Source organism: Oncorhynchus mykiss, chromosome 19, assembly GCF_013265735.2.
Source record: "Oncorhynchus mykiss isolate Arlee chromosome 19, USDA_OmykA_1.1, whole genome shotgun sequence".
NCBI lineage: Eukaryota > Metazoa > Chordata > Actinopteri > Salmoniformes > Salmonidae > Oncorhynchus > Oncorhynchus mykiss.
Window position 1 is genome coordinate 20559598 of NC_048583.1, and position 72089 is coordinate 20631686.

A 72089-nucleotide genomic window follows, 5' to 3' on the forward strand; every position below is an offset into this window, starting at 1 on the left:
TTAATTGTATTATGTATTGCTGCAATATCATAGATTTATGTGATTGTTTTCTGTGACACTAATACTAATTACTGATCGTAATCTCTTTAGTCAAAAGGTCGCTGTCCTTTCCGGCAGATGCAAGTCTGGTCGCTGTCCTTTCCGGAAGATGCAAGTCTAAACAGGGAAGCCGACCAGTGGAGGCCTGGAGAAGAACCAGGAGATGCTTGATGTGACAGATGGACTGGGGGGCACAACGTCACATGTGACAATTTCTTTACCTCTTATGAACTCAGCCAGCAACTCCTGAAGAGGAAGATCACTGTGGTTGACACAGTTAAAAAGAACAAGCCTGAGCTCCCCCATGCACTCCTCTCAACAAGGGGTAGAGAGGCCTTCTCAACAACGTTTGCCTTCACCCCCACCACCACTCTAGTTTCTTACCCCCCAAAGAGGAACAAGAATGTGGTACTCCTGAGCACACTGCACGAAACAGCTGAGATCAGTGATCGTGAGGACAGGAAGCCCGCCATCACCCTGGACTACAACCACAACAAAGAAGGCATGGACAACCTGGACAAGGTGATTGGAACTTACAGCTGCAGGAGGATGACTGCCCACTGGCCCCTGGTCATCTTCCATAACATCATTAATGCAACCCTACCTGGATGCCTGATAAGCGGAACAAGAGGAGGGTGTTGCTGGGTAAGGCACTTGTAACCCCACAACATTCAAAGAAGGGAGTGCCTCCCCCACACAGCAGCCTCTGCAGCGCTTGTGAAAGCTGTTCAGGGGCTGAATCTTGTCCTGACCCACCTGAGGCTGCAGCTGGGACAGGCAACAGGAGATGCCAATTCTGCCCCCCAAAGAAGGACTGTAAAACAAATACTATATGCTGCACATGTGAGAAATACATCTGCAAAGTCCATGCACACACTTGCATACTGTCCTATATGTGCTAATTAGAGTTTTGTTCTTCACGTTTTTGTTTTGTATCTATGATTTTATTCTTATTTATTGTTGTTGTTTAAACACCTCTTGGGTGAGGGAAATTGATCAAAAATGGGAGAAGACTATTATTTTGTAGTTAAATTCCTCATTGTACAGTATGTAAGAATATATCACTATGTTGCCAAAAAAGTTCAAAACTGTTATGGTTTCCCTTCAATAAAATGCATTCAAAACGACTTTCTGCACATTTCTGCTACTTTCTTAGCCTCTACAAGTGCTATTGTATCTCTTGCTAAAAAAATGTATGTAACACCTATGCAGTACCTTTAGCAATAATAATAATAAACCTCTCCTTTAGTAAAGAAAACAATTATGACAGGTGTGTCATGACGTTGCCCTCTCTGGATACAGCGAGCACCATCCCCCTCTTTCTGCACCATCCCCCTCTTTCTGCACCATCCCCCTCTTTCTGCACCATCTCTCTCTCTCTCTCTCTCTCTCTCTCTCTCTCTCTCTCTCTCTCTCTCTCTCTCTCTCTCTCTCACTCTCTCACTCTCTCGCTCTCTCTCTCTCCCTTACACCCAGGCTGCTGTTAGGCAGGTCATAAATTCCTGGAAGAGATTCTTCCTCATGGCCAGGCAGTGTCGAGAGAGAGTGAGTGTTCTGGAGAATATTCTAAAGGTCGGTGAAGTAGCCAGCTAGGAACTGGTCCGTTTGGTACAATTTTGTGAGACTCATGAGAGACAATACAGCCACATTACCATAACCCTGTTTATACAAGAGTCTCAGTTGTGAGGCTTGCATCTAATTGTGGTATAAAATGAACGAGTAAAGATGTAACTATGTGATGCTATGTAATGATGTTAATGTGAGTGAATAGTGTTTCTGTTTAAAGTTTCACTAAGTCATTGGCCCGCCCCCAGGAGCACAGACATGATCTGGCATGATGGGACAGCCCCTTTCTGCTCTTCCGAACATAACCCCCACCTTGGGAATTTATCTTCAGACCATGCTTCTCTCAATTACGAGAGGGCTAAGGTTTGAGTAGAGACCAAGCTTACCTCAATTACGAGAGGGCTAAGGTTTGAGCCCATTGCTGAATTCTTAACCATACCACGTGGTTAACTCTGATACTATCGAACTGACAGAATAAGAACAAATCTTTGATACTAATTACTAGTCTGCAGCTAGGAATTTGGTATCATATTCTATAACACCATTGCTGAATGTTACTCTGAACTATCCATTCTAACCAGAGCAGAGAGAGAGAGACGGCAGAAACTCTCCAACAGAAAGGAACTTTCCAACAGAGATCAGGACGACACACTGAGCGTAAATACAGTGGGGCAAAAAAGTATTTAGTCAGCCACCAATTGTGCAAGTTCTCCCACTTAAAGAGATGAGAGGCCTGTAATTTTCATCATAGATACACTTCAACTATGACAGACAAAATGAGAAAAAAATTCAGAAAATCACATTGTAGGATTTTTAATGAATTTATTTGCAAATTATGGGGGGAAATAAGTATTTGGACACCTACAAACAAGCAAGATTTCTGGCTCTCACAGACCTGTAACTTCTTATTTAAGAGGCTCCTCTGTCCTCCACTCGTTACCTGTATTTATGGCACCTGTTTGAACTTGTTATCAGTATAAAAGACACCTGTCCACAACCTCAAACAGTCACACTCCAAACTCCACTATGGCCAAGACCAAAGAGCTGTCAAAGGACACCAGAAACAAAATTGTAGACCTGCACCAGGCTGGGAAGACTGAATCTGCAATAGGTAAGCAGCTTGGTTTGAAGAAATCAACTGTGGGAGCAATTATTAGGAAATGGAGGACATACAAGACCACTGATAATCTCCCTCGATCTCACCCCGTGGGGTCAAAATGATCACAAGAACGGTGAGCAAAAATCCCAGAACCACACGGGGGGACCTAGTGAATGACCTGCAGAGAGCTGGGACCAAAGTAACGAAGCCTACCACCAGTAACACACTACGCCGCCAGGGACTCAAATCCTGCAAAGCCAGTGCATGCCAGTACAAGTTTGCTAGAGAGCATTTGGATAATCCAGAGGAAGATTGGGAGAATGTCATATGGTCAGATGAAACCAAAATATAACTTTTTTGGTAAAAACTCAACTCGTCGTGTTTGGAGGACAAAGAATGCTGAGCTGCATCCAAAGAACACCATACCTACTGTGAAGCATGGGGGTGGAAACATAATTCTTTGGGGCTGTTTTTCTGCAAAGGGACCAGGACGACTGATCCGTGTAAAGAAAATAATGAATGGGGCCATGTACTGCATCGTGAGATTTTGAGTGAAAACCTCCTTCCATCAGCAAGGGCATTGAATATGAAATGTGGCTGGGTCTTTCAGCATGACAATGATCCCAAACACACCGCCCGGGCAACAAAGGAGTGACTTCGTAAGAAGCATTTCAAGGTCCTGGAGTGGCCTACTAGCCAGTCTCCAGATCTCAACCCCATAGAAAATCTTTGGAGAGAGTTGAAAGTCCGTGTTGCCCAGCAACAGCCCCAAAACATCACTGCTCTAGAGGAGATCTGCATGGAGGAATGGGCCAAAATACCAGCAACAGTGTGTGAAAACCTTGTGAAGACTTACAGAAATGTTTGACCTCTGTCATTGCCAACAAAGGGTATATAACAAAGTATTGAGATAAACTTTTGTTATTCAGCAAATACTTACTTTCCACCATAATTTGCAAATAAATTCATAAAAAAATCCTACAATGTGATTTTCTGGATTTTTTTTCTCTCATTTTGTCTGTCATAGTTGAATTGTACCTATGATGAAAATTACAGGCCTCTCTCATCTTTTTAAGTGGGAGAACTTGCACAATTGGTGGCTGACTAAATACTTTTTTGCCCCACTGTATATTGATTGCAATTATTCCCGAATGAGTGAGCAAAGGATCATGTGCAAAGGATTTGCATTTCAATTGTTACAATTATCAACTTTGTAGTGTCTTTTATCTCAGTCGACCTAGGGAAACTCCACTATCATTTCCTTGTAACTATATCTATTGTTTGTTTGTGTGCATTTCTGTGATTACTTAGTAAATAAATGATTTAAGACAATTGATGTATGGATGACTCATAGTGAAGAATGGATTCGTGCAGATAACCAACAATTTACGACGTTCGGAGTGAGACTAACGTGAGGTAAAGAATAATTAATCATTAATTAGAAGACTAATTGATCCATTATAAAATATCTGAAAGTTATATTAGAGAAATTATAACTTTGTAATCTGAGTATTTTTCTTGGTGCCCCGACTTCCTAGTTAATTACATCTACCTGATTAGTTAATCACGTAATAAGGGGTGATGCCAAAGACACGACAGGTGTGTTGTAATAAAAACGAGTGGTGTCCACTGATTAAATGCATATTTTCTGCATTGTGAAGAGGGAAAACCCAGATATTCACAAAGTTATTGATGAATGTTTCTTCATGTAAAATAGATAGATTTGGAGTTTAAAATTCAATTAAGCTGCTTTATTTCAGGGGTTTGGTGAAGGTGGGTAATTTTGGACCCTCAGGACAAGAGGTGTGTACAGAATAACTACACAAGGGTTAAAAGTTCATTTGTCGATTTTCTTTCCTTCCTATTGCATTTGAGTCAATCAGTTGTGTTGTGACAAGGTGTGTGTGTGGGGGGGTATACAGAAGATAGCCCTATTTGGTAAAAGACCAAGTCCATATTATGGCAAGAACAGCTCAAATAAGCAAAGAGAAATGACAGTCCATCATTACCTCAAGACATGAAGGTCAGTCAATACATCATCCCAAATCAGATGTGATTACATATCGCTGAAGAATGCTGTGGTAGCTTGCTGGTTAAGTGTGCCTTGAATTCTAAATAAATCACAGACAGTGTCACCAGCAAGGCAACCCCACACCATCACACCTCCTCCTCCATGCTTTACGGTGGGAAATACACATGCAGAGATCATCCGTTCACCCACATCGTATCTCACAAAGACACAGCGTTTGGAACAAAATATCTGAAGTTTGGACTCCAGACCAAAGGACAGATTTCCACTGGTCTAATGTCCAATGCTCGTGTTTCTTGGCCCAAGCAAGTCTCTTCTTCTTATGGGTGTCCTTTAGTAGTGGTTTCTTTGCAACAATTCGACCATGAAGGCCTGAATCACGCAGTCTCCTCTGAACAGTTGATGTTGAGATGTGTCTGGTACTTGAAGCAATTATTGGGGCTGCAGTTTCTGAGGCTGGTAACTTCAGCAGAGGAAACTATGGGTCTTCCTTTCCTGTGGCAGTCCTCATGAGAGAAAGTTTCATCATAGCGCTTGATGGTGTTTGTGACTGCACTTGAGGAAACTTTCAAAGTTCTTGAAATGTTCCGGATTAACTGACCTTCAATCCAAACATCATTAAAGTAATGATGGACTGTAATTTCTCTTTGCTTATTTGAGCTGTTCTTGCCATAATATGGACTTGTTTTTTTACCAAATAGGACCATCTTATGTATACCAACCATACCTTGTCACAACACAACTGATTGGCTTAAAAGCATTTTTATTTAACTTTAATTCAACTCGGCTAGTCCAGGTGACTACCTCATGAAGCTAATTGACAAAATGCCAAGAGTGTGCAAAGCTGTCATCAAGGCAAAGGGTGGCTACTTTGAAGAATCTTACGTTTAAAAGTGACTACATATGTGTTATTTCGTAGTCTTGATGTCTTGACTGTGAACAATGTAGAATAAAAAATAAAAAAAACGTGGAATGAGTAGGTGTGTCCAAACTCTTGACAGGTACTGAATATATATATATATATATATATATATATATATATAAAAATTCATCAAAAAATTATTTGAATTATATAATTGTTCACATAAGTAGTGCAGTGGGACATTACTTGTCCTGTATTAGTGGACCGATATAGCCGTCTGTAGCGCAGGTAAAACGACTATAACCCCCCATGGTCTAAAGTAACCTTTAAACAGGTTGTTTGAAAATGACAGTTCTCAGAAATGTCTGAATCTATATTTCCATGAGATACATTCTTTTAGGTTTTCAACATGTGTTCATATGTACGATAACGGTAGGGTTATCACCAACACTATGACAATACTTTAGTTATTAATGAGCGTAACTAGGATTTGAGGCATCAATGTAGTTGCTATGACCAAATCAATAAAACTGAATAAACATCTAAGATGCAATGCTTTAGATAACAATGTCACCAAACCTGTACGCCTGTGCATAACATTAATACTAAATCACTCCTTCCAGCCCCTGTGCTATTATTTCTCAGAACCTACACAGCCATTCTAGAGATGACATGCAAATACTATTTCAGAAAAGTATGATTGCATACCATAATCAACTACTACGCGTTTGAGGATCCACCGTGTGAAGATGAAATTGTGTGCATGCAATTACTGTGTCCCATTTGGACACGATTGTGCTTCCATCTCGCCACCAAGGTAGCTAATTCATCACTGTAGTAATAGAGCAGTAAGCCTCAAAACAACATGTCTACCAATAAAATATTCAAAGCCTTTTTTTATCACCAATTTTAAGTATGTGTGTGTGTGTGTGTGTGTGTGTGTGTGTGTGTGTTGTTCTTAATGACCATATCCCCCGCGCATCCCAAAAATCCCAAAAATTCCTTGATGCCCTTCCAGACTCCCTCCATCTACCCAAGGATGTCAGAGGACAAACATTTGTTAACCACCTAACTGAGGAACTCAATTTAACCTTGCACAATACCCTAGATGCAGTTTGCACCCCTAAAAACTAAAAACATTTGTCAAAAGAAACTATCTCCCTGGTATACAAAAAAATACCCGAGCTCTGAAACAAGCTTCCAGAAGATTGGAACGGAAATGTCACCACACCGAACTGGAAGTTTTCCAACTAGCTTGGAAAGACAGTACCGTGCAGTATCGAAGAGAACTCACTGCTGCTCGATCATCCTATTTTTCCAACTTAATTAAGGAAAATAAGAACAATCCGAAATTTATTTTTGATATGGTCGCAAAGCTAACTAAAAAGCAGCATTCCCCAAGAGAGGATGGCTTTCACTTCAGCAGTAAAAAATTCACTCAACTTCTTTGAGGAAAAGATCATGATCATTAGAAAGCAAATTACGGAATCCTCTTTAAATCTGCGTATTCCTCACAAAGCTCAGTTGTCCTGAGTCTGCACAACTCTGCCAGGACCTAGGATCAAGGGAGACACTCAAGTGTTTTAGTACTATATCTCTTTACACAATGATGAAAATAATCATGGCCTCTAAACCTTCAAGCTGCATACTGGACCCTATTCCAACTAAACTACTGAAAGAGCTGCTTCCTGTGCTTGGCTCTCCTATGTTGAACATAATAAATGGCTCTCTATCCATGTGTACCAAACTCACTAAAAGTGGCAGTAATAAAGCCTCTCTTGAAAAAGCCAAACCTTGACCCAGAAAATATAAAAAAATAACGGCCTATATATCGAATCTCCCATTCCTCTCAAAATAATTTTAAAAAGCTGTTGCACAACACCTCACTGCCTTCCTGGTGACAAACAATGTATACGAAACGCTTCAGTTTGGTTTTAGACTCCATCATAGCACTGAGACTGCACTTGTGAAGGTGGTAAATTACCTTTTAATGGTGTCAGACCGAGGCTCTGCATCTGTCCTCGTGCTCCTAGACCTTAGTGCTGCTTTTGAAACCATCGATCACCACATTCTTTTGGAGAGATTGGACACCCAAATTGGTTTACATGGACGAGTTCTGGCCTGGTTTAGACCTTATCTGTCGGAAAGATATCAGTTTGTCTTTGTGAATGGTTTGTCCTCTGACAAATCAACTGTAAATGTCGGTGTTCCTCCAGGTTCCGTTTTAGGACCGCTATTGTTTTCACTATATATTTTACCCCTTGGGGATGTCATTCGAAAACATAATTTTAACTTTCACTGCTATGCTGACAATACACAGCTGTACATTTCAATGAAACATGGTGAAGTCCCAAAATTGCCCTCACTGGAAGCCTGTGTTTCAGACATAAGGAAGTGGATGGCTGCAAACCTTCTAATTGTACAGTTGTACAGTTGTCTCAAATAAAACTGTGTCGGACCTCGGCGTTACTCTGGACGCTGATCTCTCTTTTGACGAACATATCAAGACTGTTTCAAGGACAGCTTTTTTCCATCTACGTAACATTGCAAAAATCGGAACTTTTCTGTCCAAAAATGATGCAGAAAAATTAATCCATGCTTTTGTTACTTCTAGTTTAGACTACTGCAATGCTCTACTTTCCGGCTACCCAGATAAAGCACTAAATAAACTTCAGTTAGTGCTAAATATGGCTGCTAGAATCCTGACTAGAGCCAAAAAATGTGATCGTATTACTCCAGTGCTAGCCTCCCTACACGGGCTTCCTGTTAGGGCAAGGGTTGATTTCAAGGTTTTACTGCTAACCTACAAAGCATTACATGGGCTTGCTCCTACCTAATCTTTCCGATTTAGTCCTGCCGTACATACCTACACGTACGCTACGGTCACAAGACGCAGGCCTCCTAATTGTCCCTAGAATTTCTAAGCAATCAGCTGGAGGCAGGGCTTTCACCTATAGAGCTCAATTTTTATAGAATGGTCATGTGAGAGACGCAGACTCGGTCTCAACATTTAAGTCTTTATTGAAGACTCATCTCTTCAGTAGGTCCTGTGATTGAGTGTAGTCTGGCCCAGGAGTGTGAAGGTGAACAGAAAGGCATTGGAGCAACGAACTGCCCTTGCTGTCTCTGCCTGGCCGGTTCCCCTCTCTCCACTGGGATTCTCTGCCTCTAACCCTATTACAGGGGCTGAGTCACTGGCTTACTGGTGCTCTTCCATGCCGTCCCTAGGAGGGGTGCGTCACTTGAGTGGGTTGAGTCACTGACGTGGTCTTCCTGTCTGGATTGGCTCCCCTCCCCTTGGGTTGTGCCGTGGCGAAGATCTTTGTGGGCTATACTCGGCCTTGTCTCAGGATGGTAAATTGGTGGTTGAAGATATCCTTCTAGTTGTGTGGGGGCTGTGCTTTGGCAAAGTTGATGGGGTTATATCCTGCCTGTTTGGCCCTGTCCGGGGGTATCATTGGATGGGGCCACAGTGTCTCCTGACCCCTCCTGTCTCAGCCTCTAGTATGTATGCTGCAGCAATTTATGTGTCGGGGGCTAGGGTCAGTCTGTTAAATCTGGAGTATTTCACCTGTGCTATCCGGTGTCCTGTGTGAATTTAAGTATGCTCTCTCTAATTCTCTCTTTATTTCTCTCTCTCGGAGGACCTGAGCCCTAGGACCATGCTTCATTACTAACTGGCATGATGACTCCTTATTATCCCCAGTCCACCTGGCCGTGCTGCTGCTCCAGTTTCAACTGTTCTGCCTGCGGCTATGGAACCCTGACCTGTTCACTGTGATTACTATTATTTGACCACGCTGGTCATTTATGAACATTTGAACATCTTGGCCATGTTCTGTTATAATCTCCACCCAGCACAGCCAGAAGAGGACTGGCCTCCCCTCATAGTCTGGTTCCTCTGTAGGTTTCTTCCTAGGTTTTGGCCTTTCTAGGGAGTTTTTCCTAACCACCTTCTACATCTGCATTGCTTGCTGTTTGGGGTTTTAGGCTGGGTTTCTGTACAGCACTTTGAGATATCAGCTGATGTACGAAGGGCTATATAAATACATTTGATTTAGCTTTTTTTTATTTTTATTGAATCGCTACCCAGATAAAGTAACGGCACTTTTATTCAATTTTAAATTATTCTTTATGATCAATGATTTTTGTTTGTTTAATCCGCAATTACAAACAGATATAAATACAGTATAATACAATTGGTGTACAATTATGTTGATTGAAAGAGTTTTGAATCAAGTTGTTTATATCAACGTATATAATTATTTCTTTCAGTTTTTATTTCTTCCATCACATTCCCAGTGGGTCAGAAGTTTACATACACTCAATTAGTATTTGGTAGCATTGCTTTTAAATTGTTTATCTTTGGTCAAACGTTTCGGGCAGCCTTTCACAAGCTTCCGACAATGAGTGGTGTGAATTTTGGCCCATTCCTCCTGACAGAGCTGGTGTAAATGACTCAAGTTTGTAGGCCTCCTTTCTCGCACATGCTTTTTCAGTTCGGCCCACAGGTCAGGGCTTTGTGGTGGCCACTCCAATACCTTGACTTTGTTGTCCTTAAGACATTTTGCCACAACTTTGGAAGTATGCTTTGGGTCATTGTCCATTTGGAAGACCCATTTGCGACCAAGCTTTAACTTCCGGACTAATGTCTTGAGATGTTGCTTCAATATATACACATAATTGTCATCCTTCATGATGTCATCTATTTTGTGAAGTGCACCAGTCCCTCCTGCAGCACAGCACCCCCACAACATGATACTGCCACCCTCGTGCTTCACAGTTGGGATGGTGTTCTTCGGCTTGCAACCCTCTCCCTTTTTCTCCAAACATAACAATGTGGCCAAACAGTTATATTGTGGTTTCATCAGACCAGAGAACATTTCTCCAAAAAATACAATCTTTGTCCCCATGTGGAGTTGCAAACCATAGTCTGGCTATTTTATGGCTCTTTTGGAGCAGTGGCTTCTTCCTTGCTGAGTCTTTCAGGTTATGTTGATATAGGACTTGTTTTACTGTCGATATAGACACTTTTGTACCTGTTTCCTCCAGCATCTTCACAAGGTCCTTTGCTGTTGTTCTGGGATTGATTGCACTTTTCGCACCAACGTACATTCATCTCTAGGAGGCAGAATGTGTCTCCTTCCTGAGCGGTATGACGGCTGTGTGGTCCCATGGTGTTTATACTTGCGTACTATTGTTTGTACAGATGAACGTGGTACCTTCAGGTGTTTGGAAATTGCTCCCAAGGATGAACCAGACTTGTGGAGGTCTACAAGTTGTTTTCTGAGGTCTTGGCTGATTTATTTTGATGTTCCCATGATGTCAAGCAAAGATGCACTTAGTTTGAAGGTAGGCTTTGAAATACATCCACAGGTACATTTTCCAATTGACTCAAATTATGTCAATTAGCCTATCAGAAGCTTCTAAAGCCGTGCCATCATTTTCTGTAATTTTCCAAGCTGTTTAAAGGCACTGTCAACTTAGTGTATGTAAACTTCTGACCCACTGGAATTGTGACACAGTGAGTTATAAGTGAAATAATCTGTCTGTAAACAATTGTTGTAAAAATGACTTGTGTCATGCACAAAGTAGATGTTCTAACCGACTTGCCCAAACTGTAGTTCGTTATCAAGAAATTTGTAGAGTGGTGGAAAAATAGAAACCATGTGTTTAATGTATTTGATACCACACCACTTATTCTGCTCCAGCCATTACCGTGAGCTTGTCCTCCCCAATTAAGTTAGCACCAACTTCCTGTGGTTTTAAACAAAATCCATTATTTGACATGTCACGAACTGAACAGAACCACAGTGATATGAGTGCATTATTTTTTGGGGGGTATTTTTCTAGGATCCGCATTAGTTGTTACAAAAACAGCAGCTCCACACAAAACTTGAAACATGACATAATACAGAACATTAGACAAGAACAGCTCAAGGACAGAACTACATAAAACTACACAAACTACATTAGGGATGTGTTGTGCATTAGGGATGTGTGGTGCATTAGGGATGTGTAGTGCATTAGGGATGTGTGGTGCATTAGGGACGTGTAGTGCATTAGGGATGTGTGGTGCATTAGGGATGTGTGGTGCATTAAGGATGTGTGGTGCATTAGGGATGTGTAGTGCATTAGGGATGTGTGGTGCATTAGGGATGTGTGGTGCGTTAGGGATGTGTGGTGCATTAGGGATGTGTGGAGCATTAGGGATGTGTGGTGCACTAGGGATGTCTCATTAGGGATGTCTTCTGTTGAGATGTTCCCTTTCTGAGTCTTAACAACAGACAGGAGGTGAAAGGATTGCATAGCTCCCTAGTTCTCTCACTCGAGAAATGAGCAATTTATCTGCATGTAGACCTGTGACTAATACGTGTGTGTGCATGCATGTGCGCAGGCTTATATCAACTGATAAGCGTCAGTCTGTGATGCATGTGTGTGTGGGATTTCGACCTGCGAGTCCACATTGAAGTGCTCGTGGAATAGGTATTGCTGGAAGCTAGCTTTTTCCTGTGTCTTTCTCTCTTTCTGTCTTGCATCCTGTGCTAAACTACCCCCTCAACCACGCTCCGCTCATCTTATCTCAGCCTGGGGCTCTGTGAGCTAGCCACTCAACCCCCGCATCAGGCAACAGCCCTGGCAATAGACACACACACAGAGAATGGGAATGTAGCCCACACACACAGCCACTAGTCCAGGCCTACATACTGCTGAGTAAAAATTATATTATATTTTGTCACTAAGACCTTTAGAAGATAGATGAACACCTTATTCTACAGTAAGTTGAGATGGTGATGAAGAAAAACAAGTCACTAAATTAAGCGAATTTACAGTAATTTACTGAGGGCTAATGAAAATCTCCCAAAAAACTGCCAGAATAGGCTGGTCTTACGTTACATTAACATTGCATCTACATTTTGGTCATTTAGCAGACATATTCAACGAAACTAGATGTGTACTTCACATGTGGCATCAACGGGGAACCACTTACTGTAATTCCACATTCCATTCTGGAGGGACCTAAACTGCACCCATTTCATTTATGTCACCCCTCATTAAAAACAACCGTAAATGTGCCATACAGTAAATGCTCGTCCACACTCTACGGTAATTACATTTACATGCTATAATAAGCTTTCTGCTAAATATATATCCTATGAGTTCAGAGGTCCCTTTCTCTCTCTCTCTCTCTCTCTCTCGCTCTCTCGCTCTCTCGCTCTCTCTCTCGCTCTCTCTCTCTCGTTCTCTAAGTTAAATCCAGAGAGCCAGAAGCTATGCTGGTAATTGACCATGACTCTTGAAGCACACAGAGAAAGAACTCCATCAGACCATCATAAGAGTGGTCGTCTGCCACTGGCCTGGGGTGGGCGTTTAAAGGGACATTCCACTCATGAATTAAAGTTTGACAGCTGTTTTCAGATCTCAAAAGTGGCATGGATGAAGCCACATCCCACAACATTGTTTGTGTTTAGCCAGGTATTTGCCTCAATGCTAAATTAATGGAAAAGACGAGCACCGTCTAATTTCCTGGTTTTCCTGGTTTTATTCAGTGCTTATTTTTCCAGTGGGATTGAGGCATATTTAGGTTTACGCAACCGATGATGTGTGTCGTGGTTTCATCTTGACTGACAGTGTTACTGTCAGAACGGACTTACCAATTCATCCGCAAACACAGCGTCCCTCCAGCTAGATTTCTTGCACATCTCTTGTTTTTCTATTGTGTCTGTTGACATATTAATTACACCGCCTCAGTCTCGCCATGGTAACGGCTTGTATTCGCTAATGAATCGCAGCCCGCCCGGGCTCCCATCATGATTTATGTCTTGAAAACACACGGCTAGTTTGTGTTGTCAATGAGCAAGGGAATGGTGTTCTTGTTGTTCTGTTCACAGTAACAATATGCTCATGATTGTTATATTGTTAACCTGTATGAGTCGACAATTAGCATTTTGGTCTGAGGACGTGAACTGCAGGATTGTTGCACGAACCTGGGTTTATTTGGGGAGGGATACATATGTCGTTAACCTTCTTGTTGGTTCACAATTAGCCTTTTGGGCCGAGAACTCCAAACAAGGCAAACCTGAACATTTTACGGACTCATTGGTTGTTTTTGATATCGCTATGAGATGCATGGATAGCTCCCTGATAAAGTGAAATACTTACTGTACACTCATTTTTCTGAAGTTGTCCTGTCAGACTGTTGTGTGAGATTTGACATTATGATCCTCAGATTCCTACTGCAAGACCAGTGGCGGTCAGTGTCGTTCATGATGAGGGAGGGCAAAACATTTTTTCATGAGAATGGCTTTATTTCTATTACATGATATTGGACAACTGTCACTCATATTTCATTCACCCAGTTCAATGTAACACCGATAGGTTTAGGCTACTACATGATACCAGATGATACTTGCCTGCATCTAGCTTATTTAGGGTGTAATCATTAGTCCAACAGTTGCAAACAAGAGTTTCTATTGGACAAATTCAGGTATTTTTATTCCTGTTTAAGTGAAACTGAAAGTGAAAAAAAAACATCTCTCTCTCCCCTGTTCTCCATCATTTTTGAAGAAATGAATTTGTTGAAAACTGTGCTACTATTGTCTTTCTCTCTCTTTAAGTCAACGACTCACCAAATTGTATGCACTGTAGTGCTAGCAAGCTGTAGCTTATGCTTTCAGTATTTGATTCATTCTCTGATCATTTGATTGGGTGGACAACATGTCAGTTCATGCTGCAAGAGCTCTGATAGGTTGGAGGATGCCCTCCGGAAGTTGTCATAATGACTGTGTAAGTTTGTGGAAGGGGGTGAGAACCATGGGCCTCCTAGGTTTTGTATTGAAGTCAATGTACCAAGAGGAAGATGGAAGCTAGCTGTCCTCCGACAACACCATGGTGCTACGCTACAGAGTGCTGTTGAGGCTACTGTAGACCTTCATTGCAAAACAGTGTGTTTTAATCAATTATTTGGTGACGTGAATATATTTAGAATAGTTGTATCTAAAAAGGATAACTTTTTCAATGTTTTACCATTTTTATTTTTATGAAATTCACTGAGGAGGATGGTCCTCCCCGTCCTCCTCTGAGGAGCCTCCACTGTGCAAGACTCATAAACCTCAGAGTGAGTCAATCCACGAGAAGCTAAACACACCGAGAAGAACAATTGGCTCTGCCAATTTCAATTGTCGCTCTATTTGTGCTATTTGTTTTTCTTCGGTTGTTCTTTCCAACAATCCTAGAGGATAGATGGAGCCTAAGCCTCTCTCTCTCTCCTCTGGTATGTGGATCATGATGATAAGCATGCAGCCATCAGAAAACCCTCTACCTGAAGTGTGGAGAGAAGGCCCAGGTTGGAAGTTGGAGCTAGAGTTGGGACCCATGCCATGTGTTGATGTTGGCCCATGAGCCTAGAGGGCTTGCATCGAGTTCAGTGCGCACATGCCTGAACATGTACACAGGCACACGGGTGTCCATATGTTATGATTCCATGCATATGAGCATGAGCACACACACACACACACACAAACACACACACACACACACACACACACACACACACACACACACACATCTATATTACACATACTAAAACACACAGATTGCGTATACTTTCATTATAATAGCCACTAGTCTCATCATATCCATAAAACAATTCACCTTAGTCTCCTTCATCTGTGTTATGACATTCAGCATAGCTCATAAAAGGGAAAATGCCCTTTGGAGAAACAGCAGAAGGAACAAGCAAAAGTTTTTCGAGGATCAATTTTCGATTTGACGAGAACAAGACAAGCTCCTAAAATAATCAAGCCACGGCATTACAGGATCATGCCGCACTTAACCCTCATGACATTTCTGCCATCACATCATTGAATGATAATCCCATTTTCCCTTCTGTAGATTAGGGACACTTTGCGTTGCACCCTACTTTTGACCAGAGCCCTATGGCCCATAGTACACAACGTAGTACACCCCCCAGTCTTGGCACACAACTGATTACATTGTAACCCCAAACCCCAATTATGTTCATTTAAAAGCTTTAGGAACAGAGGAGTAGTACAACAACAGTGCTGGCTTTTGTTTGTAACTCGTCCAACTGTAGTAATATACCCTGAAGACACTGGTGGGGCTCCAAAACACACTACCCTGTGCGCTTGAGCTTGATTAGTACGGTACATGAGGCTAACCATAAGCCTACAACCCCTGGAAGGGTTGGTTGGGAACCACTGAACTCTGTTTGGAGAGTAACAACAGTGAACAGGAACTTTATTAACTCTAGATGAACTACAGTGCCTTGCGAAAGTATTCGGCCCCCTTGAACTTTGCGACCTTTTGCCACATTTCAGGCCTCAAACATAAAGATATAAAACTGTATTATTTTGTGAAGAATCAACAACAAGTGGGACACAATCATGAAGTGGAACGACATTTATTGGATATTTCAAACTTTTTTAACAAATCAAAAACTGAAAAATTGGGCGTGCAAAATTATTCAGCCCCTTTACTTTCAGTGCAGCAAACTCTCTCCAGAAGTTCAGTGAGGATCTCTGAATGATCCAATGTTGACCTAAATGACTAATGATGATAAATACAATCCACCTGTGTGTAATCAAGTCTCCGTATAAATGCACCTGCACTGTGATAGTCTCAGAGGTCCGTTAAAAGCGCAGAGAGCATCATGAAGAACAAGGAACACACCAGGCAGGTCCGAGATACTGTTGTGAAGAAGTTTAAAGCCGGATTTGGAAACAAAAAGATTTCCCAAGCTTTAAACATCCCAAGGAGCACTGTGCAAGCGATAATATTGAAATGGAAGGAGTATCAGACCACTGCAAATCTACCAAGACCTGGCCGTCCCTCTAAACTTTCAGCTCATACGAGGAGAAGACTGATCAGAGATGCAGCCAAGAGGCCCATGATCACTCTGGATGAACTGCAGAGATCTACAGCTGAGGTGGGAGACTCTGTCCATAGGACAACATCAAAAGTCGTATATTGCACAAATCTGGCCTTTATGGAAGAGTGGCAAGAAGAAAGCCATTTCTTAAAGATATCCATAAAAAGTGTCGTTTAAAGTTTGCCACAAGCCACCTGGGAGACACACCAAACATGTGGAAGAAGGTGCTCTGGTCAGATGAAACCAAAATTGAACTTTTTGGCAACAATGCAAAACGTTATGTTTGGTGTAAAAGCAACACAGCTGAACACACCATCCCCACTGTCAAACATGGTGGTGGCAGCATCATGGTTTGGGCCTGCTTTTCTTCAGCAGGGACAGGGAAGATGGTTAAAATTGATGGGAAGATGGATGGAGCCAAATACAGGACCATTCTGGAAGAAAGACCTGAGACTGGGACGGAGATTTGTCTTCCAACAAGACAATGATCCAAAACATAAAGCAAAATCTACAATGGAATGGTTCAAATAAACATATCCAGGTGTTAGAATGGCCAAGTCAAAGTCCAGACCTGAATCCAATCGAGAATCTGTGGAATGAACTGAAAACTGCTGTTCACAAATGCTCTCCATCCAACCTCACTGAGCTTGAGCAGTTTTGCAAGGAGGAATGGGAAAAAATGTCAGTCTCTCGATGTGCAAAACTGATAGAGACATACCCCAAGCCACTTACAGCTGTAATCGCAGCAAAAGGTGACGCTACAAAGTATTAACTTAAGGGGGCTGAATAATTTTGCACGCCCAATTTTTCAGTTTTTGATTTGTTAAAAAAGTTTGAAATATCCAATAAATGTTGTTCCACTTCATGATTGTGTCCCACTTGTTGTTGATTCTTCACAAAAAAATACAGTTTTATATCTTTATGTTTGAAGCCTGAAATGTGGCAAAAGGTCGCAAAGTTCAAGGGGGCCGAATACTTTCGCAAGGCACTGTAACTCTGTTGAAAGTTGTAAATTAAGTCTTCATCGGTTGGATTTCTATCTCAATACAGTTTGGTATTTGAAGAAGAATACAATTGTTAGTCCGAATTGACTGGATGGATTTCACTCTCGGTTTCAATTGATCTTTGAACAAAAAGAATATTAATTGCAATTATTTTTCACATCAAACCTAATTTGACTTATTTGATGAAGCCGCTACACCATTATATAAAACATTGAAGAGTGAAGCATTTATTGAAAACCGTCCACTAGGGCCAGACGTTTTTACTAACCTGTGACCTGTCCCCCAAAAAAGAGGATCTATATACTGAAAAGATGCTGTACTGACCACTCTAACCACGTGAACAAATGTCCGCAAAGGCGGGAATATTCTAGCCAATGAGAGGGCAGATACGTGCGTGAACACCCGACACAAAGTTACGGAAATGAGACGTGCATCCACTACCATCAGAAGATACAAACTGAACATTACAAAACATATACTGTAATTAGCAACGTGGGCCCAGCGTTTTCCTGGTCAGGTCACATGATCCAGAAAAACTCCTAGCCCTATCAGATCAGGGCACCCGAAGACAATTATCCTCTTTAGACCAAGCCTTAAACCCAATTACATTATTCCCTATAGACCCATGTTTGTTTGTTCTCAAATGGCACTCTATTCCCTATGTAGTACATTACTTTTGACAAACAGCACTAATTTAGACTCTGGTCAAAAGTAGTGGGCCCTGGTCAAAAATAGTGCACTATATAGGGAACAGGGTGCCATTTGGGATGCTGCATTTGAGTTCAATACTAATAGGAGCTGGCACACTGCGACAACAAATATTACACACACTAATTGCTGCATAATCAATGATGAAACCCATTGTAATGGTTGTCTTATACACTGAACAAAAATAGAAACGCAACATGTAAAGTGGTCCCAGGTTTCATGAGCTGAAATAGATTAGGGCCTAATTCATCTGTTTCAATTGGCTTGATTTCCTTATACGAACTGTAACGCAGCAAAATCTTTGAAATTGTTGCATGTTGCGTTTCTATTTTTGTTCAGTATAACTGTTTAGCAGGGCTAGGGCCGATCATCGGCAGCAGACAATGTGGAGGTGGTACTGAAATGTGTCTTCATTTAGACATTTCAATTCAAATGAGACTAAGTAGGACAAAATAGGACGTTGGTTGGTCGATGGAGTACATTATTGGTTGTGTCTGGGACACTTTAAAGACCCAATCTGTGATATTTACAGCCATTTTGGATCTATTAAATTAATTGTCAGAAGATTTGAAAAACATGGATGTGTAATTTTCAGCAAGCATTAACAAAGAATTATGAGAATATAATGGAGTGTATCCATCAATATTGTTTGCCAGGCAGGGAATGATTCTGTTGCATTACTTGTCAGAGAGAGAGCAAGAAATTGACTAAATGATGCAGTGAATGGATCGCAGTAGAACTCAGTGCTCATTAACACTAATCAGCAGGCATAATTAATTATGCATTATTAGTTATTTTTTACAGGGAATGACACCTGCTCCTCTTGCTGATTAATCAAATTAGTCTTTATTAATTGATGAGTAAACCGAATGATGCTGCTGCAACAGCCACCCCACTCTCCTTAGAACCCCCCCCACCCCCCCCCCCCCCCCCCTAGGCAGAGCACTCTCCCTGGGCTACTCTGTCCCTCCACCCCCTCTACCGGTAGCAGAAAAAACATGTTATTTCACGTCGCGAATTTGTCTTCACAAATAACACATACAGAATGCAGTAAAAAATTGTCACGCCCTGATCTGTTTCACCTGTCCTTGTGCTTGTCTCCACCCCCCTCCAGGTGTCGCCCATCTTCCCCGTCATCCCCTGTGTATTTTACCTGTGTTTTCTGTCTGTCTGTTGCCAGTTCGTCTTGTTTGTTCAAGCCTGCCAGCGTTTTTGTCTCAGCTCCCGTTTTTCCCTAGTCTCTGTTTTTCGCGTCCTCCTGGTTTTTGACCTTTGCCTGACCTGACCCTGAGCCTGCCTGCCGTCCTGTACCTTGGCCTTTGCTCTGGATTATCGACCCCTGCCTGCCTTGTCCTTTCGTTTGCCTGCCCCCTGTGGTTACAATAAACATTGTTACTTCACACAGTCTGCACTTGGGTCTTACCTTGATTCCTGATGAAAAATAGTGCCCTTTTTTACTTGTTTCTTCACAACTAGCAAATACATGTACCGTATATTGAGCAAACGATAGATTGAAACAAAATATCGGCTTCTTTCACTCTACTAGCTGCGGCCACCTCAGTGATTGATACAGCTTATTGTGGGTGGTTTGACATTAATTTGTCACTTGTCTGTTATTGAGTGGGAGTCTTTCTCTCTTGTCCTCTCTTTTTCTACAGTGATTTACACTCCGTTTTAGAACAAATGACAAGATGCTGCAGAAGTCATTGTGGTGGGGAATTATCACACTCCACTCACACGCCCACGCACAATACACACATTCTGGTGGATTAGTTATGGGGTTATTTATGGACTGCGTGATCTCTATTTAACAGCTCACAAAGACGAGATCTGACACAGTTGCCGATTTGAAGATCTATTTTTTTCCGGAGAGAGTGGTGGCGGTATTTCTCTCGTCTCATGTCAGTTCACGCCGCAGTGACCTCCTCAGCATCTCTAACACTCTCTCTCCCGCTTTCCTTAAAACATAAAATTTCTCTGCAGTGCAATTCGTGCAGGCGAGACTGTCTTGGCGCACATTATTGGCGCAGCAGAAATGACTGCGTTAATAATACTTGTTGTATTTTCTTCTCTGAAGTGCTGGTTCAAAATGTGTTCGTAACTAGTGTCGTTTGTGTGACTGTATTTGTATTGGAAAACAAAGAAAAACGGCGCTCCAGGTGATGTGTATTTACAACATTTCGACCCTCTTCATCAGACATCAGACACCCATATCCCCGGTGGGAGTGGGAGGTCCTATATACAGTACTCAGTGACGTCATGGTACTCAGTGACATCACTTCCTGAAACAGGAGGTAAAAAAATGCATAACATAGTTTCACAATATTAACATTCAGTGTATCAAAATATATGATCATACACAGGGATTTTTAATTAGGATTTTTTATTTAAACACTATTTGTATTGTATAATGATCTATTCTACACTTCTGGCACCTGGCACGCCTAAAGGTGCAAAGAAACAAAACGAGAACAACAGCTGGAGCCACAGACATTAACATTCAGCAGACACAAATATGTCAATCTACAGGATGCAGTTTACACCTCTCCTCTGTTCTCCTCTCCTCATCATCTCCTCCTCTTCTGATCCTCATCCTTCCCTCTCCTCCGCTCATCCTCTCCTCCTCTCCTCTCCTGGCCCGGACGCACGATCTGTTGGTGGGAATTACAGACTGCAAGAGAAGGATGAGTCGCATTGACACCGAGAACGAGGGAGAGACAGACGGAGTGAGTGAGAAGGGACAGAACAAGAGAGGGAGAGAGTCTGAACACAAGACAAGGGCGTGTGTAGGAAATGTAGTGTCAGAGACAGAGAAGAAGACAAAAAGAAGTCCCAGAGTCTCGCTGCTAGAACAAAGTCTCGCTGCAGAATGAGAGAAGCTAACAATCTGTCTGATTCATAGACAGGGGAGACCGTCCCTCTCGTCTTCTTCCTCCCTCTTTTCTCCAACTCGTCTTTCCTCTCTTCCCACTCTCCCCTCACTAGACCAGATTTGATCTGGTTAGATAACAACTGGCGTGTTTCTAATTGCCCACTGCGCTGCGTTATAGATATGGCACCGTATAGACGGGTTAGCTGACAGAAGGCTGTTTGTTCTTATTATTCTAGATGGCCAGATAGCTAGCGACAATGGCAAGAATCTGCCATGTGGGGAATCGTAGGTGGTTCATTTCAGCTCGTTGTATTTTGTTCTTACCATGTCTTGTATTGAGGTGTTTTGACTGATGTCACATCTATGCTAATACTTTACTTGGGTCATTGCGCTCAAGCGACTCGTTGTGGCGGGCCGGACGCCTGCAGGCTGACTACGGTCATCAGTTGAACGGTGTTTCCTCCGACACATTGGTGCAGCTGGCTTCCGGGTTAAACGAGCGGGTGTTTGGAAGCGAGGTTTGGCGGGTCCTGTTTCTGAGAACGCATGTCTCGACCTTCGCCTCTCCTGAGCCTGTTGGGGAGGAGCAGCGATGGTACAAGATCGCAATCATGAAATTGCGGAGAAAAAGGGGTAAAAAAATGTATAATATAAAACAAGAATCTAAGCTAACCTCTTGGGTTTTGCCCCATAGATGCGCACACGTCGTTTAATATTTTTGGGCTAAACAACCAGCCCGTCTATGTTACGCTCCACTATTCAACGCACGCGCATCCACGCACAGGACGCAAGCACACACTCGTGCACACACGCGCACACTCACACATACACACACACACACCTTGGAGAGATGAACATCTCGGGTTAAACAATCGCTGTGTGACTCCACTTGAGCTGCCTTTGTGTGTTCCTGTTCCTCTCCTTCAGACAGGTTTCTTCACATTACAATGTCTCCACAACTACAACATCCCTGTCTGTTTGTGTATCGTTCTCACCTGGACACTAGGATGCATCTTGTTGTGTATGCTGAGAAGAGTGTGGACATTGTCAGAGTTTCCCAGTGCTGTCGGTTAAGAACAGCTTGAGACAGACTGCTGAATATATTGTCCTAGCAGTTCTGGTATAACCTTGAGAATACATTAAGTCGAAGAGGAGGAGGAGGGACAGAGGCAGGCCTGTTCAGTAAAGCAGTAGACACATCTTCCTTCCTCAAACAAACAGACTTGCTCTCAGGGGGACACCAGACGCGTCGAAACACTTAAAGACAATAGTAGAGCTCCCTTTATCTCTACTCTAACCGTTTTAAAATTCTATTGAGATCAAATCAAAGTGTATTTGTCACGTGCGCCGAATACAGCAGGTGTAGACCTTACCGTGAAATGCTTACTTACTTGAAAATAAATGAAAAAGTAACACATTAAAATAACAATAACAACGCTATATACAGGGGGTACCGGTACCAAGTCAACAACCGGCCGTGATTGGGAGTCCCATAGGGCGGAGGCACAATTGGCCCAGCGTCGTTCGGGTTAGGGTTTGGCCAGGGTAGGCCGTCATTGTAAATAAGAATTTGTTATTAACTGACTTACCTAGTTAAATAAAGGATAAATTAAATAAACAAAATCTATGTGAATGCATGATGATGAAATGATTTAATACCAATAAAATAAGATTTTCCCCAGCTGTTTCCTTCAGCTTTTCATGTTTCTGCACGGCCCATTTTAAGTTCACGTTTTGAACAAGAATCATCACCCATCTTGAATATGATCCATATGTGGCATTCATCATCATCGTTTACCACAATGATTCTCGTCTCAATTGGAGCAGAAAGTGGACATTTATCATAGGGCTTCACAGTTTGTACCCCTCAGCCATCATTATACTGAAACTATTTGTAATAGTTTTTGTATTTGTGCACGTGCATTTCTATTCCTTTTCCCATCTTGTGCTGACTGCAAAGCACCTGTCGTTCTTCCAAACCAACCACTCCCCAAACATATGGAAGAAGGTACTCTGGTCAGATGAGACTAAAATGTAGCTTTTTGGCCATCAAGTAAAAAACTATGTCTGGTGCAAATCCAACACCTTTCATCACCCAGAGAATACCACCTCCCCCCCTCCCCCAGTGAAGCATGGTGGCGGCAGCATCATAGTCTTGCACGGAGCTCGTCCAGTTTATTCTCCAGCGATTGCACATTCGCCAATAGAGGGAATAGAGGATTTATTAATTCACTGCCGTAGTGTCATCAGCGTGCCAGCCTATATAGTGTCGCGGACAAGAGCCTTGTCTGGGATAATCAATATGGGTTTCTTCTCCGATTCATTGAGGTAAATCCTTTTATATTGCTCTTTGTCTATTGGCAAGGTTGGGGACACTCACAAACAGTGCTTTGAATGTACATATTTTTTACACACTTTGACATGCATGATTGCATTGTGCATGTTCATATATTAAGTAATTATTATTGTCCTTACCTGGGATTTGAACTCACAAACTCTTGGTTTACGGCATTACAATCTTCCTGCTACGCCACCATGTCTGTGTCAATTGCTGATTTCACCTGTATTGCTACGCTTTGCACTTTGAAATTGAAGGGGTACTTCTGTATTTTGGCAATGAGGCCCTTTATCTTCTTTCCCAGAGTCAGATGAACTCATGTATACAATTTGTATGTCTCTGTGTCGAGAATAAAGGAAGTTAGAGGTTAACTAGCATCAGCGCAATAACTGGAAGTCTATAGGTATCTGCTAGCATGCTCTGTTAAAAAAAACATTTTATTCATCATATGACTAAGGAGTAATATGGCCCACCAACATTAAAGATGAATGGATCAGTGGTTCACCAATCAGGGGTGATGTGTGAAGAAACACGTTTCTTTGGGACCATCAGGCAACATCTTAAAAACATCTTTAGGGATGGAAACAAGCTGGGAACTAGACAAAAACCTCCGGGGGACCATGACAGAACAATCTATGTTTTAAACATCATTGGAACACAGGAATATTTGTGTAATGTTCCCATGAAAAGTGTCTAGAACATGAATATCTTCTAATAAAATTCCATCAACGTCACACCAAGCGTACACAGCACATCGTTGCCATGTCCTCAGAATATTATTCTATCCTAACCTTCAGAAAGCTTGAATATTCTTGCAACGTTCCAATGAAATATGTCTCGACCATTGGATATTCTTAGAACATGGCAACCACATTCTCGGTTAGTTCTGTTTGGCATTAAGGGAATGGTCCCTTAGAAACAGTCCTTGCACATCACTGGAACATTCATGTGAAACCGTTATGCAATGCCCTAATGAGACTCTTAAGGGAACATTCCCTAAAGTTGTGGGAACGTTTGTTGTTAGCTGGGGGTTCATTTGCATCACATGTGAATTAGCATGTGGCCATCTCTATTAGATGGGATTGGACATGTCTGTAAATATGATATATGGAGGTTGTTGACATCAACCAATTACAAGTCTGAAAGCTTTAATGCTGAAATGAACTCCATTGTGAATTGTATATTTATCACCGACTCCATTTTGTCTTTATTATAGATTTCTTCAGTTGAGACAGAACATCTGAACTGGGTTAGTAACAGCATCAGTGTTTTCATTTTTCTCCCCTTTGATTGTGCTATCCATTCTCATTCCCTTTGTCTGTGACAGAGTTTTATTTTATTTTGCTTTGTAGTCCTAGTGCATGTCCCAAATGGCATCCTATTCCCTATATACTGCCCTACTTTTGACCAGGACCCATAAGTCTATGGTCAAAAGTGGTGCACTATGGCAGTAGGGTACTATTTGGGATGTAACACGGAGCTTTGAGTGGAAACCTGACTGAGTATGACTAAAAAACATTGAGTCCTGCATCCACTCATCTGCACCAAATAAGGAGAACAGACACGGAAGTTTCTTTACGACCAATTCAGAGTCATGAAACTTATTCAACACATCATGCTTCTTCTGCTAACGACACTGTAATTTAGGCTTCAGAAGGATGAGGGGAAAAAAGGAGAGCAGACGAACAACCAATATCATAATAATTTTCAAATAACTCTGCTGTTTATCACGTAGAACTCAGCTGTGGATAATTCCCAGAACCTCTGTAGGCTGATTACTTTAATTTCTCATAATGTATTTTTTAATTGGGCAAGGGATTATTATGAATACTGTTTAATGTCATGAGCACCTTCTGATATCATCTATCCACATTTGTGGGCACGTAAGTCATTAAGTAATTTGTAAGTACCAAACCTGCTGTTTCACAAATTACTTCATTTGGGTTGAAAAAGAGATGTGGTCATTTGATGTTGAATTATGTCCCACAAAACGTGTTCAAAGCCTACCAGCCTTTTTGTTTAGGGACACAAACATTGGACCTTTCAAGTAAAGATATTAAGCATATGAACATTTCAAAGCCTAAAAAACTGGTAACACTTTATTTGGATAGTCCATCTACAGTGGGGCAAAAAAGTATTTAGTCAGCCACCAATTGTGCAAGTCCTCCCACTTAAAAAGATGAGAGAGGCCTGTAATTTTCATCATAGGTACACTTCAACTATGACAGACAAAATGAGAAAAGAAATCCAGAAAATCACATTGTAGGAATTTTAATGAATTGATTTGCAAATTATGGTGGAAAATAAGTATTTGGTCACCTACAAACAAGCCAGATTTCTGGCTCTCACAGACCTGTAATTTCTTATTTAAGAGGCTCCTCTGTCCTCCACTCGTTACCTGTATTAATGGCACCTGTTTGAACTTGTTATCAGTATAAAAGACACCTGTCCACAACCTCAAACAGTTACACTCCAAACTCCACTATGGCCAAGACCAAAGAGCTGTCAAAGGACACCAGAAACAAAATTGTAGACCTGCACCAGGCTGGGAAGACTGAATCTGCAATAGGTAAGCAGCTTGGTTTGAAGAAATCAACTGTGGGAGCAATTATTAGGAAATGGAAGACATTCAAGACCACTGATAATGTCCCTCGATCTGGGGCTCCACGCAAGATCTCACCCCGTGGGGTCAAAATGATCACAAGAACGGTGAGCAAAAATCCCAGAACCACACGGGGGGGCCTAGTGAATGACCTGCAGAGAGCTGGGACCAAAGTAAAAAAGCCTACCATCAGTAACACACTACGCCGCCAGGGACTCAAATCCTGCAGTGCCAGACGTGTCCCATTGCTTAAGCCAGTACATGTCCAGGCCCGTCTGAAGTTTGCTAGAGAGCATTTGGATGATCCAGAAGAAGATTGGGACAATGTCATATGGTCAGATGAAACCAAAATATAACTTTTTGGTAAAAACTCAACTCGTCGTGTTTGGAGGACAAAGAATGCTGAGTTGCATCCAAAGAACACCATACCTACTGTGAAGCATGGGGGTGGAAACATCATGCTTTGGGGCTGTTTTACTGCAAAAGGACCAGGACGACTGATCCGTGTAAAGGAAAGAATGAATGGGGTCATGTATCGTGAGATTTTGAGTGAAAACCTCCTTGCATCAGCAAGGGCATTGAAGATGAAACGTGGCTGGGTCTTTCAGCATGACAATGATCCCAAACACACCGCCCGGGCAACGACGGAGTGGCTTCGTAAGAAGCATTTCAAGGTCCTGGAGTGGCCTAGCCAGTCTGGAGTGGCCTAGCCAGGTGCTTTTCTGAATGGATCAGCAGTGGGTGTCCTCTCTGTATGTTCTCCTATTAGAAAACTACGCTTCCTGCTCCCCCTCTCACAATGTCGCATTCAAGTACAAGGACCAAGCCGAGAGCAGGTGTTGACGCCAGCCTCTGACTACAAGCTTTTACCTCCCATCTCGTTTACCTTTATTTGACCATCGCTTTAGCTGGAGTCGTGTAAGTACAGTATGTGCTGATCTGCATGAGAAGTGAAAAGTTGCACGGTGATATGGAGTTGATGGAGCAGCTACAGGAACGAAAGCCGTGTCTCGCCGGGGAGCCCTGTCAGAACCAAGGCCAAGTTACGAGCCCGAATGCCTCTTCAATTTTAGATGGGTCATATTCACTTACTCCTCCTCTTACTTTTAGCAACGTTTTTGAGCTCAGTGGTCTTTTGATCTGTGGACGAAATACAGTAAATTACGTTGATAGAAGCCACACTCTGTTTGCAATATTAAAGCTGATCCACCCCCTAAAAAAATGCAATAATACTGTTAAATACAGTAAAGCAATCAGAACATATCTGTAAGGTTTTATAGGCTGTGTTTCAAATTACACTCTATTACCCATATAGGGCACTACTTTAGACCAGGGCCGTAAGGCCCATGGGGCTCTGGTCAAAAGTAGTGCCTTATATATGGAATAGGGTGCCATTTGGGATGCACAAATAGAGTGAAAAGAATGTTTGAAAGCTTTCATTGTCTTCACTGAACAGGGCAAGGTGATACCTTATGCTTTAAACTGTCACTCTTCATACTGAAAGAGGCAGGGTGATGGAGTGTGTCTTTACACAGACACACGTATCGTCACCCGACACCTTTCCACTGCTATTTACTTTATTTGACTTTATTTCACCACAGATTGTCCTTGGAGAGGACAGCATGGCCATAAGAATCAACAGAACTGACGGTGGGCTTCGTTTTAAGGGAGACTTTGACCGTCAATAGAGCGTCTGGAAAGACACCGCTTCCGGTTTGACAGAAAGTCTTGTCGTTTGTGGGTGTGACCCAGATCGTATCTTGTCGTTTGTGGGTGTGACCCAGATCGTATTACTAAACATTGTTTTGAGAACGAATCTGTTTATGTTCTCTCATGTGGGAGGTGCCATAACATGTCTTTCCCTCTTGTCCTTCTACATTTGAGGGAAAGTAAAGATTTCCGCATCCCTCTGACTCTGGCAACAGGTAAAACTCCACACATTTTCTGGAATTTTGCCTTTACACATGTTGTAGTACATCCTATTCATATTATTGGGAGCTTAAAGCCCTTTCCTGCAGTCAAATGACCAAATCACCCTCTAGTGGCCCCATGGGTGGAATGTTATGAATACTAAATGTCCAACGATTTTGTTATATTTCAGTCGTTTATGATGTATATAAAGTGTCATATTGGGACGCAAACTCAAATTGAATACATTTCAACTCCATATCTGACATGGTACACATGTCTTATTTTTCTAAAGCCCATAACCATGTGTGTGAGGTGTAGACTTTTGTTTCAAAGTAGATTTGTGTAAGACTACCAAGAAACGCTCTGTGTGACCCTGATTTAGCCCACTGCAGTAACTGTTAAAGGCATTTAAACTGGATGTTCACAAACAATGTGTTTCCTATTGAATGATCCATTCACCCTTCACAGCCACTCATCTCCCACTCTGCTTTCTCTTATAAATCTCTCCTGCCCTCTTGTGTATCCTAGAGAACATTGATTTATGGAACCCCCCCTCTTAAAAGGACTTGAGATATTCAATATGGCTGTCGGCCTGGAGTAAGAGCCCCATAAATTAATGACAGCAGATAAACCATGGAAAAGTTTGTTTTACCTCCGATGACTAGAAGGCATGAAAGGATATAGTCTTCCGCTTGGTTGTTTTTTTTAGACTAGAAGTCGTGAAAACATGTCCTGTTCACATGTCAAGGGAGGGTCATTAGTCATTGGAAAGGATGGAAGGAAAGGGAGGGAGGGGGGGGGGGGGTAGAAGGAGGATAGAAGGGAGGAGGCTACTTCAGGTCAAATGCAACATCAGTCATTGTAGACGTGTCCCAAATGGCACTTTTCCTGTATAGTACACTATGGGCCCTGGTCAAAAGTAGTGCACGAGAAGAATATAATGCCATTTGGGATGCAGACATTTCCCACAGTTCTGTCAAGTTGATATCAATAAAGGGATCTTAGCTTTCACCTGGATTCACCTGATCGGTCTATGTAATGGAAAGAGCAGATGTTCCTAATGTTTTGTCCACTCAGTGTAGATATAAAAGAGTCCTGGAACACATGAAGTGTAACATTTTACACCTCAACATCCTACACCATGTTGAATTTCACACTCTGGTCGTTATTGCCCTCTCAGAAACTCCACAGAGCATTGATTCGAATTGTTCAGTCAAGATCCAGTACATACCCACTAATGTGGCCACTAACAACCCAACTACTTACAGAATGAGGGAGAGTAATTAAGATTTAAGACACTTTATGACCAACAAAAATTTTTGGGTTCAATTTAATTTTCACCACCTTCTATGAAATGATCATGTGAATGTATAGTAAATTTACTGGCTAGGTGATACATTTGAAGTAATACAGCAATGTGATTTGTATGGTTTGCTATTTTTGGGGATCGTCTTCATCATTTTCTGAGACTTTTCTGCCACCTAGTGGATATTTATATTATTTTCTTTATTTGTTCTAATGTGAGACAGAGGTGTAACTGGTGTAATTCAATCCAAAAAAGTCCATCCGATCAGTGTTTATTCTTCAAATCCCTAATGCAATTACTTACGCTCATTAAGAAATAAAGTTTTAAATGAAGCTGCTACCTTTGAATAAGTAATGTCCAAACTATCAGTAAAGCCAAGGACACAACTCTACTGCATTTTTTGCATAATATTTTATTTACAGTCCAAGAACCTATAGTGCCTCAGGCTGCTTGTCTTTTCACATTTTCAAAGGACTCAAGCTCTAACTCTAAAAGCAAAAACAGACATTGATTATAATTAGCAATTCTGGCTGCCCTTGCTTAACGGGGCAATCTGTGATTGCTGTGTACATTTTTTTTTACTTTTAAATGAATAATTTACACATTATATATTGAAGAATGTAGTTTATAAAAGCCTCAGGAGCTTAGGTCAATTGTCTTATCCCATCAGAACCTAAAATTTAAGCTTGTTTGACTCCTTTGTTTGAAAACAAAGTCACTGTAAACAAACACTGTATAGCCTCAAAACATAGCTCAAACTGTAATTCTGACCTCATGGACGGTCAGTTATTGCCCCCATATCTCTGTTTATGAATTTGAGAGTTGTTACATTTACCAAATCAGTGGCGGTGTGACACTTTCCTATTGTTTGAACTGCAGATTGCTCCTTTAAGTACAAATTCATTAAAAATAGAGTGACAGGCAATTGGAGAGAAAGAGGGAACGAAAGAGAGAATAAGGAAAGAGAAGGGTGTCGTTGGGCTTTAGTTGTCATTACACAGACGTAGTGAAGAAAGAGCAAAAATACACCAAACCAACACTCACACTTATATGCTGTGTTCTCATGGGGCAAGGAAGTTGAACTAAGCCCATAAGGAATTTCTAAGTTATATTATTCAAGAATCAATGGTTATATATGATTCATTTTAAAGTAGAAAAATGGTTCTAACAATTCTAAATTGGCAGCAGAGCAGCAGGATGCAGTAAGAAGTAGGATCAGGTGTAAAATGTCCAGTTTACTAACAGGGCAAAGTTGCTTCCAGGTGATCCAACATATCTACACTGTAGACTATATAAATCAGGGGCGCAACTTCCACGTCCCCCCCAGTTTTATCCCTGGAATGTGGTACAAATCGAGGCAACGGTGTGTTTTAGGACCATGCGGATGCCTCCAAGCAGTCGGGTAGACTGCTTTATCCGAATTGTATTTGTCTCCCCAATTTCATGGAATCCAATTGGTAGTTACAGTCTTGTCCCATCGCTGCAACTCCCGTACGGACCCGGGAGAGGCGACGGTCAAGATCCGTGCTCCTCCGAAACACAACCCCGCTTAACCCGGAAGACATCCACACCAATGTGTTGGAAGAAACACTGTACATGTACACCTGGCGACCGTGCCAGCGTGCACTGCGCACGGCCCACCACAGGAGTCGCTAGAGCGCAATGGGACAAGGACATCCCAGCCGGCCAAACCCCCTAACCCGGACGACGCTGGGCAAATTGTGCACCGCCTCATGGGTCTCCTGGTTGCGGCCGGCTGCGACACAGCCTGGAATCCAACCAGGATCTGTAGTGACACAGCTAGCACTGAGATGCAGTGTCTTGAACCGCTGCGCCACTCGGGAGGCCATACCCCCCCCACTTCTTAAACCAAAGTTGTGCCGCTGATAGAAATGAACAAACTTCTCATAGGTTCAAATATAATCTCATCCATCAGCAATTGAGCTTGGGGGGGGTTAGCTCAAATAAACATCTAATGCTCCCAAACAGGCACAGATGACAGGTAGACAAAGACAGACAAGGAACTCTGGAGTTTGTCTGAGACTAATGTATATAGGCTTCAGTTACTATGCCCCCAGCCTCTGGAATAGCCTGCCAGAGAACCTGAGGGAGGCCGAAACTAGACAACTAGACAACTACACACTCTCGACAATAGAGATCATAATACACCTTTTCAGCTTTTCTTTTCCTTAGGGTGCTTTTTAGCCATTCAATTTTTATTGTTATACTTTTGTTTGTTTTATCCTCTTATGTTTGTTGTGTAGTAAATATTTTAGTTTTATTTTCATTGTTTGTTTGTTTTTCCCCGTAAAGCACAATGTGTTGCATTTCATGTCTGAAATAAAGCTTGATTTGAAGATTGCAAATGGGTAAATTAGTGTTAATACATTGTTTGGGAGTGTTTTTATATCCCCATATACTGTATTTAGTCATTAATTCCTCATAGTGTATATATTGTTTTTATATCCCCATATACTGTATTTAGTCATTAATTCCTCATAGTGTATATATTGTTTTTATATCCCCATATACTGTATTTAGTCATTAATTCCTCATAGTGTATATATTGTTTTTATATCCCGATATACTGTATTTAGTCATTAATTCCTCATGGTGTATATATTGTTTTTATATCCCCATATACTGTATTTAGTCATTAATTCCACATATTGTACTTCCAGCGCCGACAGAGATGGCCGCCTCGCTTCGCGTTCCTAGGAAACTATGCAGTTTTTTGTTTTTTTACGTGTTATTTCTTACATTAGTACCCCAGGTCATCTTAGGTTTCATTACATACAGTCGAGAAGAACTACTGAATATAAGATCAGCGTCAACTCACCATCAGTACGACCAAGAATATGTTTTTCGCGACGCGGATCCTGTGTTCTGCCTTACAAACAGGACAACGGAGCGGATCCCATGAAGCGACTCAAAAAAACGACTCCGAAATAAAGGGAAACGAGGCGGTCTTCTGGTCAGACTCCGGAGACGGGCACACCGTGCACCACTCCCTAGCATTCTTCTTGCCAATGTCCAGTCTCTTGACAACAAGGTTGATGAAATCCGAGCAAGGATAGCATTCCAGAGGGACATCAGAGACTGTAACGTTCTTTGCTTCACGGAAACGTGGCTCACTGGAGAGACGCTATCCGAGGCGGTGCAGCAAACGGGTTTCTCCACGCATCGCGCAGACAGAAACAAACATCTTTCTGGTAAGAAGAGGGGCGGGGGCGTATGCCTTATGGCTAACGAGACGTGGTGTGATGAAAGAAACATACAGGAACTCAAATTCATTAGAACGTGCGTTGAAGATGTCGTTCCCATAGCAACGATTAAAACATTCCCTAACCAGAAACCGTGGATTGATGGCAGCATTCGCGTGAAACTGAAAGCGCAAACCACTGCTTTTAATCAGGGCAAGGTGTCTGGTAACATGACCGAATACAAACAGTGCAGCTATTCCCTCCGCAAGGCTATCAAACAAGCTAAGCGTCAGTACAGAGACAAAGTAGAATCTCAATTCAACGGCTCAGACACAAGAGGCATGTGGCAGGGTCTACAGTCAATCACGGACTACAGGAAGAAATCCAGCCCAGTCACGGACCAGGATGTCCTGCTCCCAGGCATACTAAATAACTTTTTTGCCCGCTTTGAGGACAATACAGTGCCACTGGCACGGCCTGCAACGAAAACATGCGGTCTCTCCTTCACTGCAGCCGAGGTGAGTAAGACATTTAAACGTGTTAACCCTCGCAAGGCCGCAGGCCCAGACGGCATCCCCAGCCGCGCCCTCAGAGCATGCGCAGACCAGCTGGCCGGTGTGTTTACGGACATATTCAATCAATCCCTATACCAGTCTGCTGTTCCCACATGCTTCAAGAGGGCCACCATTGTTCCTTTTCCCAAGAAAGCTAAGGTAACTGAGCTAAACGACTACCGCCCCGTAGCACTCACTTCGGTCATTTTGAAGTGCTTTGAGAGACTAGTCAAGGACCATATCACCTCCACCCTACCTGACACCCTAGACCCACTCCAATTTGCTTACCGCCCAAATAGGTCCACAGACGATGCAATCTCAACCACACTGCACACTGCCCTAACCCATCTGGACAAGAGGAATACCTATGTGAGAATGCTGTTCATTGACTACAGCTCGGCATTCAACACCATAGTACCCTCCAAGCTCGTCATCAAGCTCGAGATCCTGGGTCTCGACCCCGCCCTGTGCAACAGGGTACTGGACTTCCTGACGGGCCGCCCCCAGGTGGTGAGGGTAGGCAACAACATCTCCTCCCCGCTGATCCTCAACACTGGGGCCCCACAAGAGTGCGTTCTGAGCCCTCTCCTGTACTCCCTGTTCACCCACGACTGCGTGGCCACGCACGCCTCCAACTCAATCATCAAGTTTGCGGACGACACAACAGTGGTAGGCTTGATTACCAACAACGACAAGACGGCCTACAGGGAGGAGGTGAGGGCCCTCGGAGTGTGGTGTCAGGAAAATAACCTCACACTCAACGTCAATAAAACTAAGGAGATGATTGTGGACTTCAGGAAACAGCAGAGGGAACACCCCCCTATCCACATCGATGGAACAGTAGTGGAGAGGGTAGCAAGTTTTAAGTTCCTCGGCATACACATCACAGACAAACTGAATTGGTCCACTCACACAGACAGCATTGTGAAGAAGGCGCAGCAGCGCCTCTTCAACCTCAGGAGGCTGAAGAAATTTGGCTTGTCACCAAAAGCACTCACAAACTTCTACAGATGCACAATCGAGAGCATCCTGGCGGGCTGTATCACCGCCTGGTACGGCAACTGCTCTGCCCTCAACCGTAAGGCTCTCCAGAGGGTAGTGAGGTCTGCACAACGCATCACCGGGGGCAAACTACCTGCCCTCCAGGACACCTACACCACCCGATGTCACAGGAAGGCCATAAAGATCATCAAGGACATCAACCACCCGAGCCACTGCCTGTTCACCCCGCTATCATCCAGAAGGCGAGGTCAGTACAGGTGCATCAAAGCTGGGACCGAGAGACTGAAAAACAGCTTCTATCTCAAGGCCATCAGACTGTTAAACAGCCACCACTAACATTGAGTGGCTGCTGCCAACACACTGACACTGACTCAACTCCAGCCACTTTAATAATGGGAATTGATGGGAAATGATGTAAATATATCACTAGCCACTTTAAACAATGCTACCTTATATAATGTTACTTACCCTACATTATTCATCTCATATGCATACGTATATACTGTACTCTATATCATCGACTGTATCCTTATGTAATACATGTATCACTAGCCACTTTAACTATGCCACTTTGTTTACATACTCATCTCATATGTATATACTGTACTCGATAACATCTACTGTATCTTGCCAATGCTGCTCTGTACCATCACTCATTCATATATCCTTATGTACATATTCTTTATCCCCTTACACTGTGTACAAGACAGTAGTTTTGGAATTGTTAGTTAGATTACTTGTTGGTTATTACTGCATTGTCGGAACTAGAAGCATAAGCATTTCGCTACACTCGCATTAACATCTGCTAACCATGTGTATATGACAAATACAATTTGATTTGATTTGATGATTTTATTTGATTTACTGTTTTTATATCCCCATATACTGTATTTAGTCATTAATTCCTCATAGTGTATATATTGTTTTTATTTTTGAGTAATTGAGTAATTTCTCTGCACAAACTCTAACCATGAGTTGAAGAAATGTTTGGTCAAGTTGTTTGCGCATTTCATTGAAACATTTAAATGCACTTAAAGGGAATGAAATGATACGAGTTTGTGACAAGAGCATCGGAGTCCCCATCTGAACTTTAGCTCCCTAGGCTTTGGATTAAGGCCTACTTTGTCCACAATATATTTTCCATTTCTAGGCTGCAAATAATATTCCCAGGCTGTAATTTACTGCTGCTTCTGTTACTTACTTCTATGTTGGTTGCCGTGTAGGTTTGTAACATGTAATCAGTCTCCGAAATACCATTTCACTCAAATTGCTGTCAAACTTCTTCTCTCTGATGTGCTTTAGGTTCAATTTCTATCTGTAAATGTCAAATCCACTCCACAGCAACAGGGAATGAATGCAATGCCAAGAAAGAGCGTAGTAGAATAGAGAAGCAGTGTCAAGCCACTTGTTATTTGTCACCTCGGCTGTTTAAACTATTGGCTAGTGCTGTCAAATCATCCCCATCACCATCAAATCCCCATCGAATGTGAATGTATATTAGATTAATATTAGACTAAGGATTAACGTTCAATTACAGTGGGAGACAATGTTGTATTGAGGCAGAGACAAAACACCCTAGAGATGTGCCCTGTTCTCTCTCTGTATGTTTGTGTGTGTGTGTGTGTGTGTGTGTGTGTGTGTGTGTGTGTGTGTGTGCGCGCGCGCGCGCGTGTGTGTGTGTGTGTGTGTGTGTGACTTTGTAGTTATATAATAACAATGACTCCCAAGGTTACTCAAATGTACTCTGTATTATTGTAGGATTTGGATGAGAGTGCCTATAAATTGGGGTGTGTCACGCAAGATAATTGAGATGGTGATTACCGGTCACGAATAAAGTCACGTCTTGTAGCGGTCCTGCATTGCTGCCTTTGTCTGGTCTTAACTCTCATTAGAGTTGACGTTTCACTTTCCGAACCCTCTAAATGGCGCGTTGCATTGGTGGCAGCGGGGATTTCTGAGTTTTAACGACTGTGGAATCGATGTCTGCGGAAGTTATCACTGGATAAGGTTTCACTGAATAAGTTATCACTGGATAAGTTATCACTGAATAAGTTATCACTGAATAAGTTATCACTGAATAAGTTATCACTGAAGTTATCACTGGATAAGTTTTCACTGAATAAGTTATCACTGAAGTTATCACTGGATAAGTTACCACTGAAGTTATCACTGGATAAGTTATCACTGAATAAGTTATCACTGAAGTTATCACTGGATAAGTTATCACTGAAGTTATCACTGGATAAGATACCACTGAAGTTATCACTGGATAAGTTATCACTGAAGTTATCACTGGATAGGTTATCACTGAATACGTTATCACTGAAGTTATCACTGGATAGGTTATCAGTACATGCTAGCTAGGCCTACTATTAGCCCTGTGGAGTTAGCATATGAAGAGGAGCGTGCACGCCTTGTTCTTGAGCAATCATCTCCCTCACTACTGGCCTTCTGAAGAATATTTGACTGTCCATTTAATTCTACAACTTCATACCTAAACAGACTTTTCTACTTGACTAGGACATCTATCAGACACTTGTTATTTTCACCACTGGGCTTTGTGGAAGTGGGGTAATTGTGCATTTCCTGCAGTTCTCTTCGATGAGCCCGAGCCTTTTCCAACGTGGATATGACTGAGGAACAGTCGAAATGGCTCGGTGCTTTTTGAGGGAGGACTGTGTTCTCCTTGGTTTATCCAGATATCGGGATTGGAGCTGCCTACGGTATGTGGGAGAACTTGCCCAACTACCGCTTGTATGAGTGACTTTTGCTGTATGGAAGTGAAGGATGCCTAGGAGATGTCATGTGCGGTCATGGCCCGGTGGTGTGCATGCTGGACGTACATGGCAGGCTATTGCGAGAACATCTTCATGAACTTCCATGGTGTGAAGATGGAAAAAGAGTCCTGTATTTAGTTTAATTAATAGAATCTAATTAATAGAGAGAGAGAGAGTTCAACACGGTGGCTAATTAGGACTTGTGTTGCTGTGTTTGTGGGGACATGAAGACATGAAGGGTGTGTTAATAAAATGCCAGTCTGATCTGGCCAAACCTCTGATCTGGCCAAAAGACGGTGGCCTCGGAGGGAGACGGTCACCCTTCTTCCTCTTCTTCCTGGGAAAGGCTCCGTTATGGCACATACACACACACATATAAACCAACCACATTGACAGGGCTGCAGTGGAGCGGGTCAAGGGACTTGAAGTGGTCCTTACGCACAACAGAGCCTCTTCCCCCTCAGGAGGTTGATAAGTTTTGGCATGGGCCCTCAAATCCTCAAAATTGTCAACAGCTGTACCATTGAGAGCATATTGACTGGCTGCATAACTGCTTGGTATGGCAATAGCACCGCCCTCGATCACATGGCGCTACACAGGGTGGTGCGGATAGCCCAGCACATCACTGGGACCGAGCTCCCTGCCATCCAGGACCTCTATATCAGGCGGTGTGAAAGGAAGGCCCAGAAAATCATTAAACGCTCCAGCCATCCAAGCCATAGACTGTTCTCTCTGCTTCCGGACGGCAAGTGGTATCGGTGCATCAAGTCTGACACCAACAGGCTCCTGAACAGCTTCTATCCCCAATCCATAAGACTGCTAAATAGCTAACTAAATAGCTAACAAAATGGCTACGCAAACTATCTAAGTTGACCCTTGAATTGTTTTTTTTTTTTTTTTTTTAAATCTATGCACACTCACAGGGCCCTACATACTCACGCACACTGACGCTCCAACAAACATACAAACACTCCTTCCATAATTTTCTCACACACACATAACATGACTCACACGCACACACCCACTCACATTCAATCAACATACATGCTGCAGCTACTCTGTTTGTAATATATCCTGGTCACCTTTACCCCTACACAGTACTAGTCAAATGTTTGGAGACACCTACTCATTCAAGGGTTCTTCTTCAACATTGTAGAATAATAGTGAAGGCATCAAAACTATGAAAAAACACATATGGAATCATGTAGCAACCAAAAAAGTGTTAAACAAATCTAAATATATTTTATATTTGAGATTCTTCAATGTAGCCACCCTTTGCCTTGATGACATCTTTGCACAATCTTGGCAGCTTCTTGAGGTAGTCACCTGGAATGCTTTCCCAGCTGTCTTGAAGGAGTTCCCACGTATGCTGAGCACTTGTTGGCTGCGTTTCCTTCACTCTGCGGTCTAACTCATCCCAAACCATTTCACTTGGGCAAAGGTTGGGTGATTGTGGAGGCCATGTCATCTGATGCAGCTCTCCATCACTGTCCTTCTTGGTCAAATATCTCTTACACAGCCTGGATGTGTGTTTTGGGTCATTGTCCTGTTGAAAAACAAATGATAGTTCCACTAGGCGCAAACCAGATGGGATGGCCTATCACTGCAGAATGCTGTGTTAGTCATGCTGGTTTAGTGTGCCTTGAATTCTAAATACATCACAGACAGTGTCACCAGCAAAGCACCCCCACACCATCACACTTCCACCACCATGCTTCACGTTGGAAACCACACATGGGGAGATCATCCATTCAGCTACTCTGCGTCTCAGAAAGACACGGCGGTTGTAACCAAAAACTCAAATTTGGACTCCTCAGACCAAAGGACAGATTTCCGTGTTTATTGGCCCAAGCAAGTCTCTTCTTCTTAGTGTCCTTTAATAGTGGTTTCTTTGCAGCAATTCGACCGTGAAGGCCTGATTCAAATGGTCTCCTCTGCACAGTTGATGTTGAGATGTGGCTGTTACTTGCACTCTGTGAAGCCTTTTATGGGCTGCAATTTCTGAGACTGGTAACTCTAATGAACTTATCCTCTGCAGCAGAGGAAACTCTTGGTCTTCCTTCCCTGTGGCGGTGCCCATGAGAGCCAGTTTCATCATAGCGCTTGATTGTTTTTGTGACTGGACTTGAAGAAACTTTCAAGGTTCTTGAAATGTTCCCCATTGACTGATCTTCATGTCTTAAAGTAATGATGGCCTATCATTTCTCTTTGCTTATTTGAGCTGTTCTTGCCATAATATGGACTTTCACCAAATAGGGCTATCTTCTGTATACCATGCCTACCTTGTCACAACACCTCTGATTGGCTCAAACGCATTAAGAAGGTAAGAAATTCCACCTGTTAATTTAAATGCACTCCAGGTGACTACCTCATGATATATAGCTTACTTACTTTCTCGTGTTCTTCTTATTTATGTTTCTTGTGTGTTTTTGATCTACCTTACGTTATTTTTAGTATTACATTAAGTGAAGCAAATATAAATGTATATGTAAAAATGAACAATTGCAAAGCATGCAGAGTATTACTCTGAGCTCCGCCCCGAAACAAGGCCAGTAGTAATACCAAGTGTGCTTTGCAATTCATTTTGGTATGTTTATTTTCACAGACACTGTACATTTACATTTAGGTCAGCAGACACTGTTATCCAGAGTGACTTACAGTCAGTGCATTCAACTAAGGTAGATAAACAACATTTCACAGTCATAGCAAGTAAAACATTTCTGTCACATACTGAGAATGTTGTGCATGTATTTTCATTAATTAAATAAATACATTTTGTAGTAAATATTGACACGTTGATCTTTATGGTATTTTGTAATTGTATTTTGTCATTTTTGCCCAGCCATGATGGGATACAGTGTTTCAATGTTAGATTGCTGGGTTAAAAGTCCACAGATCCTGTGTGTGTGTTTGTGTGTGTCCTGAGGCTTTAGTCTAAGCAGTGCAATCTAGGAAATGGTGGGTCGCTGAGCCTACCATACTTCTCCACTTCTGACTGAGAGATAGTCTCTGTGTGTGTGTCTCTGTGTCTCTATCTGGTTGTGTGTGCAAGCAACTGTGGGAACATGTGTGTATGTGTGTGCGCGTGTGACACGTGCGTGCATAAGTGTTTGTGTGTAGGAGCCCATGGAACCAAAACAGATTGGATTGGCCCTACCGACCAAAGGGGATAGCTGTAGGGGCCTTCTGTAGCACACTGATACATTCCACCTGTGACTCTGACTGTGACTGTCTGAACAACTAGATAAGCCAAGTGGCCTCAACCCATGTCTATTATACAAACATAGGCAGACATCTACACAGACATAGAGAAAGCCCATTGGCTCTGTTGGAATCTACAGTGATTGAAGGGGTGTGTGTGTGTGTGTGTGTGTGTGTGTGTGTGTGTGTGTGTGTGTGTGTGTGTGTGTGCGTGCGCGTGCATCTGAAGCTGGGATACTGAGACTGATTGTACGCTAAGAGGCTTGTGCATACCAATCGATCAATTAACCTTTCCCTGTAGTGGGCTAAATCAGGGTCACAGTTTTTCTTGGTAGTCTTTAACAAATCAACTTTGAAACTATAGACCTAACACACATGGTTAGGGGCTTAAAGAAATTAAGACACCTGTATATGAAAATATGAACAACATTCCACCCATGAGGTCACTAAAGGGCACTTTGGTCATTCGACTGCAAGGAATTTTCTTCCAGTTTCTAGTTGTTTACACCTCAAACGTCACCCCTCTTCTTCTCATTGCTTTGTCATAGAATTGCTCATACTACTGCATATAATTGATGACAGACAAAACACTTCTGTATAGTTGTGTTTGTCTCTCTGAATACTTAATATTTGATATGTTTTGATTTAACAGATTAGATTTAGCAGATTAAAGGTAGACAACTCACACTGCACAAGGTCTACTGCCTCCTTGAGATCCCTATCACATTTACAATGTGGACTACACTGAATGAGCACGCATCAGGGTATTCAGGCATCCCAAATGGCACCCTATTTCTTAGATAGTGCACTAGTAGGCTCTGGTCAAAATTAGTGCACTAAATAGGGAATAGGGTGCCATTTGAGACATAGACAGTGGGGTAATTACTATGCAGTGGCTGATTGAAGATTATTGCAGAAGCTCAACCTATTGAGATGCCTTTTCCTCTCTACGGAATGACAAGAGCTGCTTCACACAGTGATGGCAGTTATTTGAGTATATCTAATGGGAGAGAAAGAGATTGTGTTCCAAATAGCACTCTACTTTCTATATAGTGCACTACTTTTGACTACTTCTGGTCAAGAGTAGTGCACTTCATAGGGAATAAGGTGCCATTTGAGAGACAACCAGAGACACCAGGAATCATCTGCTCTCCAAGGCATTTTTAATTGGGTGACATTTTTTTCTGAGATGTGTGTGTGTTCAAGTGTATACACTATGTGTGCGTGTGATGGTATGCATCCCCACCTTCATTAGTTTGAGACCAGGAGCCATGTCCAGACTGATAATGAAGTGAATGAATATTAATGAGGATTCGCGGTTGATTAGATACTTGATAGATAAGCCCTTTTGATTGCATCGATGAATATTTCACCAATTGTGTGCGGTGGAATTTCTTACCCTCTCCAAGAGTTAGTTGAAAATCATTTGCTTTCCCACCAAGTATACAGAACTTACAAATCCATTTAGATTCGACAGAGCCAATTGCTCCAAGTCAACCCATTTTGAATCTCATTAGATTTCAAAAGCATACATGTATATAGAATACCAATAGCCTCACCACCTTCGTTGATTTTGTGGTGGTCTATGCTAAGTATCTTACTGTATTGCAGAATCACAAGTCAACACAGTATCTAATGAAAATCCCCCTTTCCAACATTCTAAGAAAGGCCATGCATATGAATCAATACATACTTTCAAAACTGATAATACAGTAACCTGGAAGCGAAGAAGCCATAGTGATTGCAATACAGTATTTATCCTACCCTCAAAACTCTAGAGAACATCATCCTGTCACAACAGCCTTCGCTTTGGCTCCCTCTACTGTCCAGCTCAGGCATTCGGTGTCGCCAGCCTTCGAGCTGCTGCTGAACCTACTGCTGGCAAACGCCCTTCACTCATCAACCCCGGACTTGTCTCCTCATCATTACACACCCCTGGCTCCAATCCCCACTCTATCACTGTATATATATACTCCCTCTGCCATTTGTCTTTGTCGGTCATTGTAAATGTTACTTGTTTTCCTGAGAGGCACCTTCTATGTCCTGAGTACTTTATATTTTGCACTTTGGGTTCGCCCTGTGCCTTGTCGTTTATGAAGAAATATTCTGAGCACAACAGCATTTGGGTTTCGTCCCGCTTTGATCTATGGTGCTTAAATGAATTCAGTAGTTCTAAACCTGCGACTGCCTCCTGCCTACTCCTCTCTACACCACTGACACATCCACAAATAATTAATAGAAGAGTAGTGATTCTGTTTCTCTCTCTCTCCCTCATCATTCCTTCTGTCTTTCCCTCTTTTTATTATCGGTTTGCCATCTTAGAAGAAAACAAGCTAAAACCTAGTCAAAGATACTTCATATAGTATAATAAAACAAAATAGTATTTCATCGGGTAGGAATGCTGCAAACTTGTGCTGTGCTTTTCTAAAGGTGGCCAGTGAATGTGGGTTTGCATAAGAGGGTGCTGTTGCATCATTTCTCTGAAAGACTTGTTGTTCCACTCCTCTTGTTAGATTTTTCAGTCTGTCAAAAATTCCTGATCTCTGAGGCTGAAGCTAGCCTGGTTCCAGATCTGTTTGTGCTGTCTTTCCCAGACTGAAGCCAAAGGTTGTAGACAGACAAAAGAGAAGAACAGCGACAGCAGCAGGGGTGAAAGTCATACATGGAAGGAGAGGGATTGCTCAGAGAGAACAATGGCAATGTCTCCATTGGGATCCGTGTGGGTCCCCTCCTCAACTCCACGACCCTCTAACTGACTTTTAAGGGTCACTCCGAGGTTGTGAGTCATGTGAGCCTCTAAGAGAACGGAGCAGGTGGGAGGCAGATTGAGCATGAGGTGTGCATGGTGGGATGACAGTGGGCTTTGTCTTTCTCCTCACTTAACTCCCCATCCCTCACTAAGTTGAAGACGTGTTTTGTCCTTATTAAGAAAGAAATAGGACCTCCTATATGAGTGGGAGGTTAAGAACCCCACTCCAACAACCTCTTAGGCTACAACCCAAGTGGCTCCAGCACCCTATTCCCTAGAGCACTACTTTTGATCCAGGGTCCATAGGGAATAGGTTATAATTTGTGACGTAGCACCAATAGTTAAATAAAGGTTAAAAAAAATACATATAATAGATGTGGGGTTTGTCTGCTGTGAGGTACAATTCCAATTTGAGCAGGTCAGAAACAGAAAGGAGATTTTTTTAGAGTATCCACACTAACAATCTCTAGTAGTCCACTAGACATCAAGCACCGTTCTCTGCTCTCCTCTGCATTTTAACCGCTTTTACTTCACAAACACTGCCCCTGCCTCCCTTTTTGAAACACATTGTCTTCTCTGTACACTTTGAAGGTTTAATAAGGGAGTCCTTGACTCTCTAGTGAGACCCTCTTGACACTCATTAACTTCAATTGAGTGGGATGGTGATGAGGTAGTTTGTATGCAGCTGTAGCCAAACCAACAAGAGGGGGTAAACAATAGTAGACAATCAGTCTCTCTCTCTCCACCCGCTGATGCCATTCATAATGCTAGCTCACAAAAGGACCATTCGCCTCATAAGGGACAGCTTGTTCAAACACCTTGCTGCTAAGTGTTTAGTTAACACAAAACTGCTTTTTCTTTCTCAGAATCATTTATTAATTCTATTTTGTAATTTTACTATGAAGTATATTCATCACACTAATATTATTGTTCGTTTTTTTTCATTTTTTCCAAACAGGCCACATAGGCCAGCTACTTGTCCTTTAGCATAAGAGTGACATTTAATATTTATTTTGGAGTATATATTTATAAATATATATATATATATATATACAGTGGGGCAAAAAAGTATTTAGTCAGCCACCAATTGTGCAAGTTCTCCCACTTAAAAAGACGAGAGAGGCCTGTAATTTTCATCATAGGTACTCTTCAAGACAAAATGAGAAAAAAAATCCAGTAAATCACAATGCAGGATTTTTAATGAATTTGTTTGCAAATTATGGTGGAAAATAAGTATTTGGTCAATAACAAAAGTTTATCTCAATAATTTGTTATATACCCTTTGTTGGCAATGACAGAGGTCAAACGGTTTCTGTAAATCTTCACAAGGTTTTCACACACTGTTGCTGGTATTTTGGCCCATTCCTCCATGCAGATCTCCTCTAGAGCAGTGATGTTTTGGGGCTGTTGCTGGGCAACACGGACTTTCAACTCCCTCCAAAGATTTTCTACGGGGTTGAGATCTGGAGACTGGCTAGGCCACTCCAGGACCTTGAAATGCTTCTTGCGAAGCCACTCCTTCGTTGCCCAGGCGGGGTGTTTGGGATCATTGTGATGCTGAAAGACCCAGCCACATTTCAATGCCCTTGCTGATGGAGGGAGGTTTTCACTCAAAATCTCACGATACATGGCCCCATTCATTCTTTCCTTTACACGGATCAGTCGTCCTGGTCCCTTTGCAGAAAAACAGCCCCAAAGCATGATGTTTCCAACCCCATGCTTCACAGTAGGTATAGGGTTATTTGGATGCAACTCAGCATTCTTTGTCCTCCAAACATGACGAGTTGAGTTTTTACCAAAAAGTTATATTTTGGTTTCATCTGACCATATGACATTCTCCCAATCTTCTTCTGGATCATCCAAATGCTCTCTAGCAAACTTCAGACGGGCCTGGACATGTACTGGCTTAAGCAGGGGGACACGTCTGGCACTGCAGGATTTGAGTCCCTGGCGGCGTAGTGTGTTACTTAGGCTTTGTTACTTTGGTCCCAGCTCTCTGCAGGTCATTCACTAGGTCCCCCCGTGTGGTTCTGGGATTTTTGCTCACCGTTCTTGTGATCATTTTGACCTCACGGGGTGAGATCTTGCGTGGAGCCCCAGATCGAGGGAAATTATCAGTGGTCTTGTATGTCTTCCATTTTCTAATAATTGCTCTCACAGTTGATTTCTTCAAACCAAGCTGCTTACCTATTGCAGATTCAGTCTTCCCAGCCTGGTGCAGGTCTACAATTTTGTTTCTGGTGTCCTTTGACAGCTCTTTGGTCTTGGCCATAGTGGAGTTTGTAGTGTGACTGTTTGAGGTTGTGCACAGGTGTCTTTTATACTGATAACAAGTTCTAACAGGTGCCATTAACACAGGTAACGAGTGGAGGACAGAGGAGCCTCTTAAAGAAGAAGTTACAGGTCTGTGAGAGCCAGAAATCTTGCTTGTTTGTAGGTGACCAAATACTTATTTTATTTTGCAAATTAATTCATTAAAAATCCTACAATGTGATTTTCTGGATTTTTTTTCTCTCATTTTGTCTGTCATAGTTGAAGTGTACCTATGATGAAAATTACAGGCCTCTCTCATCTTTTTAAGTGGGAGAACTTGCACAATTGGTGGCTGACTAAATACTTTTTTGCCCCACTGTATATATATACTGTATATATAGTCCCTTTTTCAAAGATAATTCGTAAAAATCCAAATAACTTCACATATTGTCATTGTAAAGGGTTTAAACACTGTTTCCCATGATTGGTCAATCAAATAAATAAAATAAAATGTTATTGGTTACATACACATGGTTAGCAGATGTTAATGTGAAATGCTTGTGCTTCTAGTTCTGACCGTGCAGGAATATCTGACAAGTAATCTAACAATTTCACAACAACTACCTTATACACACAAGTGGAAAGGAATGAATAAGAATATGTACATATAAATATATGGATGAGCGATGACCGTGAGGCATAGGCAAGCTGCAGTAGATGGTATAGAGTACAGTATATGAGATAATTAATGTAGGGTATGTAAACATTATATAAAGTGGCATTGTTTAAAGTGACTAGTGATACATTTATTACATCCAACTTTTCATTATTAAAGTGGCTAGAGATTTGAGTCAGTATTTTGGCAGCATCCACTCAATGTTAGTGATGGCTGTTAAATAACAGTCTGATGGCCTTGAGATAGAAGCTATTTTTCAGTCTCTCAGTCCCCGCTTTGATGCACCTGTACTGACCTCACCTTCTGGATGATAGCAGTGGCTCGGGGTGTTGTCCTTGATGATCTTTTTGGCCTTCCTGTGACATCGGGTGCCTGGAGGGCAGGCAGTTTTCCCCCGGGGATGCGTTGTGCAAACCTCACTATCCTCACTCATCTCCTTTGTTTTGTTGACGTTGAGTGTGAGTGTGAGGTTATTTTCCTGACACCACACTCCGAGGGCCCTCACCCTCCTCCCTGGTCGTCGTTGGTAATCAAGCCTACCACTCCAAACAGGTTACAACACCTGTAACAACACCTGCACAGGATCGGTACATCCAAACATCACACCTGCGGGACATGTACAGGATGGCAACAACAACTGCTCAAGTTACACCAGGAACGCACAATCCCTCCCATCAGTGCTCAGACTGTCCGCAATAGGCTGAGAGAGGCTGGGCTGAGGGCTTGTAGGTCTGTTGTAAGGCAGATCCTCACCAGGCATCACGGCAACAACGTCGCCTATGGGCACAAACCCACCATCGCTGGACCAGACAGGACTGGCAAAAAGTGCTCTTCAATGACGAGTCGCGGTTTTGTCTCACCAGAGGTGATGGTCAGATTCGCGTTTGTCGTTCGAAGGAATGAGTGTTACACCGAGGCCTGTACTCTGGAGCGGGATCGATTTGGAGGTAGAGGGTCCGTCATGGTCTGGGACGGTGTGTCACAGCATCATCGGACTGCGCTTGTTGTCATTGCAGGTAATCACAACGCTATGCGTTGCAGGGGAGACATCCTCCTCCCTCATGTGGTACCCTTCCTGCAGGCTCATCCTGACATGACCATCCAGCATGACAATGCCACCAGCCATACTGCTCGTTCTGTGTGTGATTTCCTGCAAGACAGGAATGTCAGTGTTCTGTCATGGCCAGCGAAGAGCCCAGATCTCAATCCCATTGAGCACATCTAGGACCTGTTGGATCGGAGGGTGAATAGTTAGGGCCATTCCCCCCAGAAATGTCCGGGAACTTGCAGGTGCCTTGGTGTAAGTGGGGGGTTAACATTTAACAGCAATTACTGGCAAATCTGGTGCAGTCCATGAGGAGTAGATGCACTGCAGTACTTAATTCAGCTGGTAGCCACACCAGATACTGACTGTTACTTTTGATTTTGACCTCACTTTGTTCAGGGGCACGTTATTCCATTTCTGGAGTGGAACTTGTTCAGTTTATGTCTCAGTTGTTGTGTTTGTTCATACAAATATTTACACATGTTAAGTTTGCTGAAAATATACGCAGTTGACAGTGAGAGGACATTTGCTGAGTATATATAAAAAATATAATCTTTTTGCACAGATTTATTGAATATTTAAGAGCTTTATTAGACAGAACCGTGCACGGGGAGACCAAAGCAACACTTCTCCAAGGTTCGTAATAATCTTCCCACTCTGAAGGTAAGGTTGAGCATGTACGTTGGGTGGACAAAACATTACAAAACAAAACAAAACAGCTCTTTCCGTGACATAGACTGAACATGTTAATCCATGTTTGATGTCAATCCATATTGATGTCATCTGCTAAACCGACCTCAATCAGTGTAAATGAAGGGGAAGCAACAGGTTAAAGGATTTTTAAGCCTTGAGACAATTGATTGTATATGTGTGCAATTCAGAGGGTGAACGGGCAAGACAAAACATTTAAATGCCTTTGAACGGGGTATGGTAGTAGGTGCCAGGCGCACCGGTTTGAAAGTGTCAAGAACTGCAATGCTGCTGGGTTTTTCACACTTAACAGTTTCCAGTTTGTATGAAGAATGCTCCACCACCCAAAGGACATCCAACCAACTTGACACTGCAGAAGCATTCGTGTCAACATTGGCCAGCATCCCTGTAGAACGCTTTCAACACCTTGTAGAGTCCATGCCCTCACAAATTGAAGATGCTCTGAGGGCAAAGGGGGGTGCAACTCAATATTAGGAAGGATTTTTACACTCAGTCGTGGCCATAAGTTTTGAGAATGACACAAATATGCATTTTCACAGTCTGCTGCCTCAGTTTGTATGATGGCAATTTGCATTTACTCCAGAATTTTATGAAGAGTGATCAGATGAATTGCAATTAATTGCAAAGTCCCTCTTTGCCATGAAATGAATCCCCAAAAAACATTTCCACTGCATTTCAGCCCTGCCACAAAAGGACCAGATGACATCAAGTCAGTGATTCTCTCATTAACACGAGGACAAGGCTGGTGATCACTCTGTCATGCTGATTGAGTTCGAATAACAGACTGAAAGCTTCAAAAGGAGGGTGATGCTTGGAATCATTGTTCTTCCTCTGTCAACCATGGTTACCTGCAAGGAAACACATGCCGTCATCATTGCTTTGCACAAAAAGGGCTTCACAGGCAAGGATATTGCTGCCAGTAAGATTGCACCTAAATCAACCATTTATTTGGATCATCAAGAACTTCAATTAGAGCGGTCAATTGTTGTGAAGAAGGCTTCAGGGCGCCCAAGAAAGTCCAGCAAGCGTCAGGACCATCTCCTAAAGTTGATTCAGCTGTGGGATCGGGGAACCACCAGTACAGAGCTCAGGAATGGCAGCAGGCAGGTGTGAGTGCATCTGCATGCACAGTGAGGATGGCCTGGTGTCAAGAAGGGCAACAAAGATGCCACTTCTCTCCAGGAAAAACATCAGGGACAGGCTGATGTTCTGCAAAAGGTACAGAGATTGGACTGCTGAGGACTGGGATAAACTAATTTTCTTTTAATGAATCCCTTTTCCGATTGTTTGGGGCATCCGGAAAAAAGCTTGTCCGGAGAAGACAAGGTGAGCGCTACCATCAGTCCAGGTCAAGCCAACAATAAAGCATCCTGAGACCATTCATGTGTGGGGTTGCTTTTCAGCCAAGGGAGTAGGCTCCCTCACAATTTTGATTAAAGAACACAGCCATGAATAAAGAATGCTACCAAAACATCCTCCGAGAGCAACTTCTCCCAACCATCCAGGAACAGTTTGGTGACGAACAATACCTTTTCCAGCATGATGGAGCACCTTGCCATAAGGCAAATGTGAAAACTAAGCAGCTCGGGGAACAAAACATTGGGTCCATGGCCAGGAAACTCTTTGCATCAACTTCATGTAATTGTCAAGAAAAGCCTTTGACACTTATGAAATGCTCATAATTATACTTTAGTATTCCATAGTAACATCTGACAAAAATATCTAAAGACACTGAGGCAGCAGACTTTGGGAAAATTAATATTTGTGTCATTCTCAAAACTTTTGGCCACGACTGTATACTCTTCCTCATCTGTTTGTTGTTTCATCCTTCCATGTCTAGACACAAAATATTAAATCAAGTTTGCCCTTGGGGTTGAATAGACTTTACATTTGAACCATGTTAAGTGCCTGAAGGCACCCATAGCCGATTTTATGGCTTAGGGGCCAAGATATCAATCACTAAGAAGGTACCTGGAGGCCCTATTCCAATAGAAATTATCATCAGAATAATGTTCTCAACAGCAGCAAGGAAGTAAGGATGCATCCCAAATGGTTTACTATTCTTTACAGAACACACTTTTGACCAGAACCCCTGGGCTCTGGTCAAAAGTAGTGCCCTAAAATAGGGAATAGGGTGCCATTTTGAGACACAACTGAAAGACACTTTGGAGTGGCCCTTAATGGTTTCTGTGGCGACCTTATCATACCACTAATTAAACCAAGCGTGCCTGCACATGCCTCGTTTAGCTACAGCAGTTAGCGGTATGTTTCCATGATGACTAAATCAGAGCCGCTATGTGCCGAAGCTTAGAGGTGATTGGTGAATGATTTTGAGAGATACCGAGAGAGAGAGAGAGAGAGAGAGATCTTCCTGGAATTATGCTGTCCATTGGCTAAGAGCCAATTCTTAGAAATAATATTTTCACTTCCGCATTGAGTTTTCATGTTTTCAGCCCAGTTTCAAACACAGTGTACGCACATCCAATAACCTGCAGGTGCTGCTTACAAATTAACTCACAACAGATGTATAGCTCTTCGAGAGGTTCAGCTCTTGCAAGTGCCATGCTCTACCAACTGAGCTAAACCTGTTACACCTGGGTGAGACAGATGAGAGATCGATAACAATTATTTCACATTTACTTGTGGCTAATTGCTTGGCGTTTGAGTTGAGCCAAAAACATTTTTTTTTCCCAGGAATGATTTGCTGTCATGGAACTCTGGATCGATAACGGGAGGTCAGAATGGAGTAGTGTTAACGAGTGGGCATTGAAGGCGTGATTCACTCTGTGGTGAAAATATTGTTGCTTCAACCTTCACTTTCTATTTTGAACCCTCTTTCAGTCTCTCTCTGTCTGGAATATACAGTACACACACGCACGCACGCAGGTACGGACACACACACATAATGAATTGGTTTTTACCTAATTTCTATCAGCATGTTAAATGTGCAACCAGAGGGAAAATAATTCTAGACCACATTTACTCCAGACACAAACACGAGTACAAAGCTCTCCCTCGCCATCCATTTGGCAAATCTGACCATAACTCTATCCCCCTGATTCCTGCTTACAAGCAAAAATTAAAGCAGGAAGCACCGGTGACTTGGTCTATAAAAAAGTAGTCAGATGAAGCAGAGGCTAAGCTACAGGACTGTTTTGCTATCGCTGACTGGAACATGTTCCAGGATTCTTCCGATGGCATTGAGGAGTACACCACATCAGTCACTGGCTTCATCAATAAGTGCATCGAGGACGTCATCCCCACAGTGACTGTACGTACAGTTGAAGTCGGTAGTCTACATACACCTTGGCCAAATACATTTAAACTCAGTTTTTCACAATTCCTGACATTTAATCCTAGTAAGAGTTCCCTGTCTTAGGTCAGTTAGGATCACCAAATGTCAGAATAGTAGTAGAGAGAATTATTTCTTTCAGCTTTTATTTCTTTCATCACATTTTAAGTATATGTTGAGAAAGTTATAATATGGAAAGGTTCTCACATTTTCATAGAAAAGTGTATTTTCTCTTGTATTAACATACTTTTACCTGGGGCCTTATATAGAGTAGTGTTGATCTCGGATCAGTTTGGCCTTTTTGATCACAATGAATAAGATTACATAGACAGTGAGGAACTTATTCTAGATCAGCACACACTCTGAGACACATGATACAGACAGCACCTGATCTATTGTGCTTCACCTTATGAGGCTCCATGTGGCTTTTTGAAAACCAAAAATATGTTTTCCCCTTTCCCAACTTCAAGTGTGTTGTTTACATCGACTTCCCTAATGAGAGGCATCTTTAACGATAAAGGCTTGACAGTGTTGGCTAATACTCCGTATGTCTGCTCTGCTGTCACACTCACACTGTGTCACAGTAATGAGATGCAAGACAAAGCAGGGGCTTTGTTGGAATTCTAATTGGAATTCATATAGGAAGAGGCAGGACTAAAGTGCACCGTAGCATATGGTGCACAGAACACACAGAACACACAGAACTCACAGCGAGGACAATGTAAAGCAACCAGCAGGTAGCAGCCATAGGGATCAGTTGAAACTGGAGCAGCAGCACGGCCAGGTAGACTGGGGACAACAAGGAGTCATCATGCCAGGTAGTCCTAAGGCATGGTCCTAGGGCACAGGTCCTCCTGATCACCAACAATGACGAGACAGCCTATAGGGAGGAGGTGAGGGCACTCAGAGTGTGTTGTCAGGTAAACAACCTCTCACTCAGGGCTGCAGGGCTCTCCAGAGGGTGGTGCGGTCTGCACAACGCATTCACGGTGGGGCAAACTACCTGCCCTCCAGGACACCTACAGCACCCGATGTCACAGGAAGGCCAAAAAGACCGTTAAGGACAACAACCACCCGAGCCACTCCCTGGTCACCCCGCTACTATCCAGAAGGTGAGGTCAGTACAGGTGCATCAAAGCTGGGACTGAGAGACTGAAAAATGGCTTCTATCTCAAGGCCGTCAGACTGCTAAACAGCCATCTCTAACACAAAGAAGCTGCTGCCTACATACAGACTTGAAGTCATTGGCCACTCTAACAAACGGATCACTAGTCACTTTATTAATGCCACTTGCAACGATGTTTACATATCTTACATTACTCATCCCATATGTATATACTATATTTAATACCATCTATTGCATCTTGCCTTTGCTGCTCGGTCATTGCTCATCCATATATTTATATGTACATATTCTTATTCAATCCCTTTACTTAGATTTGTGTGTATTAGGTAGTTGTTGTGGAATTGTTAGATTACTTGTTAGATATTGCTGCACTGTCGGATCTTGAAGCACAAGCATTTCGCTACACTCGCAATAACATCTGCTAACCATGTGTATGTGACCAATACAATTTGATTTGATTTGATTTACCTCTCCCTTTACTCCCCATCATCCCACTAAATCACGACCAGGCTGCGTTGGTTCTACTGTCCTCTGTTTCAGTAAGCCTTAATAGAGTGTCACGCGGGTGATTTATGATGCTTTAATGCTGAGTGTCGTGCCGGCGGTAATAGACCGCAGCATTCATTGGGAGTTAATGGAAGCTAGTGTTTTACTGGCACTGGACCCCACAACTCAGGCCCACTGGGAGATCCAAAATGGTGGCTAAGGGAGGAAGTGGTGCCACCTATTGTATTCTCAGGCCTGCTTGAAGATCCAAAATAGTGATGAAAAGAGAAAGTGGGGCCACAATTTTAACACATTTACTGAGTTTCAGCTCATATATGGAAATCAGTCAATTTAAATAAATAAATTAGGCCATAATCTATGGATTTCACATGGCTGGGGAGCATGGTCCAGCCAATCAGAATTAGTTTTAAGAGCTTAATTACAGACAGAAATGCTTAGTAGTTTCATCAGCTGTCCAGGTGGCTGGTCTCAGACTATCCTGCAGGTAAAGAAGCCGGATGTGGAGGTCCTGGACTGGCATGGTTACATGTGGTCTGCGGTTGTTAGGCTGTTTGGATGTTCTGCCAAATTCTCTAAATTGACGTTGGAGGCGGTTTATGGTAGAGAGGTGAACATAAAATAATCTGACAACAGCTCTGATGGACATTCCTACAGTCAGCATGCCAATTGCACGCTCCCTCCGAACTTGAGACACCTGTGACTGCACATTTTAGAGTGCCATTTAATAAGCTTGTTGTGCGACTGAAACATTTATGGGTTCTTTTATTTCAGCTCATGAAACATGGGACCAACAAATGAAATCAAATGAAATCAAATTGTATTGGTCACATACACATGATTAGCAGATGTTGTTGTGAGTGTCGCAAAATGCTTGTGCTTCTAGTTCCGACAGTGCAGCAATATCCTACATGTGATCTAACAATTCCACAACAACTACCTAACACTTTACATTAAGTTGAGTTTTTATTTGTGTTCAGTATATATGCCCTGTGTCCCTGTTGTCAGTTCTTTTTTGCCCAAGTGTGGACTGGTGGTGGATATTAGTGTTTAATATAAATTATATTCTTCGTGGATGGATGTACCAATCCCAGGTTGCCCCTTTTAAAGACTTCTTGCTAGATCAGTGCTGTAAAGCAGGGCCAACATCCGCCATCATCACCATGGGGAAAAACATAATCTTAACACCTATTAGTGCCTGCACTGTGGGGGAAGATATCACATTCACACTGTGTTTGCTGGAGCGAGATGAAAACGTACTACATGGATATCCACACACAGAAACACACACACACACCCACACACACGCACGCACACACACGCACACACACACACGCACGCACACACACACACTCCACCGACTGACTCCTCTCATCCCTAACATCCCTACAATGCTGGGTAAGGAGAGAGCAAAGGAGAGGAGGGAGGAATGGATGGAGGGAATTGGAGAGAAGAGGTAAGAGAACAGGAGGTTTGTGGAGGGGAGACGGGTTAGAGACAGAGAAATGCAGAGAGAAACAGAACTGTAATGGAATGCCAGCAGCCTCTCAGCCTGCTGGTTTCATACATTTGGATGTGCTGTATCACTTTGCGAGATGAGTGTGTGTGGGCCGTGTGTGTGTGGTCAATCAGACAGGTCGTTTCCTCCCACTGATTTGGCCGATAGTAGGTGTCGTGACATTGTATTAGTTAATGTGACGACTGTTGCCCAGGAGTTCGTACCACACCAATCTTAGTTGAGTAATTATTTTCTAGAAAGCTAAAATGATGATAAAAGATACACATACACAAAAACACATTCTAGGCTATTGATTAGAACTTAGTGTTACCCGAAATGGGGATTTAAAAGAGAGAAAAAGAGAAAGTACACGAGAGAAATATACATTTGTGTGAATTTGTCAGCTATGCTTATTCTAACCCTAGCCTTGCCCCAAACTGCCGCTCTTATGGGTCAGAATATAATGATGTAATTACTCGGGGAAGATCTCTGTAGATTCTCCGCGTGGACCGTCCAGGCAGCTCAATGATGCACTTCTCCGGCGCACCTCTCAAGTCGTCCTCACGACGTCAGTGTCCTTTTGGCTTAGGAGTCTGTTCCCTCGCCCTTGTTCTGGAAGGGCTCTTCTGAGGACAGACATCTCTGTAGCTCAGAGCTCACAGCGTAGGAATGAAACAGTGTAGATACCACGATTCGATGGGAGATGGAAACTAGGTGGTTCGGCTTAACTGCCTTTAGGGCAAATTCTCTGGGCCTACCAAGTTATGGGCAAGGTCTAGATTTTACTCAAATCCAATTTTAGACAACCAACTTCACATTTCATCTTTACCAAAACATTCTCTTTGATTTGGACATTTTCCATACAACGTACAATGTATAAACATCAAACATATACTAGGTAAACTGTTGACGTTACAACGTTTTCGTAATAACGTCATCTATTAACCTTTAATAACAAAACAAAAATGACATACATTTTCAAATTCCATCTATCGTCATGACCACCATTGTGGCTGACGGAAACCATTGTTCCAAAGTCCCTTTATTGCATGTTTAATGTTCTGAGGTTGGTTCTCCGTATTGAGGGGACACGGGAATGTTGTGTGGCCTAAGATTTACCAGGGGCGTGAGGGGTCATAAAACCCCCACATCTTCCGACCCCTAGATCTCTACTCCTCTGCTGAGGTTGAGAGATAATCTGTAGGGTTGTGTTCTCCTGTAACCTGACCTGATCAGGACAGTCATGACATAGGCAACGAGCCACACTCTCCATCTCCCTCGGAGATTGACTAGTCACATCCAGTACATGTATATGTGTGTCCAGCTATGCCAGCTAAGTCTAACCCACAGTCAGCCAGTGGCAATGTCAGTGAAGTCAAGTATGAAGACTACTTATCATATTCACAGTACACTGTGGGCAGCCACGGCTCGCGTGGGAGAAAATACACATTCTGTCCATTATTATCTAGGTATTATCTGAGGTCAAAAAGTTTTGTGCAGCATGAGTAATCGTGACCTTTGCTCCATATCTGTGTTTGACACTTTTGTAAAACAATCCTATTGAGTTGTAGATATTAGCATGTATTGATATTAGCATGTATTGTCATGGGTAAATATCCTACCAATCCAACGATTGACATTCCACCATTATTATTTTCTCACCAGCACACGAGCAAACATTTCCCATCATTTTATTTCCAAAGTCGACAATAAAGCTTGTTGACTAGGATTGTATCAAAAGGGTTTGCATCAAGGAGATACAACTGAACTACGGGACAGTGTATTTATCTTAGGCTGCCTCCAAAATGGCAACCTATTCCCTATAATGCACTACTATTGACCAGGGCTCATAGGGAATAGTGTGTCATTTGGGTCGCAACCTTGGAGGGAATTTCTAACAGTTTTTAGCATTGCAAACTTCCCCAGACTTCTTCCTAAAGAGATCCTTCCTCGTTTGGTTTAGTCCGTTTTGTTGGTTGGAGAAAATAATGGAGCGCCTAGAAAATGTGTATTTTTGAGTAATGTCATCAACCCCGCTCACATTTATACATCTCAGCTTAAGATATATCATAATGCTTTATGCAATGCGTCTCCCATGGTTTGATCATTGAGAAACACAGTTTATCATTCATTAATTTTATGTGACTCCCAAATGGCACCGCATTACCTACTGTATGTAGTGCACTGCCTTTGACCAGGGCCCTGGTTAAAAGTAATGCACTACATAGAGAATAGGGTGCCATTTGGGGACGTAGACTAACATCGAAGGTCGTGGAAGGAAGCTTCAAGGATTCTCTCTTCTTTCCCCTCTTACTGTTTTTGACTCCTTTGTCCCTGCAGAGCGGAAGTCAAGTGTATATTTCACTGTCTATGTCCCCGAATATAGCGGCAGTGCATCTGCCTTGAGTTGAGTCATTTATTGTCCATGTGTATTCTGGTAGGTGGCTGTCAAGGCTACATCCAAAATGGCAACTTATAAGCTATATAGTGCACTACTTTTGATCAAAGCCCTATGTACAATGTTACCCAGTGTTGATTTTTCAATGTAACATTTCTAGTGTTGATTCAACTCTCTAAGAGTGAAACACTCAGTGGTGTAAAATAAACCCAATGTTGGTGTTAATAACCAGTGTTGAGTGGGATTGTGTACATTTTACTCTGTTAAGAGTGAAACTTTCCCATCAAAACCACAGCTCAATTATCATATTTCCCAGCATCCTCTACTGTAAGCAAGATTTCTTTTAGTATAGTTTTTATACCTGTGTTTTTGCATGTACATTGATTGATGAATCAATCTTATGCTAAATAACATACATTTTTCTAAACTAATGCAATCAGTTAGTTGGATTTATTGCACCCATTACCGAAATGGTTGTCCAGTTTAAATTATTTAGGTCGTCTCCTTTATCAATGTTCCTAAAAATTCCAACTGTCGGATGTCCTAACACTGGCTGGATTCCAATTGGAATGACATATCACTTTGCAAACCAGCTTAATGTGACTTGCAGGCCTGATGGGTCCAACAAACCAGGAGGCTCCTAACCCCATCAAAGTAAGTCTTTATAATATATGTAATGGATTGTCATGAACAGTTACATTTGAATTATAAACTGGGTGGTTCGAGCCCTGAATGCTGATTGGCTGACAGCCGTGGTATGTCAGACCATATACCACGGGTATGACAAAACATTTAATTTTACTGATGTAACCAGTTGGTAACCAGTTTATAGTAGCAATAAGACATGAGGTGAATTGTAGAGTGAATTGTTCAAGTGAATTGTAGAATTGTACAGAGACATGGTTGTTGAATTCTTTCATTTTCCATCCTGTGTACTTCACCAAGTGAGATCCTACTGTATATGAATGTTATCATTAAGCAATAAGGCACGAGGGGGTGTGGCATATGGCCAATATACCATGGCTAAGGGCTGTTCTTAGCCCCGACGCATTGCGGAGTGCCTGGATACAGCCCTTAGCCGTGGTATATTGGCCAACATTCATATACAGTAGGATCTCACTTGGTGAAGTGTCTCTGTCACAAAATAGTCATGGGTGGTAACTCTACAATTCACTTGAAAGGCAAGGCACACTGAAAAATTAGAAATTAGTTATTCTTGTCCACCCGTGAGTGGAAGTGTTGTACTAAGCTATATGGAATTATTTTTAGATGGTCATACCAATGATTTTTTTGCATTTTTCAACTGGTACCGGGGGACCTTTAGATGAGTCTTGTAAGGCCTGTGGGCGTCCTAGAGCAGAACAACCGACATGTACGTGTTCATAAGAGTATCACCTTTCCACAGAGTGGTCATTAGTGTGTAGCCCAAACTGTTCAGATGCTTCAGACAGAAGTTGGCAGATCGGCTGTGCCAACTTCAGATGACTCCCAAGACGCTTGTGGGGGAATTTTCGTAGAGCAAAATGGACAACACAACCGTGTTCGTGAGAGTCTCATCTTTCTATAGAGGGGTCATAATAGTTTGGACGCTACAGACAATTCTGTAAGAAGACCGATTTTCGGGATGTCTCATGGTCTGACAAACACCGCTCCAGCTCTTTCACCTTTCACCGCAGAAGCGGTGTGTGACATAGGCGGTTGGATGCAGTTTGCCTAGGTGAATTGAGATGCATCCAATGCAAAAAATGATGGGGATTTCTGATGGGGATTTTTGTATTATGTTCATTTGATTTCCACGGGGACGCGGACATCGACCTTAGGGGGTTAACCCTATGGTCAAGAAATTTGGACCTCTCAATGTAATGGTTAAAAATACTTAATGAGGTGTTATTGCATAATACCATTGGCGTAAACTATAAACATTTCCTACTGTTAAAAATAATGTGAGGTGTTTTTGTATAACATTGAAAGTGTTAATTTCCTAATGTTGACAAAGTGTAACAGTGTCAGCAATATAAGCACAGTGTTCATTTAACACTCAAAAGTGTGGGCCCACATAGACACTGTCCCAGTGTTAAATGTAATGCTTTGATTTAACACTGGAGAATTTGCTTTGTTGGAATATATCGGGAAGAGGTTGTCATTTTGGACGCAACCCAAGTTTCTATGCGAGACCTTCTTTTTACACCCCCTAAGATCTATTTATTTCGGGTTTTGGTGGGATTCGTAGAAGGACACTTCACCACTCTGTGTTTAATATACAGTACAGTGACAGTACCCATATAATGCATGAGGCTGTGAGAGACTCAAGGCTGTGAGTGCAGGATCTTAGAAGGCTAACTGTCGGCTAGCATAGCATCATGGTCTGTCCTTCAGCTTTTATAAGGCTGGGCTCTATTATCAACAACAGAAACAAACAGAGGAAATAGGAACGGGACTGTGTCCCAATTGGCACCCTGTTCACCTGTTAGTGCACTATTTTTGACAAGGGCCCCTTTTCTTTGGGACAAAGCCCATTGAAATGGCTGACCTAGCCATAACCAAGCAAAGGGGTTTGTCTTCACGGACATTTCTTGTTGTACAACTAGTTTTTCCAATGGAATATTTAAGGTATACAATAGCATATGGCATTTAATATGATTTAATATGAATGGATTACATATTCTCTTTTGTTTCCATTTCTTAAATGTCTCCCCTAAGGAAGACTTTGGAGATTTGTATTCATAAGTTCAACACCACAAAAGGAGGAGGACAATGGGTCCTCGATGGGACTATCGCATAAAAACAAACTTGATGAATGAAAACCAATAGACAATAGTTGCTGAAGCAAGAGAAGCTCACAAATGCTATTTTGTGTGTGCGTGTGCGTGTGCACGTGTGCGTGCGTGTGCGCGCGTGTGTGTGTGTGTGTGTGTTTGCGTCTGTATGGAGGGAGGTCTTCAATAAAGTGTGCTGCATGCAGAGAATCTCAGTGGCTGAAATTCACTTAGCAAACCAAGTGCTTTGAATGAATCAGAGGGCTGTGGGATTTTGCAAGCCCAATTTCCTCCTCTCCATATTGTTAGGGAGCGGGCTAGAAAGACGTCCTCTCAGTGACAGATGATAGGGGATGCGGTGTCATCAATTTAAGTTAGCTGTCTCCCTTAGGCACTCATTGCTAGCTTCTTTTTTTTTTAATGGTGGGTTAAGGATGCCAGGCGTTTATTGAGAGGTACATGCATCAAGTTCTCGTGGAAATCAGTCACAGGGCCCTTCAGGAACGCATGGAGTTTGCGTCCTAAATTTCACCCTATTCCCTGTATACTGCACTGAGTAGCGCACTATATAGGGAAATAGGGTGGTATTTGGGACAAACTAAGAGTTGAGACAGCTTAATGGAAGGGGTTCGGCAGGGGACCCAGCCAACTGTACTTTGTCAGAATTCCTTTGTTTAGGACCTGTCACGTGTGCTCCCTCTCCGGCCACTAGGTCACCAGGCTGCTCGTTATGGCGCACACCTGTCACCATCGTTATGCGCACCTGCGCATCATCAGACTCACCTGGACTCCATCACCTCCCTGATTACCTTCCCTATATATGTTGTTCCCTTTGGTTCCTTCCCCAGGCATTATTGTTTCAAGTCTGTGTGCTGTTAGTGTTTCTTGTTTTGTGTTATGTTCCATTTTATTTTATTAAAACACTTTCTGAACTTGCTTCCCGACTCTTAGCGGCACATCATTACAGGATCCATCGCACCAGACAATAGTGTCGTGTGTATGTGTAAGAGTTTGCCTCTGAATACTGTAGTTTGTGCCACACCAAGCCCAACTTAACAACAATTTCTAACAAAGAACGCTTTGAAACTTTTCCATAACAAACCTCAATGGAAAGTCTGTCTTGTGTGGTAGGACTGTGTAATGTTGTACTCTCTAAAGTTATTTTCTTTCACAAAGATTCTCCTCACTTCAACCCAAAACGTTTCACATAACACTTTGTATTCTCTGATCGGAGTGAGATAAAGGAAGTGGTTATGGGCCATTTGTAATCAGACAGCATTATGAGAAATGATAAGAAAGCTTCTTAACTTTGAGCCATAAATAAATATAATTCCCATTAAAGCTTTTAATGATGTCTTACTCTACTACAGCAGGGAGCATCACAGAGCCTGGTGAGTATTATAAATAAGTGTTTTATGGGTGTGTGTGTGCGTGCGTGCGTGCATGTGTGCGCGGCGTGTGTGTGTGCTTTTGTTTTAGAACCCCATCCCATTCTGCTGAGATGCACATTTTTCCAGACGCGTTGTGTGCTATGAATAAATAAACATCTGGAAGCTAATTAATATACAGTTGTTGTACATGACCAGATTCCCCAGGCAATTTTTTTTCACATCTATTTGAATGCTGACGTCTCGATACTATTTTGGATTGATAAACTGATACTTTTATTTCACCAATGTGCATATTCCTAATCGATTATGGATCATCAAAATGGAATAGTCATTCCTATGACTTCATATTTTCAATAAATTCACTGATAGTTAAATCTGATGCATTGGTTATTATCTAACAGTGAGAGCTATTTGATTGTGGATCATCGAAATTGAATCATTCCTATTACTGGCTATATGCTGAGAGAGAGACAGAGAGAGAGAGAGAGAGAGAGAGAGAGAGGGAGAGAAAAGGCCTTATGTGAAGCCATGTATGTTTTTACTGTTAATTATATGCACAGTAATTGTGTTGACCAGAGATGTATAATTCACCCCTCCATCCTTGTATAAAAGGATCCCTCCATCCTTGTTTTTGATCTCTCTCTTTCTGTCTTTTTCTACCTCTCTCTCCCTCTGCCTCCATCCCACTCTATGTTCTCTCATTCTTAACAGCTCTGAGAAACGCCTCTGTCTGTCTGTTGGCCTCTCTCTCGAGGGGAGTGAGTGGATTCTGGCTCTATTACCCTGTGTGTCATGCTGGCTGTATCACATACTATGAGGATGAGAAAATAGATATTCACCCTCAATCCTCGTTTCTGTTCAGTAGGCTAGAAAACGTTGAACAAAAATTTCTGTTTTCCCTATGGTGTGCCTTACGGAATACAATCATTCATTTTGGTTCAACTACTGTGTCAGGAAGCCGCCGCAAACAAGGAAAACGGCCAGAAGGACTCTATTGAATCCCTCAGGGTTAGCACCTCTCGTTCTTCCGATAACACTGAGTTTCTGTCTTTCCTAGAGCCTGGCCTATCAGAGCAGGGTCGGCCATTGCTTCTACATTTTGCAGATTGGTAGTGTCCCAGAGCAATGGCATGAATCATTCATGCTGCAAAAGCTGACACAGCGAGGTTGTGTGTGTGTGTGTGTGTGTGTGTGTGTGTGTGTGTGTGTGTGTGTGTGTGTGTGTGTGTGTGTGTGTGTGTGTGTGTGTGTGTGTGTGTGTGTGTGTGTGTGTGTGTGTGTGTGTGTGTGTGTCTGAGTGCAAGTACGGGCATGTGTGTGACCTGGGTTCATGATCCCTCAGGGTGTCTGCACTGACGTAGATGTCTACAATCCTCTCCTCAGCGTCACCTTTGTCAAACTTGACCTTCTTGGTCACATCTGTATTGTCATCAATTGTCTCAGACATTTTCAACCATATACTGTGTTTTCTGACTACATACTATGCAGCAATGTCTACTCAGGTCCTGAACCAATCATTGCCCCTGGGTCTGTGTCTGCTGAGGTTGGGACATGTTCTTTTCCTTTTCATCTGTTTATGTGTGTAGACTTACAGACCTGAATCCTATATGAAAATCATGTAAAATACTTAATACTCAAGTGTAACGGTATTCGTCGTCGGAAGAAGAGAAATCATCGGACCAAAGCGCAGCGCACCAAGTGTTCATGCTTGTTTATTTACAACTGAACACTATAACAAAAATAAACAAGAGAATACCCGAAACAGTCCTGTAAGGTGAAAACACTAAACAGAAAGTAACTACCCACAAAAACCCTGTGGGAAAAAGCTACCTAAGTATGGTTCCCAATCAGAGACAACGATAGACAGCTGTCCCCGATTGAGAACCATACACGGCAAAAACATAGAAAAAGGAACATAGAATGCCTACCCAAATCACACCCTGACCAAACCAAAATAGAGACATAAAAAGCTTGAAGGTCAGGGTGTGACATCAAGGCTGTAATCGCTGCCAAAGGTGCTTCACCGAAGGGCTGAATTAGAGATGATATTTCAGTTTATTGTTGTTTTTTTTGGCAAAAATATATAAAAACCTGTTTTTGCTTTGTCATTGTGGGGTATTGTGTGTAGATTGATGAGGGGGGGAAACGATGTAATCCATTTTAGAATAAGGCTGTAACGTAACAAAATGTGGAAAAAATCAAGGGGTCTGAATATTTTCTGAATGCACTGTTTATCTTTATCTGATTCCTGAGTCGACAGTTCAAATACTTTATGAAATCAATTAAAATACTTAAGCTGTGCTTGATTGAGCTTGCAATATAAAATCTCCAGGCAGGCTACTAAAGCAAATGCTTCAAGTATTGTTTGAACCCAGGTCTGGAACATCTGATGTGCACTTATAAGGAGTTGACTATACTAACATAATAACCTCAAGGTGTGTGTGTGTGTGTGTGTGTGTGTGTGTGTGTGTGTGTGTGTGTGTGTGTGTGTGTGTGTGTGTGTGTGTGTGTGTGTGTGTGTGTGTGTGTGTGTGTGTGTGTGTGTGTGAGAAAGAGTTTGCCTCTGAATACTGTAACCACACCAAGCCCAACTAAACAACAATAATTTCAAACAAAGAACATTTTCAAACTTTTCCAACACGAACCCCTGAAAAGCCTGCCTTGTGTGTTAGGACTGTGTAATGTTGTACGCTCCAAAGTTATCTTCTTCTCCTCACTTCAACCCAAAATATTTCAGATAAACAATAAAGTAGGTAAACATGCCTCTCAGCATCACCTCATTTCGGTTCCAGAACGTTGGCTGATTCTCCACCATTTTACAGAAGTGTGCACAGGACACAAAGCATAGGATTGGTGTAAGCATTGGCTGGAACAAGTTTCAACCATTGTAATATCCATGCCAGATAGTGTGCAAGTGCACACTTCTAAAAGGAGGATGGAGAATTGGGAGTCACCCCTTTTTTGTGTTACAGTACCTATAATATGGGCTTCCCGCAGCGTGGCAAACACAGTGCACAAGTAGTCCAATCATGTTCCCAGCATGAGGCCCCTTCATCGTCTATTGAATCACATTATTACTACACACATGGTCACACTCAGGACTGGTTGCATCCAAAATGGCACCTATAGGGGGCTCTATAGGGCTATGGTCAAAAGTAGTGCACTATGTAGGGAATAGGGTGCCATTTGTGACAACCTAAAAATGTTATTGGGAAAAGCCGACCTTTCCCCACAAAATCATGTGTAAGTTCAATTGAACCAAACACCATTTGAAATAAGCAATATATTCGAAGGATAAACAACTGATGTGAAAGCAAGGAATATAAAAATATAATATAATTCTCATAGCTTCACCTATAGTCACCTTCTTGGTCACATCTGGCTTGTCATCAATGGCCTCAGACATTTTCAACAATATACTGTTTTCTGACTATATACAATACAGCAATGTCTACTCAGGTTCTGAACCTATCATTGCCCCTGGGTCTGTATCTGCTTTGTGTCCGATTCTGAGACTAACTGTTCTTGCCCTTAATCAACACAAAAATGTCCTATGGCGTTCTGCATTAGCATCGAACAGCCCCCGTGATATGCAGCTGTTCAGGGAAGCTAGAAACCATCATACACAGGCAGTTACAAAAGCCAAGGCTAGCTTTTTCAAGCAGAAATTTGCTTCTTGCAACACTAACTCAAAAAAGTTCTGGGACACTGTAAAGTCCATGGAGAATAAGAACACCTCCTCCCAGCTGCCCACTGCACTGAAGATAGGAAACACTGTCACCACTGATAAATCCACCATAATTGAAAATTTCAATAAGCATTTTTCTACTGCTGGCCATGCTTTCCACCTGGCTACTCCTACCCCTGTCAACAGCACTGCACCCCCAACAGCAACTCGCCCAAGCCTTCCCCATTTCTCCTTCTCCCAAATCCATTCAGCTGATGTTCTGAAAGAGCTGCAAAATCTGGACCCCTACAAATCAGCCGGGCTAGACAATCTGGACCCTTTCTTTCTAAAATTATCTGCCGAAATTGTTGCCACCCCTATTACTAGCCTGTTCAACCTCTCTTTCGTGTCGTCTGAGATTCCCAAAGATTGGAAAGCAGCTGCGGTCATCCCCCTCTTCAAAGGGGGGGACACTCTTGACCCAAACTGCTACAGACCTATATCTATCCTACCATGCCTTTCTAAGGTCTTCGAAAGCCAAGTCAACAAACAGATTACCGACCATTTTGAATCTCACCATACCTTCTCTGCTATGCAATCTGGTTTCAGAGCTGGTCATGGGTGCACCTCAGCCACGCTCAAGGTCCTAAACGATATCTTAACCGCCATCGATAAGAAACATTACTGTGCAGCCGTATTCATTGATCTGGCCAAGGCTTTCGACTCTGTCAATCACCACATCCTCATCGGCAGACTCAACAGCCTTGGTTTCTCAAATGATTGCCTCGCCTGGTTCACCAACTACTTCTCTGATAGAGTTCAGTGTGTCAAATCTGAGGGTCTGTTGTCCGGACCTCTGGCAGTCTCTATGGGGGTGCCACAGGGTTCAATTCTTGGACCGACTCTCTTCTCTGTATACATCAATGAGGTCGCTCTTGCTGCTGGTGAGTCTCTGATCCACCTCTACGCAGACGACACCATTCTGTATACTTCCGGCCCTTCTTTGGACACTGTGTTAACAACCCTCCAGGCAAGCTTCAATGCCATACAACTCTCCTTCCGTGGCCTCCAATTGCTCTTAAATACAAGTAAAACTAAATGCATGCTCTTCAACCGATCACTACCTGCACCTACCCGCCTGTCCAACATCACTACTCTGGACGGCTCTGACTTAGAATACGTGGACAACTACAAATACTTAGGTGTCTGGTTAGACTGTAAACTCTCCTTCCAGACCCATATCAAACATCTCCAATCCAAAGTTAAATCTAGAATTGGCTTCCTATTTCGCAACAAAGCATCCTTCACTCATGCTGCCAAACATACCCTTGTAAAACTGACCATCCTACCAATCCTCGACTTTGGCGATGTAATTTACAAAATAGCCTCCAATACCCTACTCAACAAATTGGATGCAGTCTATCACAGTGCAATCCGTTTTGTCACCAAAGCCCCATATACTACCCACCATTGCGACCTGTACGCTCTCGTTGGCTGGCCCTCGCTTCATACTCGTCGCCAAACCCACTGGCTCCATGTCATCTACAAGACCCTGCTAGGTAAAGTCCCCCCTTATCTCAGCTCGCTGGTCACCATAGCATCTCCCACCTGTAGCACACGCTCCAGCAGGTATATCTCTCTGGTCACCCCCAAAACCAATTCTTTCTTTGGCCGTCTCTCTTTCCAGTTCTCTGCTGCCAATGATTGGAACGAACTACAAAAATCTCTGAAACTGGAAACACTTATCTCCCTCACTAGCTTTAAGCACCAACTGTCAGAGCAGCTCACAGATTACTGCACCTGTACATAGCCCACCTATAATTTAGCCCTATCAACTACCTCTTTCCCAACTGTATTTAATTAATTTATTTATTTTGCTCCTTTGCACCCCATTATTTTTATTTCTACTTTGCACATTCTTCCATTGCAAAACTACCATTCCAGCGTTTTACTTGCTATATTGTATTTACCTTGCCACCAAGGCCTTTTTTTGCCTTTACCTCCCTTCTCACCTCATTTGCTCCCATTGTATATAGACTTGTTTATACTTTATTATTGACTGTATGTTTGTTTTACTCCATGTGTAACTCTGTGTTGTTGTATCTGTCGAACTGCTTTGCTTTATCTTGGCCAGGTCGCAATTGTAAATGAGAACTTGTTCTCAACTTGCCTACCTGGTTAAATAAAGGTAAAATAAATAAATAAATAAAATAAATATGTTGTCCCCAGAAGAAATGGAAATGTAAAAAGAGGAAGAAAATAACATGGTGGTTGAGGTTGGGACATGTTCTTTTCCTTTAGACAGTGCATTCGGAAGGTTTTCAAACCCCTTGACTTTGGAAAGAAAGAAATACAATACAACCATAAAATCCTCATCAATCTACACACAATACCCCATAATGACAAAACGAAAACAGGTTTTAAGAAATGTGATCAAAAAATAAAACGATAAATAAATCAAAGTATTCAGACTCGAAATTGAGCACATGTGCATCCTGTTTCCATTGATCATCCTTGAGATGTTTCTACAGCTTGATTGGAGTCCACCTGAATTAAATTCAATTGACTGGACATTATTTGGAAAGGCACACACCTGTCTATCTAAGGTCCCACAGTTGACAGTGCATGCCAGAGCAAAAATCAAGACATGAGGCCGAGGGGATTTTCCGTAGAGCTCCGTGACAGGATTGCACATGTCTGCAGCATTGAAGGTCATCAAGAATGTAGTAGCCTCCATCATTCTTAAATGGAAGAAGTTTGGAACCACCAAGACTCTTCCTAGAGCTGGCCGCCTGGCCAAAATGAGCAATCGGGGAGAAGGGCCTTGGTCAGGAAGGTGACAGCTAAGACAACACAGGAATGGTTTCTGGACAAGTCTCTCAATGTCCTTGAGTGGCACACCTAGAGCCCAGACTTGAACCAGATCGAATATCTTTGGAGAGACCTGAAAATAGCTGTGCAGCAAAGCTCCCCATTCAACCTGACAGAGCTTGAGAGGATCTGCAGAGAAGAATGGGAGACACTCCCCAAATACAGGTGTCCAAGCTTGTAGAGTCATACACAATGCCTAGAAGGCCAGCATCCCAAAGTCGCCTCTTCACTTTTGACGTTTAGACCGGTGTTTTGCGGGTACTATTTAATGAATCTACCAGTTGAGGACTTGAGGAGGGATCTGTTTCTCAAACTAGACACTCTAATGTACTTGTCCTCTTGCTCATCGGGGCCTCCCACTCCTCTTTATATTCTGGTTAGAGCCAGTTTGCTCTGTTCTGTGAAGGGAGAAGGACACAGTGTTGTACGAGATCTTCAGTTTCTTGGCAATTTCTCACATGGAATAGCCTTCATTTCTCAGAACAAGAATAGACTGATGAGTTTCAGAAGAAAGGTCTTTGTTTCTGGCCATTTGGAGCCTGTAATCAAACAGTCAGGAATCAAGGTAAGACCCAGATGCAGACTGTCAAAGTAACAATGTTTATTGTGGAAACAGGGGCAGGCATGCAGGGGTTGAAAATCCAGGGTAAGGCAAAGGTACAGGACGGCAGGCGGACTCAGGGTCAGGGACAAGCAGAGTTCAGTAATCCAGAGGTGGAGCAAAGGTACAGGATTGCAGGGAGGGTCAGGCAGGGGGGGGGGGTACAGGGTCAGGACAGGCAAAGGTCAAAAACCAGGAAGACGAGGAACGAGAGGCTGGGAAACGATAGGAGCTGACAGGAAAGACGCTGGTTAGCTTGCCGAAATGCCAACAAACAGACAGAGAACACAGGTATAAATACACAGGGGATAATAGGGAAGATGGGCGACACCTGGAGTGGGGTGGAGACAAGCACAAGGACAGGTGAAACAGATCAGGGCGTGACACGAACAAATGCTGATGCTCCAGATACTCAACTAGTCTAAAGAAGGCCAGTTTTATTGCTTCTTTAATCAGTACTACAGTTTTCAGCTGTGCTAACATAATTGCAAAAGGGTTTTCTAATGATCAACCAACCTTTTAAAATGATTAACTTGGATTAGCTAATACAACGTGCCATTGGAACACAGGAGTGATGGTTGCTGATAATGGGCCTCTGTACGCCTATATAGATATTCCATTAAAAATCAGTAGTTTCCAGTTACAATAATCATTTACAACATAAACAATGTCCACACGGTATTTCTGATCAATTTGATGTTATTTTAATGGACAAAAAACAAGGACATTTCTAAGTGACCCCAAACTTTTGAACAGGTAGTGTACATATTACCTCAATTACCTCGACTAACCGGTGCCCCCCTCACATTGACTCTGTACCGGTACTGTCACGGCATTCAAGAGAAGAAGGTGAGGACCAAGGTGCAGCGTGGTACTAGTTCATTATTTATTTATTTGTTAGCGACTGAACACTAAATACAAAAATGACAAAAATAATAACCAAAACAGTTCTGTCTGGTACAGATACAAAACAGAAAACAACTACCCATAAAACCCATGTGGGCAAGAGCTACCTAAGTATGGTTCTCAATCAGAGACAACGACAGACCCTGATTGAGAACCATACCCGGCCAAAAACAAAGAAATACAAAAACATAGAAAAAACAACATAGAATGCCCACCCTAGTCACACCCTGGCCTAACCAAAATAGAGAATAAAAAGCCTCTCTATGGTCAGGGCGTGACAGGTTTTTTTGTGTGGTATTTTAAAAAAAAACTGCTTTGTTGGTTAAGGGCTTGTAAAGTAAGCATTTCACTGTAAGGTTGTATTCGATTTGATTTGATGTAACTACCAGTGCCTACCATGGCTCTAGCGTCACATAGCACACGTGTTTTCACAAATGGAAACAACCTAGTGGACAATCTCAGTTTGGCTCGCAGATATTGTTGTTGCATTTGGCACAATAACTTTAATGTGTGATGCAATTGCAACACATGCAAATGTTTACTGACGTTGTGTCCCTTGAACCATGGGGAGGGGGGGGGGGGGCTGCATGAGATATTGCAGCTAATGGGTAGAGGGGACATTCCCGCTATAGGGTCACCATTTCAAGTGCAAACAGTGGCAGTTCAATACTGATGTCATGATATTATAGTTCACATGTCTCCATTGTCCACCTTCATTGGTAATTGTCTAAGAGGTTTGGAGGTTGGGTGCTCCATACGTTAAGCAGCCAAGTTAACTATAGTGTACAGTATAGCCGCGTTTTAGGATAAATACTTTAGAGTGTCATTTAAATATCTATACAATTCCCATCGACAAAATGTATATAAATCCTACAGGAGTAGGAAACATTGAAATCCTTTAGGATCATATGGCATTCCAGCACAAGGGTCCAATTACAATCCCAAAGAAAAATCCTACCGGGTTTTGAAACCACTCCTTTTGGACTCAACTGGGATTCTATCCTATATGGTTTTATCTTATAAGATCCAGATACAAAAATATCCAATAGAAAATTCCTATCAGATTTTGGAGCCACTCCTATTGGACTCCTATATGATTCCAACCTATAGGATTTTACAGTATATACAAGAATAAATAAAATCCAGTCAGTGTGCTGGAGTCTGGTGTAGAGGTCTAAGCTCCTGCCTCTGGACCACGTATGTCCACTAGGCGACGTGGGTTTGAGCCCTGGCCTGTGCGCTTAACCACTTTCTGTGCCCATCTATATATCAGTCTCCCTATCTTTACTTACAACTGTCCTGTAAAATGCACAGTAAAAGTGGTATGGGATCATATCAGGCCAACTCATCCCAAAGCATCTCAGTTGGGTTGAAGTCAGGTGATTGTGGAGGCCAGGTTATCTGATGCAGCTCTCCATCACTCTCCTTCTTGGTCAAATAGCCCTGACACAGCCTGGAGGTGTGTTTTGGGTCATTGCCCTGTTGAAAAACAAATGATAGTCCCACTAAGCGTAAACCAGATGGAATGGCCTATCACTGCAGAATGCTGTGGTAGTCATGCTGGTTAAGTGTGCCTTGAATTCTAAATAAATCACTGACAGTGTCACCAGCAAAGCACACCATCACACCTCCTCCTCCATGCTTCACGTTGGAAACCACACGTGCAGAGATTATCTGTTCACCTTCTCTGCGTCTCACAAAGACACGGCGGATGGAACCAAAAATCGCAAATTTAGACATCGAAGACCAAAGGACAGATTTCCACCGGTCTAATGTCCATTCCTCATGTTTCTTGAACCTAGAAAGTCTCTTATTATTATTGGTGTCCTTTAGTAGTAGTTTCTTTGCAGCAATTCAACCATGAAGGCCTGATTTTTGCAGTCTCCTCTGAACAGTTGATGTTGAGATGTGTCTGTTACTTGAATTCTGTGAAGCATTTATTTGGGCTGCAGTCTGAGGCTGGTAACTCTAATGAACTTATCCTCTGCAGCAGAGTTAACTCTTGGTCTACCTTTCCTGTGGCGGTCCTCATGAGAGCCAGATATATCAGCTTAAAAAGGGTTTATTTACAACCTATAAAATGATGGGAATAGTGGCAGAGGAAAGTCTGAAATTGATTACATACCCTTACCCTAATGTCAGCAGCAATTTACAGTGAGAAATGCTCATTCTGAAGTCATTCGGCTGTGGTTTTTACAGCTCTATAACAATGACACAAGTTATATCACCTTATATCACCTTAAAAATGGGTTATTTACAACCTCTGGGGTATAACCTTGACTCGCCTAGTTTAAAAAAAAGGTTGAGGTAGAGGTTGAGGTAGAGGTGGATGTGGGGGTAGATTTTGAGGTTGGGGTAGAGATGGAGATGGAGGAAGACCAACAACAAGGAGAGTAATCTGTGATGAAATTTGGGCGACTGTGGTAGATGATGTGGAACCATCATCCGGACATTCCAAAATGAGAATAGGTATGTACTGCAGACATTGGATATATCTACTACTTTTACTACTTGACAACAAAGCACAGTAATGACTGTAGATTCCAATACATGCTGTAAGGAGAAACAAAGTGAATGTTTTATGTATTACTGCATGCATGAAATTGGGAGCTATACTCCTTTGTAACATGTTTATCTTGTATACTGTATTAATCTAGTGTTTACTGTACTGCATGCTTTTTTCTTTTGTAGAACTGAAAGACGACGACTGCGTACGGGGTGTGGTAGAACGTGTCTATTTACAGACGAACAGGAGGCTTCCATTGTGCAAAATGACATTTAAAAAAAGAATGCCATAAAAAGGTGGGAAATACAACAACAGTTGATTGAAAACCCTGCCGTCTTCCATAGCGTCAGAGTGAGCTTTTCAACCACAGCCCGCATCCTAAAGAAACACCATCTACAGCTGTGCCATCAGAGTCCCTGGGTTCGCGCCCAGGCTCTGTCGTAACCGGACGCGATCGGGAGGTCCGTGGGGCGACGCACAATTGGCCTAGCGTCGTCCGGGTTAGGGAGGGATTGGTCGGTAGGGATCTTCTTGTCTCATCGCGCACCAGCGACTCCTGTGGCGGGCCGGGCGCAGTGCGCGCTAGCTAAGGTTACCAGGTGCACGGTGTAGCCTCGGTGCGGCTGGCTTCCGGGTTGGATGCGCGATGTGTTAAGAAGCAGTACGGCTGGTTGGGTTGTGTATCGGAGGACGCATGACATTCAGCCTTCGTCTCTCCCGAGCCCGTACGGGAGTTGTAGCAATGAGACAAGATAGTAGCTACTACAACAATTGGATACCACGAAATTAGGGAGAAAAAGAGGTAAAATAAAAAATAAAAAAACATTTAAAAAAAAAGAAACACCATCTCCGGATGAAGCAAATCTACAGTCTCATTTGAAAGGAATTTCCAAAGAGTGAATGATAAGGATAAGGATAAGCGGCACGAATACATGCAAGCAAGTAATGTTCTCGTATCACACTCTTAAAACATTAGAGATGCATTGATGTTGCCAGTGAACTTTGCTGCATAGCACTTACAGTATTTATTGTCATTTCAGAGACTCATGGAGTTGGACGCAAGTCCCATATTCATAGATGAGACTGGATTCAATTTAGCGAAAACGAGAAGGAGAGGAAGGAACATCAATTGGTCAACGCGCCGTCATTGGGGTACATGGCCACATTGGGGTAAA